This window comes from Beta vulgaris, chromosome 8 (genome assembly GCF_026745355.1).
Source record: "Beta vulgaris subsp. vulgaris cultivar EL10 chromosome 8, EL10.2, whole genome shotgun sequence".
NCBI lineage: Eukaryota > Viridiplantae > Streptophyta > Magnoliopsida > Caryophyllales > Amaranthaceae > Beta > Beta vulgaris.
In genome coordinates, this window is record NC_079209.1 from 9,741,823 (window position 1) to 9,806,675 (window position 64,853).

General features: G+C 36.4%; 3 protein-coding genes, 1 non-coding gene and 1 pseudogene across 5 annotated transcripts; 2 read left to right on the forward strand and 3 right to left on the reverse strand.

Annotated features, from left to right (window-relative positions):
- The first annotated feature begins 10,383 nt into the window (after positions 1 to 10,383).
- LOC130589825 (60S ribosomal export protein NMD3-like) lies at positions 10,384 to 15,309 on the forward strand (annotated as a pseudogene).
- A 1,200-nt stretch (positions 15,310 to 16,509) lies between these two features.
- LOC104900974 (L-ascorbate oxidase homolog) lies at positions 16,510 to 25,558 on the reverse strand. 2 transcript variants are annotated; one of them, XM_010688514.4, is made up of 8 exons: positions 25,274 to 25,558; positions 21,710 to 21,819; positions 18,986 to 19,256; positions 18,715 to 18,817; positions 18,225 to 18,570; positions 17,670 to 18,035; positions 17,157 to 17,235; positions 16,510 to 16,981 (listed from the first exon to the last, which is right to left on the reverse strand). In XM_010688514.4, exons 1-8 carry the CDS (start codon positions 25,415 to 25,417, stop codon positions 16,769 to 16,771), a joined length of 1,632 nt encoding a protein of 543 aa, XP_010686816.1. In that variant the 5' UTR covers positions 25,418 to 25,558; the 3' UTR covers positions 16,510 to 16,768. The 2 variants fall into 2 exon arrangements, with proteins under 2 accessions (XP_010686816.1, XP_010686815.1); XM_010688513.4 differs by lacking the exon at positions 25,274 to 25,558 and adding an exon at positions 21,938 to 22,202.
- Positions 25,559 to 39,709: 14,151 nt separating this feature from the next.
- TRNAF-GAA (transfer RNA phenylalanine (anticodon GAA)) lies at positions 39,710 to 39,782 on the forward strand. The gene has a single exon. It is a non-coding gene; the product is annotated as a tRNA-Phe (tRNA).
- Positions 39,783 to 43,182: 3,400 nt separating this feature from the next.
- Positions 43,183 to 49,970, reverse strand: LOC104900976 (uncharacterized). Its single transcript, XM_010688515.4, has 5 exons — positions 49,331 to 49,970; positions 45,741 to 45,953; positions 44,939 to 45,147; positions 44,742 to 44,852; positions 43,183 to 44,135 (listed from the first exon to the last, which is right to left on the reverse strand). Exons 1-5 carry the CDS (start codon positions 49,935 to 49,937, stop codon positions 43,551 to 43,553), a joined length of 1,725 nt encoding a protein of 574 aa, XP_010686817.1. The 5' UTR covers positions 49,938 to 49,970; the 3' UTR covers positions 43,183 to 43,550.
- A 6,399-nt stretch (positions 49,971 to 56,369) lies between these two features.
- LOC104900977 (glucan endo-1,3-beta-glucosidase 1) lies at positions 56,370 to 60,717 on the reverse strand. The gene is made up of 4 exons (XM_010688516.4): positions 60,092 to 60,717; positions 58,314 to 59,615; positions 56,956 to 56,983; positions 56,370 to 56,653 (listed from the first exon to the last, which is right to left on the reverse strand). The coding sequence occupies exons 1-4, from the start codon at positions 60,153 to 60,155 to the stop codon at positions 56,488 to 56,490; spliced, it is 1,560 nt and encodes a 519-aa protein (XP_010686818.1). The 5' UTR covers positions 60,156 to 60,717; the 3' UTR covers positions 56,370 to 56,487.
- Positions 60,718 to 64,853: the final 4,136 nt, after the last annotated feature.

The window sequence follows — 64,853 nt, forward strand, 5'->3', positions numbered from 1 at the left end:
GTCAATTTTCTCTCTAACTTTTCTCTAGAAACCCTAAAACAGTGTATATGATAGACTATCTCCCGTCCTTAAACAAATAAAATAGTATATATAACTTCCTAAAATAATAAAATCGACTTCACAAAACGCGTCATGGAGCAATTTAACACGTACGTGTCAATAATGACACATACGTGTTGACCTGTAACCATAAAATCTATTATACGAAAATAAGCTATTGTCTTGAAATAATCAGAGTGACACGGACGTGTCAAAAGTGACAAGGACGTGTTGTCCTGTAATCGTTAGATTCCCCAACTCGACTTCGAACAGCTATAGCATTTGATACATAGCTCCATTTGGTGCGTGTAATATATTGTTGAAAAGCTCTTCAAATCTAGTTTCCGACCCAACTATAATCACCTCGTTATCGTTTTTGTGTCAAAAGATATGGAAGAAATGGTAAAGAGGTGTTATATTTCGCACAAGTACACAAAGTCATTTGTATCTTCTTCAATTCCAATCCGTTTTGAGCACATGATATATCATTTTGAAGGTAATACAAGTGTCTTGATCATCATGTCCTTAAAAATGAGTCCAAATTACCTGAAATTAAATCAAAAACCAACTTATTAAAAGGGACCTAAATATGCATAAATGCAATCTAAATACTCTAATGCTACATGAAAATGCACCCTAATATGCAACTAAATTATGTTAGAATAGGTACTTATCAAACTCCCCCAAGCTAAATATTTGTTTGTCCTCAAACAAACCAAACTAATTCACAAGGGAAGAGTAAAATGAACTTTTGTACATGATATATATGTTCAACCATTCAATTTCCAAGACATGAAATTCGGGCATATGAAAGATATTATAATTATAAGATTAGACTAAGGTAGACCACAAATCACACCTCATATAAATTCATGTAATCGCAACTTGACTCACCATGGCAAACCACAAACCTTCCCCCAAGTTAGACTCAATTAAACTCGATAAACCTCACTTTAGTCAAGCATAATTTCCCTAATGTGTTTATAGGTTATGAAATTTCCACTCAAACATATACCAAGTCGACTCGAATGAAGTAATTTTTCTTTAAACTTTACTATCGTCTCATTCTCCACTTAAAACTGGCGAAAACATGTATATAGATCATGAGGACTTACAAAGGGTTGTAGTGTGGCTAAGATAATGAAAATATTTGGGAATGTGGTGCTAAAATCCAACTAGTGGAGGAAATAACAATTTAACATCTATGGCCATTAGATGCAAACTCCAAAAAATTTGTGCTAGAAGTTCAACAACGCATTGCCAATAAATCATCTTTATCAATTCCAACAAACATTATTTCACCTTTTATTTCAATCTTTTTTTCACTTTTTTTTTCAATTTTTCAAAATTATTCCTCACAACTTTTTCAACATTCTTTTCATTTTGCACTTTCACAATATAATTTTAAACATTTTTTTTCTTTCAACATATTTTCTTCCAATAATTACCGAAAAACCACAAACATAAGCTCAAAATATGAACTTTAATGATACTCCACTTAGCAAAGCTTTGGTAGAGAAATCATAAAAGACTAGAGGCTTGTAATGTAGGTTGATCAAGAGAATGGGATATCAAAATTTCAACATGGGTTAATTAAAAGGAATAATATATATGAAAAGAAAATGTATGAAGGCTCAAAATAACGAAAAGAACGCCTCAATCAAATCAACACATGCATATGCCACATAAGTCTGAAAGAGTGCAAAGGCAAGTTCAAGGGTCATACTTCATGAGGAATATCACACAACAAAAAGCAGAAGACTGATGTAGATGTGTCAGTCTATAAGGCTTGAAAAAAATCCTCACAAGGCTTATGCTTACCAAGTAAAATCAAGTCTTTTTTGGGGATGTCAACCAATGTTACCACAAACCATTCCAGTTGCAAAACAATTGTACAATGAAGCGGTCAATGCTGTCGAACTCAATCTTGTAAAATTTAATTCCAATATCCAAGATATTCCCAAATCTCATAAATTATCAATCTCGTGGAATAAAAAAAATATATATATTTTTTGTAATCATTAAAATGCATGAATGCAACTAATATGTTCCTAATACTAAGAAAGTGGTAAATCCTAACTCACTTTCCTAGGAATCACGATTGCACTTAGCATGTGCAACAAGCCCTTGAAACCCCTAGGCTGCTCTAGAGGACGAGTAAGGTCTCGTGAAATTTTTCAGAAGGCATACCCACAAAGCAATAATATGCAAATATGCAGAAGAAAACAAACATATTATGAACCTAAATGAAAATATGCATGTGCAAAGTCATGACTAGACCTGGCAATCGGACCAATCGGATCGGATTCGGACCGGACCAATTCAGATCGGGCCGTTTTCGGATCAAGGAACATTTGGACCGGATCGGACCGTTTCGGATTGGGTCATCGTTCGGACTATTATTTCGGGTCGGAATCGGACCAGACCAATTCATATAGGACCGTTTTCGGATCAAGTTACATTCGGACTGGATCGGATCGTTTCGGATTGGGTCATCGTTCGGACTATTATTTCAGATCGGAATCGGACTAAGGTGGAATGAATGAAATACTTATGCCAATGATATTTTTTTTATATAGAAAACGGGTAAGTTTCGGGTATTTCGGATCAAAGCCTAATCGAAACCAATAATTTCGGATTGGTTTACCTTCAGGTTGGATCAGTTTTAGATCGGGTCGGATCGGTTTCGGATCGGGTAAGATTATATCGGATCATTCGAATTTCGGATGAGTTTCGGATCATGATTATTTCGGATTGGGATTCGGACCGGATCGGGACCGTTTCGGATTCGGATCAAGGTTCGGACCGTCTCGTTCGGACCCAGGTCGGACCACGGATCGGATATTTCGAACCGGATTTTCGGATCAGGACCTACTTTGCCAGGTCTAGTCATGACCCAAAAAGTAAATCGTCCCCCAAGCTAAATAACACATTGTCCTTAATGTGACAAAGAAATATTGGGAGGAGAAGGGAATAAAGGGAAACATCTACAATCACATAATAGGATCAACTTCCTTAATCATACAATCAAGTTAAACCAAAATAAATGACAAAAAGATATATGACTCTCAAAAACTTGAATAGGGAAAAAGGAAAAGAGTATACCAAAAGTGTTGTGGGTAAAAACCCTTAATTGAACCTCCTTACAGAGCATAAGATTAAGTATCTTGAAATTAACCTCAATGAATAATAGGAACTCAATCCCTATGGATCACAATTTGCATAAATTTTATAAGTTAGTAATCAAATAATATATTTGAATTTCCTAACTCTAAAATTAAAAAAAAAAAAAAGGTTAGAAAATTTGGGTTGCCTCCCAAGGAATAGCTCATCATAGCCCTTACTAGTTTGTCAAATGCATCTCACAAAAAAGCAAATAATATACAAAAGAAAATGTAAAATAAATTAGTTCTAATTCTCTACAAGACCTGCAAAAAGGAAAATCAAAGAAAATGCTATATCCACAAGAGAAGGAAGAAAAATAAAGATTAATAGTCTTTTTACATGACCCAACAGGTTGGAAAGAAACCGAATGTACATAAATTTCATGATCATATGAGTCATTCAAAGAGGGAGAAATAAAGAATGAAGGAGGATATAATATAAGAGAAGAAGGAATGAGGTCAAGCTTTTGAGAGTAAGGAACATGAAACTCAAAAACAGTAGGTGGAACCGACGAAGACTCATGAATCACATCACTCCCATATATAGACTTCTCCAAGGATGGTTCTTCAACCAAGGTTTCTTCCTCCTTTAAAATATCCATCATATTGATCTCTCCTATACTTTAAACATCAATCCCATAACAATCATTTTCTATCCAACCCACATCATCATCATCATGAATATACAATTGGGGATGAGAATTTGAGTATAGTAATTAAATTCATATTGGGATGAGGAGATGAAATCATTCACTAAAATCACATTACAACACAAAATATCATGAGAAGTAGAGTGACTATTAGAACAATAAGGATGTGGTGTAATGTAAGTTGGGGGTGAAGGAATTACTCTAGCTGATAAAACAATCTCCCACTCATAGTATCCCTAGCCAACCACTCAATTAAATCCCGACAGTAATCAAGAGATTGGAATAGAAATCCTCCATTAGACATAGATTCTACCACCATCCTAGTTTCTTCATTATTTAACCCCTCATAAATCACTAGGCACATATCTCATAATTCAATTGCATGATTAGGACCAATAAAATCACCAAATCTATTATAGCATTTCCAAAACACTTCATTCTCATATTGAGGAAAAGAAAAAATTGCTCTAGAATTACTAGCATATACATGGGATTCACATAACATATGAGATGATTCAGGAGAACAGATGCAAAAATTGGGAGGATTTTGATATGATGCATCAAAACTGAAAATATGATAATCCCAATAATTACGACTATATTGCCTGGCAAAAGAATTATCCCCATCATGAAACTAACATAACTCCATGATACAGAAAAGTTATTCAAAAAAATATATTCGCAAAAGGGAAAAAAATATATACAATTTAGTCTCACCAACAATAAAACTAAATAGAACAAAATCGTATCCCCGACAATGGCGCCAAAATTTGATAAGCGTGTCGTGCACCTAACAAAAATGAATAACCTAACTAACCTCCTAACTATGTAGTAGGGTAAGTCAGGGTCGATCTCACAGAGAGAACGTTGTTCTATTAGCCCTTATGTAATGGTATGCTAAAGGATTTTAATATCGATGATGGTCAAATAAACTATAATAATCAATATATAAATAAAAGACTCTACGGTTAAGTATCCCCACTAGCATGAAGTAATACAAAATATTCTTACCCCAAATTAATCAATTAAATGTTCACAAGAAAAGTCCACCCTATAAAATACCATAAACATCTCCCAAGTATTTATGGCTTCCCTAATATGTACTCAAGCCTACTCCCGTGCAATCGTGCAAAATAAAGACGTTAAATGCAACATTCTGACTTCCTAACAATCCATTATACCTACTCCCATGGAGAACTTCATGTCCTTAATTGAAATACTCAAATCCGTCGAAATCCAACTCCCGTTGTGATCAAGACAATGGAATTAGAACAATACTAGTTATCCCTAATCTAGTATTCGAATATTATGCACAATCAATTAAGCAAGAATAAATAACAATTAATATGATCGATCAGAATTTAAAGAAATAATCATGAATTAAATCATAGTAGGGTTCAATTTAACCATAGATAAAAGGAACTACTCAAGCATAATTGAAATAAATAAACAAACTAGAGAACAATAGTTAAAGTTCATAAAAGAAAACAAAGAGAAAAGAAGAAGAAAACAAGTACACTTGAATAAATGGAAGAAAGGTAGAGTCATGGAGAGCAATGAAGATTTACAAGTTTCTCTCTCTAACTTCTCTCTAGAAACCCTAAAAAAGTATATACAATAGATTATCTCCCATCCTCAAACAAATAAAAAAGTATTTATAACTTTCTAAAATAATAAAATCGACTTCGCAAAACGCGTCATGGAGCACATTAACACGGACGTGTTGACCTATAACCATAAAATCTATTAAAAGAAAATAAGCTACTATTTTGAAGAAATCAAAGTGACACGGTCATGTCAAAAGTGACACGGTCGTGTTGCCTGTAATCGTGAGATTCCCCAACTCGACTTTGAAAAGCTATAGCATTTGATACATAGCTCCATTGGTGCATGTAATATATATTGTTGGAAAGCTCTTCAAATCTAGTTTCCAACCCAATTATATTCACCTCATTATCGTTTTTGTGTCAAAAGATGTGGAAGAAATGGTAAAGAGGTGTTATATTTCGCACGAGTACACAAAGTCATTTGTATCTTCTTCAATTCCAATCCGTTTTGAGCACATGATATATCATTTTGAAGGTAATACAAGTGCCTTAATCATCATGTCCTTAAAATTAGTCCAAAGTACCTAAAATTAAATTAAAATACCAAACAATCCGTGAAAGCATTGTAGTTTATTAAAAGGGACCTAAATATGCATATAAATGCAATCTAAATGCTCTAATGCTACATGAAAATGCGCCCTAATATGCAACTAAATTATGTTAGAATATGTACTTATCACATATGAAGGCCACATATTTCTGTACACCCAAGTGGACGCCATCTGGTGTAATGTGTTCTCGTCCACTCTCACAAGGATCGCCCAGACTTGGTTTAATAGTCTAAAACCGGGTATTATATCTGGCTTCTCTCAGTTTTCATCCACATTTAGTACTCACTTTATAAGCAACAGGCGCCGCGAGTGCACTATTGGAGAGTTGCTCTCTATTAAGCAAGGTGAGACAGAGAGCCTACGAGACTTCATTGGCCGTTTTAATGTCGAAGCGGTCTCTATTCCACGCCTCCAATAGGATGTGGCCATCTTGGCTCTAATGACCGGGCTGAGAGAGAAGTCCGCGTTCAAAAACTATCTGGGCCGCAAGACCTTCACGTCCCTCGGACCTGTTTTGGCGAAGGTGAATGATTTCATCTGGGTGAAGAATTTGATAAGGCCGTGAGCAGTCGGCACCGCGAGCCTGAGAAAAGGAGGGAAGAGAAGCAAAAGAAAAACAAGGGGCGCCAAAATGAACGTGTCCAGGAAGATAGAAAGCAAGAATCTAATTTGGTCAAGAAGGGGAGTGATCACGAAAGGGGTGAACGAAAAGAAAAGTTCCACGCATACACTCATATCACAACTTCCAGAGCTCAGATATACACAATGAACAAGGATAATGATAAGTGGCAACGTTCAAAGAAGATGTTTCACAAGAACCGTGACAAGAGCAAATGGTATGATTTTCATGATGATCACGGACACCTAATGGAGGATTATAGGCATTTAAAAGACAATATAGAGGATCTGATAAGAAGGGGCTACTTTACCCAATATAAAGTGCATGCTAGAGATGGGGATTAGAAAAATCCAACCAACTAGAACGTCCAGTCACGGATTGGTGAAATTCATGTCATTAGTGGCGGTCCTATTCATGGAGGCAGTTGAATGGAGCCAAGGCAAGCCAAAAAGAATTTAGACACCAAGTAAATTTCAATGAAAGTATGCAGTGGAGAAAGCCACCAGTGATGGCAGCCATATCTTTCACTTTGGAGGACGCCAAGCATGTTATCTACCCCCATGATGACCCTCTGGTGGTCACTCTGAAGGCATCAAACTGTCTGATTCATAGGATCCCTGTGGATGGAGGAAGTTCTGCGAACATAATGTAGTGGTCCACTTTCGAGAAACTGATATTGGTCGAAAATATTTGAAACCCGTCCGCTATCCGATGATAGGGTTCACGGGGGCGGTGGTGGTTCCCAAAGGTCTCATAACATTATCGGTCAAAATAGGGGAAACGAAGAAGCTAGGGATGTGATGGAAAAAATTTTGGTAGTAGATGTATCGGGAGCTTATAACGTTATAGTGGGACGCCCTTTCATCATGACGTCCAAGGAGTTGTATCTCCCTATCATCTAACAATGTTGTATGTCTCTAATCTGGGGACGACAGCAAAATTGAGAGGAAATTAGAAAATGGCCAAATCATGCTATCTTACAACTTTGAAGCAACCCGCAAGAAGAATTGTGGTAGAATATTTATATCCGCCAACACGGAAGCAGAGAAGAGCTCAGGGAAAAGCTTTAGCAAGTGAAGCAGATCCCGAGAAGGAAGAAGAAGAAATTATGGAGATACCCATGGAGGACTCGGAGTCTAGGCCTGATGATATGCCAGGACCCAAGCCTGATGGAGAAACAAAGCAGGAGAAGCTAGCTGAAGATCCGATGAGGACGGTCGCTATCGGGACTATCGCTATGGTTAGTAAGATATTTGCCCTATTTCTTGATCTATCAAGCATGGAGATGGGCAAATCTAATTGTGATTTGCGACTCCTCATGTTCATGGACATCAGAATCATCATCATTTGAGTAATCTTCATCCAAGAGCATAGGGATGCCTCTTTCTGCTAAGTGTTCTTGCCACACGAGACATGTACATTTGTACTGTATGAGTTTTTTGAAACTCAGATTCTCGTTCACTTGGACTACCTTATACTTTCTATGGAAAACGCCTAAACTGCTTTCACATATTATGGATCTATGATACTTCAATGCAAGTTCAGGAGGAAAATATTGTCTTACAATGCATTCTCCCCATGCCTTGCAAATGCTTAGGAGTTTCAATAAATCTCCTTTTTCCATTTTTTGCCATAGATTCAGCGCTATAAAGTCCCCATCACCTCCTATAATTGCAGCATTGGATCTTTGTTTATCCAACTCTCCAGGTTGGACCTTTGGGTCCCTTCCGAAGGGCTTGATGATTTTGGATTGCCATATTTTCATTTATTCTTCCTTAAACTCCTCCCAATCTTCTTGGGTAATGTCTCTATTAAATCTGTGCCTCCAACATTCTCCGGGAAAGAGTGACGAAGTAGCTATTTGTTGATTAACCATTCTCAAGAGTATTTGGATTTTTTTATGGTAGAGTAAAGATGTAGAAGTGAGAAATATCAAGGTTAAGGTAACACATTTATAATATGCTTACCATAACTATCATCCCTTTTTGTTAGGGGTTTATGAAGTGATTGATATTATCATCACGTTATTTTTATAACTGCCTTAACCACTTAGCTTCAAGTTATGGCCCTAGTAGATAGGAATGGGTTTGCCCACTAACTCTTTGATGTGTCATATGCATATTACTTCTAGAGTTTGCCATTAGTGACGTGTAGAATTGGACGGTAATTATTACTTTTGGAAGTAACTTTTTTCCATCTCATTAACACATATTAAGAGTTTTAATATCCCAAGAGACACCTTATTTAATCTTAACCGTGGAGTTTGCATTGTTTGATTTAACGGTTTATTTTTGAATAACCCATTAATTCGCACAATTTTGATTGGGAAAAATATATAAACAATGCAAACAACATATTTGATAAAAGAAATTTGGACTAAATGTTAGAAATTTTAATTTCATTAATAAAATAAAATTTACAACCTATAGTTGAAATTTTCATATTACAATAAAAATTACAACCTATTTAGAAATTTTGAATTTTAAATTCCAGGCCTAAATTAGGCCCTTGGGGAACTTGGCTTATAGGTGTCTAAATCCTCGTCAGAGGTGTCATCATCTTATCTAGCAGCAGCATCGCTAGATTCATCGCCAAGTGGGTAGAAATGGTATTCACCGCTAGATGTTTCCTCTGGGAAACGATCCTCCTGTACCCTCCTCTTATGGGCAGGGGGTTCATCTTTATCCTCGTCATTATCGATCTGGTACTCTTATGGGTTGAACTATGGAGTCCCAGTAATGCAGGACTCGACAGATGGTTGAGGGGCATCCATTTCAGGAGAAGATTGTTGTTTGAGAAGGTTTAGGAGATGAGATGTTTTTCCCCGAGGGTTTTGTTTCAAGAGATAAATAGTGTGTTCATATTATTACACTTACCCCTTTTATAAAGAGATTTACTAGTCTCCTGAAAAATGAAAAGTTACGCCCCATTTTAGATGGGCTTCTAAGTAACGCACCTCTTGAGATGGGCTTCCAATTCATGCTCCCTTTCAAATGGGCTTCTTTAATATGATGATTTTGTGACCTTATGTTTTAATTTGTTAAAACTAGATATTAACACGACCTAATAAAAGATGACCCAAAATAAAACATATCACACATTCTGCACGTGTTATCTTCTTTTATTGTTTCATTTTGATTGTCTTCTCCATTAATACCCTTTTCAAGGATTTTAGGAAAATTTAAGATCTTTCAGACCAAATTAATTCATTTTTTTACGAATTAACAACCATCACGAAACTTCAATTCACCATGTCTAATGAAAGAATTCGTCCTGAAAATGAAATTTCTGAAGCCTTGCTAGAAAAAGTGACACCATGCAATCTGATGCAGCTCGTCAACTATGCAACGCCAGAGTGAACCTTGGGACTTATAAGTCTCAAGTATTATGGTATGTGAATAAAAGCACTGACTCTAGTTTTCCTTTAGAGGACAGAATTGCCACCATTGATCCCTGTTTTCCTTTCAAGATGCAAACACCAAAGCGCCAAACAGTCTTAAAGCAACAATGCTATCCGTTCTTGGATCTTTTATTTTAGAAGATAATAAACCTAGAATGCTTCTATTAGCTTCAAATTTTGCCCACCATTTGCATTGACCTTTATCCACCAAACCTTTTAAAGGTTGGATTTTAGGAGTGGACGCAAGAGCATGCTTTATGCACGTGAAAACATTTCATGACAAATGGTCCAAGAACAAAATATTGTCCTTCATAAGATTGGCTTCTTATGAAACCATTCCCTTTGACGGAGCCATGTCCATTGCCTTATTGGCTTGTGGGGACCCTGTCATCAACTGCTTCTTGTTCCGATGGGGACCAATGACTGTAACATTTGTTGGTATTGCCTTTATTAGTGAGACTTCTCCAACAGGTAAATATGGGACTGAACTCCCTATCTTTCACCATGTTAAAGAGTATAACCAGTTGTACAATTAGTGTTTATCCACCTTTTGCCAAATTGCATGTCCTTTTGCTAGTGCTGGCAAATGCGACTTTCAGAAATTTGTTGATTTCTTCATCGGTAAGGATTCTAGTAAAGAAGAAACTTCTCAAGAAGAAGTATTATTTATCACTTTTGCAAATTAATGATGTCTAGATGTGGAGGAGCTGTAATATTATGGCTATCTCTAGCGGTTAATATCTCTTGTACTTCTACAGAAGTAGCTTTGGCTGTTGTTCTATTGGGACAGCTTTATAAATGTCTTTTTAGGAATAGAGAATCCTTCAAAGGTTTTGGAATTCATACCTCTAAGTCCCTTATGTTCTCTACTAACAAGGGATTTGGACCTTTGTGGCTTTTGATTTGCTAGGACCACATGTACTTACCTAGTCTGATGGTTCTCAATCCCTCTTATGCTTTTGAAGCACCTAAGGGTTTAGAGGAAGAAGGCCTTTCTTTTGATCCTCTTTTTTCCTCTCCAGTAGTCTTGAAGATTGTAGTTGTTTTGGTGAAGTCAGCTTCAATATTGTATCTCCAAATGAGGTTTGCCATCCAAGCTTGATCTTTTTGTACTTGTTGGTTTTAATCCAATCCTAGTATCTGGAATATTTTCCCGAGTAAGAGTGTTATTTCTGTTGAAAATGAAACTTGGCGCCTTCATACAATGCCTGCTTGGCTACAATCCCATGACATCCACTACAGTTCATTAGGGAGTGGAAACTTTAGAGTAGTGTTCATATCACTTCAGGGATATAATAGCTGTTGAACCTGAGTATTTTGGCTTTGAAGCCTATAATCCATAACTGGTCGCTAGACCATTTGGATTGGTCCAAATGTTAGTTATACCTTATTTCTTAACCCGCAACGAGTCTTGGACTTCAAGGGGTCGTTTTGAAGAATGTAGAGCCCTTCGAAGTAAAACTCTCATCCTTACTTTCATGTCCATTTCTCCTTGGAAATGGATCACTAAAGTTGTTCGAGGCTTCCATCTGTGGTGGGATCATGCATTTCCAAACGACTCAAAATTTTCTAACGCTTTGGTGAATTTTGAGAATCAACTCTTTTTAGGCTATAGTAATTTCTTTCCTCAATTATTTTGCAACTTGCAGTGGGAATGAGTATTACTAAATCTTCCTTGTGCCTTTTGTTGTCTTTTAGCTAAGGCTGGCAGGAAGAAGCTAAGAGTGCCTGATGGGATGGTGACAGACTCTAGATATGGCAAGCTCTATTGGGCCACCATAGATAAAAGGGTTCCACCTCATGCCTCTTGAGAGGATGGAGATGATGCTGCTTATGATCAAGGGGCTTCCAATGGAGATGTCCATACTATGGAGGAAATTCAGACCATGGGACCAATGTAGCAGATTGACCCTTTTAAGGGGGCTGCAAGGAAAAGAGATTACAATTATCTTTCTGCCTCCAAGGATACTCAACCGAAAGGGTTAGTGGAGCAACCCAAGCCTTTTCAGAAGGCTACCAAAAAGAGAGATCACAACTGCCTTTCTGCTTCCAAGCCTTTGAGACATTCCAATAGAAAACATCTTAAGTTAGAAGCATCTTTCGAGGTACAGCAGTACGTGATCTCCTCTGATGAGGATGATGCTAAGACCACATCTCAAATCTTTCCTAAAAGGAAACTTTCTGGAGTCAAAGCAGGTATGGATACCATCTTTTACTCTCTTTTGTAAGAAGTTTCATTCTCTGGAATACTAACCTTTTTAATCCCAGGTTCTTCTGGTTTGAAAGAGCCTAAGACCTCCAATGACCCTTCTTCTCAGAAGCCATCACCTCTTCACTCTGCTAGCCAACCTTCATTAGATATTTCTAAAGTAGTTGACCCAGGATTGAATTCAAAGGATGGTTCTATTGATGAACCCGTCATCAATCATCCCATTTTTCTTTCAAGCGATCCGGCCCCCCAGTTGGAGCCTATGGCTACCCCTCTTCGGAAGGATGTGTTCCCCCCCCCCAGTTGGAAGAGACTGAGCAACTTAATGTGGAATCCCCTGATGAAGATTTATTTCATTAGTTTAGTGAGGATCCCTTGGAGTCAAGTCCTTTAGAGGTTGGAGTTCCAAGTTCTCCTATTGCTCCAACAATTGTCATAGCAATCCCTGCTATATTACTGGGAGCGAGGTTCCAAAAGATGTTATTCCTTTGGAGATCACACCCTTGAGGAGGTATGTTGAGCTTTTGACTACTTCTGTGTTCAAAGGTTCATCATCAACTTCACAATCCTCTTTTGGGACTGGTTTGCCTTTCTTTCCTCGTAAATTCATTTTAGACTTCCTCTATATGAATCCATATTCTCATAAAACCAGACTTCACTTTCTTGCCAACTTAGTTTCTCTACTTTATGATGCAGATGGAAGCACTCAAGAAGCAAGTGTGATGAAAGAGTCAATGGATGGAAAGAGATTTTTCGAAAACGTCCATCATTATAAGGAATCAACGTGTCTCTACTAGCAGTGATCATTCCCTTAGCGATGAGTCTTCTGAGCATTTAAACTAAGAAGACTAAATATGGGACTTCTTCTTGACCCTAACAGACAACCCTTATGATCATACTTCTACACAAACACTCAAACAGATTTTGGAGTCCCTAATTTCTTAAGGCTTTGAGTATTGGATACCTTGCCTTGACTATGTCAAAGAAACCCTTCTTCTCGAGCAATGTAATGCTGAATCAAGAGTCCAATCTCTCAACTTCTCAGCTCAAAAACTTCAAGAAGAGGGAGCTTCTTTAAAAACTAATCCAAATCCTTGAAAAACTTCAATAAATAGATCCAAGATTCTTTGAGTTATTTTGATCAGGATGAAGTTTCTTTCTGAGGAAAGGCAGTCTCTACTGAATCACCAGGTTGAGATCAATAGAGAGGATATGAATTCTTCCTTGTAATTTTTTGTGTTTGAATACAAGAAACTGGAAGAGATTTTTCATATTAAAATACAATTTTGAGTCTTTGATTCTTTTCATAAAGCTATCATTCTTATCTAGAAATGAGAAATTACTTTGGCTTTGCTTCAAGGTTTATTTCACAGTATTAAATCAGTTCTTCAATCTTTAAGATGTTAAGTACACAACTAGAAACAAGTGGGCTTCTGGTTAGAGGAGAATCAGACAATTGGTCACATATTATACTGCAAATGTGGTATTGCAACCCCTCGAAATTACGCAAACATGTATCAGAAATGTCTTGAGTTTGGATCAGTCATACAACAGGCACGATCTACCAAGTCGTGTCACCATTATACATTGCCCGGATTGTGTGAGCTATTTGCAGCTGCCAACAACTTGGGTAAAAGCTAAAACTGAGTCCAAGGAGCTGTTATCATTCTGCCTTCAAAGACTAAAAAGATTTTTTGTCTGAATTTCGGTTGATAGATGCAAGATTTATGCGGCAGAAATTCTTTCAAAGAGGTTAGAGTTGCAGCTCAAAGTTCAAAGAGAAGAACTTGATCGTGTATATGCTGAGAAAGATCACGAGGTGGAATTCGTTGTGACACATCAGATAAGTCCATCTTATATGCCAGCAGACCAACGTCATTAGAAAGCTCTTGTGCAAGTGAGGGAATACGTCCCTCACATGCGCACATTCTTATACTTGGAGGCTGTTAATTTTTAGATTATATGAAAATGGGCATGGATAACCCAATAAGGAGGAGGAGAGTTTAGCCCACTTATAAGCTAGGAGGTTCCATCCTAAAACCAATTGGTGATAGGAGGAGTAACTCCTCATCTTATAAAGTGGTTTATTCTCTCCTCTTTCTCCAATGTGGGACACTCACAAGTGGACTTTCAATGGGTTTCAACAGAGACCCTAATTTTAAAGCACAAGGCAGCCAATTCTACAGTCACAGTTCAAGCAGATACACCAGGGTCTTGATTTCTTCTTTGCTAACTAGCGCGATCGATGCTGTGAAATTCCTCGACTTCATTAGTAGTGTTGTTCCAGTTAAGCCACAAGATAGCAGTTTTCACAAGCAGCTTATGTCTCAAGACATGAAGAACTAACAAGATTTCGCATTGCTGCAGCTGTCATCCCCATTTGCCACAATGACCTTATTTTTCTTCCTTCTAATCATAAGCTTTCTTCGAGATTAGGACAGTTTGTGATTTGCACAAAAGTGAGGAACACGATCACTTTGTTGAATCCTGTCACATTGAATCATTGCATTGTTGACAGAGATCAATACTGGAGAAAACCTTTGAACCTGTATTGAGTAGTAAGAAGCTAGTCAAGTATCCTGCTGGGATGTTGTTATTGTTTCATGTTCATCTTAAGTTGACAGCAGGAGATGCCCGAGATACACACTAGCTGATGTAGAAGTTTCTAGGGTGTCAGACTTTTGGAAAGAATGACATAATCAGTTGTATAAGAACGCATCTTGGTCCTTTACTGAATCCTGGTGATTATGCTCTCGGTTATGACCTATATGTAGCCAATTTCAACAACAGCGAAGCAGAAGAATGCAAAAATTTATTTGCGGATGCAGTTCTGGTAAAGAAAACAAGCTCAGAAGACGGGCTAAGGACTAGTTCCAGAGAATTGACAGTGAAAAGGACTATTGATGGAGATTATGAAAAATTTCTTAGAGATATGGAGGTGAACTTAGAGTAAAGGTTTAACATATCAATTCCAAATGAAGCGAAGCCTTCTAGCCAATTGGAAGATGTCTTCGTTGAGCTAGACTTGAGTGATACTGATATTGATGATACAGACTTTGTAATGATTTAGTTTAGAACATTAATTACTTAATAAAAGATTATGAAATTATAGTACTTCCTCCTTTTTTTTTTACATGTTACACTTTCCTTAAATTGGATGGTGCAAAATACATGTTACACGTTTTTTTCTTTTCCAAATTGGTAATTACCCTTACTTATAACAATTAACCAAAATTAAACCTATTTAATTTACCAAACTAAATTTTAACCTAAAATAACAATTAGCCACCATCCCTCTTCCACTCACCCTAGCAGTCCCACCCCCTCCCCACCCCAGCCTCGAAAACACGACCCCACCCGCCGAAAACCCCACCCACCCCTCGAAAACCCCACCCACCCCTCGAAAACCCCACCCCATCAGCCGAAAACCCAGTTGCGCGACTGCAAGGGGAGGAGAAGGGGAGGGAGGATTGCGCGTTCAGCAGGGGAAGGGGGGAGGATGTCGGTGGTCGATTTGGTGGTGTCAGTGGTCGATTTGATGGTGTCAGTGGTCCATTTGGTCTGGTGGTGGTCGCAGCGGTGGCACTCTCGTATGGCCCACTGGTGGTGGTGGCTCACTAGTGTTCCCCACTCCCTTTAATCCCACCCTTACTTTCTCTTAATCCCTCATTAAAATTTTGCCTAAATAACCGAATTTTTCAAAAAGTGTAACATGTAAAAAAAACGGAGGAAGATCATAATACTATTTCATTTTTTTGCTTTTACTATAAATTTAACGGGTCAAAACAACCAACTACAAATCCTAATAAAGTAAGACTCAAAGCAAAACTAAGTCTTAACCCCATCACAAACGTTCTTGGTATATAGAGTAGGGAGAAGAACTCATGTTGATCTCTAGCATTGGATTAAAGTCCATAAGATGTTTTCTTCCAAAATTAACTTCTTCAAGTACATAGTTAGAAGTTCAACATACACCAAACCCAGAAAATTCTCCGAATTTGGACTACATAATCCATGGAGCATTTTATCATCGCGAAAAGTAAAGAGTACTTGGGACCTATTCTCCCCAGCTTATTTTCAGTTCGATTCAATTCAGTTCAATTCAATTCAGCTTTGGACAATACTTTTACTCTCACGTATCACTATTCATTTCAGTTCAGTTCACTTCAGTTGTTTTATGCCGAAGAGAAAAGGCCCTTAGTTCCTTCATACTTTTGATATTGTGCTCGTACTTAGTTACATGAGATGACTTTTTGCAAGAACCAAGAAATGATCAATGAATGCAATTTTTATTTCCGAAGAAACAACTAGAACAATAATTCTAAAAATTACATTTCTGCAATACACTTGCTGGCCTGGGAAGTAAAGCATGAAAAAGTAGTTCCTAATTACAGAACCTAAAAACCTCACATTGCCTTGTAAAGCAATGGTTTTGTAATCTTTTTCATTAATCTCGCATCTAATGAACTACCTACGTCACCCTCTCGTGACTTTGACAAAAGAAAAGGAATGGTGGTCTAAGAATAAGCTTACATAGGGCGAGTGTGACGGCCTCTAGCCCTACCACAAAGGAGGGCGTTCTTAGGGATAGGATACTCATCTCTCCAAGAATGAGAGTTAGTGTAAACCCTCATATAGAATTGTTGTCCCAAATACTGTCTTATCCAATTTTCTGATCTTATGTTCCACATTCCTACATTGTCCAATGACATGTATACTGCTGTCCATGCCTTTGGATATACCTGCATCCATATGCAATTCGTTTGCGTAAATTATTTTATGCACCATTGTAAAGAATTTAGATTAAAGATTTATGAAGTTTAACCCCCTAAAAAGCAAATGCAACATGTAAAAATATGGGAGTAGATGTTCAAAGAATATTGAGCACAAGACTCAAGCTCAAGTCTTTGGTCATACCTGAACGGTGGAGCGAGTAACTGCATCTCTTAAGTTATAGCTGGCTCTGCTCCTAGGAGTCCATTGCCCACCATCCATTCTGCTCATCCAAAAAATGAACCAAATTATAAGCTTCTGATCCAAACACATCTTTTACCATTCTCCAGAACCACTCAAATTAGCTGAAGTAGAGTTACAAAGTACTTCCTCCATAAGACAATGTGAAAATTAATTCCGACTTAGAGAGTATACATATCAAACGAGTAAATATGTGCAAATTTCAAAACCTTGAAGAACACATTATGATTCGATTAAAATCAAGGATGCATTCACTTCACCTTAAAGAATAAGTTTTGGGGCTGATGGAGTCAAATCAGGTTCATATATACATGAGGTCAATTCGGGATTGATCAGGTCTAACAAGTTCAAACTAGAGAAGTTCTAGTGAAGAGTGCACACCCTAAGGATTGATATAATAATAGTAATAAACAAAGCAGACAGAGACTGATGATATGATAAGAGATGCGTTCTTACCCAACGACAAAGAAAGCATAACCATCAATGTGGTAAGATTGAACTGTGTCTTCCTGGTTCTGGAACACCATCTCAATGAATGTCCTGTAGTCAGTCTGAAGCACTGCGGTCTGTTGATATGCAGGGCGCCATGAAGGGGAACTAGGCATGCTATTAGAGTAGTAGACTCCGGGGATGTTGAAGTAGTCTGCCAGTTTTAAAGGAGTGTCTGCCTGAACATATGATACGCTGTTGATTGCATACCTCTGTCGTCCGTTGATGTATGCAGCAGAGTTTGCGAGCACTATGGTTCGCTGTAATTTGATCATACCGTAATGGTAGGATCCCTGTGGGTTTGGTCTAGGGCCACTTGCTGTCAAATTCATCCTAAGTAAAACATAATGCAGAAGATTAGCATTATTATCTGTCATGGAATTCATTATCTTGATTTGTTGCAGAAAATCAGAAAATGATGTAATGAAATATCACATGCAGATGAGCCATGTCCTTGGATCTTGGTTACCGAATATCAAAGGCTCGCAATGTAAGGCCTAATATTGCCGTGCAGATGTATACCTGATAGAATGGGCCTGGTTGAGAGACCAACCGATCTGCGTTGTGGGGCCACGAGGGAGAGGGCCAGAGACCTTCTTCCAAGAGTTTCTATAATGCAGAACAGCTGTGGTGGTGAGCACAGGCTTTGTGAAGCGCGAAGAGACAACAACGTAATAATCATCAGGGGGTTGATCAGCTGTCACTAGGACAGAGTAAGACTGCCCTAAGTGAATGTCAAGGGAAGTGTACGAGCTCTGCATTGTATGTGTCCCTTCAACCTCTACTAGTTTGAGTCTGTGCCCCGCGATCCTGAAGTTAATGGATGTCGAAATCCCCACGTTTGATATCCTAAACCGGTAAGTTCTCCCTGCATCCACACCATTATATTAATTGTCATGCTATTTTAATCTATCATAGTTGAAAGGATATGACAGGGTTCTACATATATATTCCATCTATCTTTCAGTTCTCTACAAGTGATGGCATATTAAATTTTAACTTAAGTAGTCACCTTGTTCAACAGTGAAAGTATAACCATTCCATCCACGACCATTGATCAGAAGACCATCAGGCATACGTATGTTGCGTCCCCTTTCTAACATATGCATCAGTTGCTGCATGCAAAATCAGCACAAGTTAGTGTACGTTGTTAAACAAGCCAAGAAGATTACATGAAAGGAAATTACTCCTATAAAATTAGTAATAAGGCCTACTTCAAACATTGAAAAGCACACACATCTTGTGTAGTCATTTCTGCTCATTTATAAAATTTTATTACTCACCCTATGGCTTTTCTTGTACCAGTCACCTGCAAGAACGGTGAAGTCTCCGGCAGGGGGAGGAAAAGGGACTGGAATACGAGGGCGGCTATAGATTCGGATGGCTCCATAACCACCAGAAGCCTTGTGAAGATTAATGGAAGGGAAGTAGAAGAAGCTTCCAATTTGATCCTTAGCTTGGAGAACATATGTATAGTTCCTTCTTGGTGGGATTGGACAGGTTGTTCCTGGCATCCCATCTTGATATGAGTTTCTTCTGTTTTGTAAACCATTCCTGCATAATTTGAGTCCAAAATTTACATTATAATGTTTATAGTACTGCATATGTTTTGCAGTTATTGCATTTAAGGTTCACAATTTTTGATGTGTATGACCAAGTTTGGAACTAGTTTGCTTCAGTACACTAAAAAGAGAACATATATTTTAGAGGTGATCATGGGCCGGGACGGGTAAAAATTCGGGCCAAAATGAACGGGTTTTTGGGACGTAATCGGGTCGGGCCAAAAAATAGACTAAAAAGTCATTTTTGGCTTGCCCAAACCCGTCCAAAGCAAAAAAAATCGGGCCGAGCCCGACCGCAGGCCAAAAAATTCTGCCCAAAATCGGGCCGGGCCAAAATGTTAAATTTTTATAAATTAGCTAGCTTTAACTTGCAAAAGGTTCTTTCAAAGAAATTCCTTTTGACCAGTTTTGAGGTTTGAAGCTCTTGTAAACCATGATGCTCTTTTAATTGCTTTCCTATGAAAATTTTAGTGTAGATAATTGTGTTTGTTTGACTTGGAAAGAGAGGAGGTTTGAGTGGACAATTGTGTTTATTCAGTATTTTATATTTCATTATCGATTTTAAGATTTTCTAAATTGTATGAAAAGAAATAGCATAATGAACTTTATAAAACTAGTCATACCTTTACAAGTTATATTAGTTTTGATAATGACAAACTAGTCATACCTTTACAAGTTATATTAGTTTTGATAATGACAATACAAATTTAAAAGTTAATATGTTTATTTTTTAAAAAAAACAAAGCATTAAAAATCACAATGATAACAAAAAAAATCCGTGATTTTAAATCACACGATATTATTATGACGGTTTTATCGAATTTTCCTTTATATTTCTATCAAAATTTGCAAGGTATGATACATCAATTGACTATTTTGAGAAAAAGCAATTCATACTTTGTTTATCCTTATACTAAAAAAAAATGATATAACTATTCAAAAAAAAAAAAAAAAAAAAAAAAAAAAAAAAAAGAATGTTATAACAATTGAACAAGAAGAAGCTTGAAGTACAACAAGGTTAAGCCCAACTTTCAAAAAGCCCACAAAAGTTTAGAAGTTGAAGTTTGTGGTAACAGCTAAAGCCCAAGTAGGTTATTGGTTGGTATGACATATTATGATGGAAAAAGTACGCTTTTTTTTCAATAATTTAGCTGAAAAAGGTTTTTTTGATTATTGCCTACTTGCCTAGACATCAGTCACGTGCGCCCATTACTCGAATCATGTGGTCTGTCTGTGCCACTCCCACTAATTTAATTGGCACTCCATGAGAGAACAGAGATCTGATTCACGGGTGTGGATCCCACATCATTAGTGTACTCTGAAGAACATACTACTAAAAAGATGGTACTTCCGTATTTGTCGTATACTCGTATATTTTGCTAATCATAAATGTATTTATACTTTTAGAATATACACATATATTAATTAAGGAATAGGAAAAAGATAAAAATGGGAGAAAAAAAAAAAGAGAACGACTCATGTGATGAGAAAAGAGACAGAGATATAATTAATATGAAACTTCTAAATAAGGGGAATAGAACGATTATATTAAAGAACAGAGGAAATAGTAAAAGATCAATAATAAATCAGAGTTCAAATCCTACGTTTATCATTACCTTAAGACAAATCTATTTATATTGCGGATATTTGTCAATGTATTAATTTTTTTGTGCCCTCGAGTATATTTAAAATATATTTATCATATGTAAAGAATCGTAAATGATAGTTATGTAGATAAAATTTAATCAAGAATTTTAGTTACCACCAATGATGATTTAAGTAGCTAACATTCACTGTCTTGACTTTAGAGTATGTAAAAATATAAAATGCTTTCTCTTAGCTAGAAATCTAATTTTGATATCAAAACTTTCAAAAAAGTTTGACTAAGTAAGATATAGAATTTTTTTTTTTTATTAGGAAAGATAATTGGTTCGAAAATCGGCTCTTACAAGGCTACTAGCCTGCAGGGCACACCAGCTCAAAGGCTGGATACAAGGTTAGTAGCCTGGGCAATGCCCTGGAATTCGGGGTGGTACTCCACTGAGCTACCATCACTCCCTCAAAAAAAGAAGCATCGTTAACGTAAAGATTTGAACCCACACCCTCAATTAAGATACACAATGATTTGTAGGGTAAAACCTTTATAAACAAGAATTTTAAGCTATTGACTACTTCAGTGCAATAGGAGTATTATGTTTTTTTATACTCCAGTAAAATGTCATACCACAGCACAATAATTATGTGATGACTGCTTGAACACGAGTTATGACCAATGACAACTCTTTGACAGATAATGCAAAACTGGCATCAACATTTAATGCTGATCTAAGTAGTAGATTTTCATGAAACATACAAGTAAATTTAGGGATGAATGAGAATAGTAGAACTAATAGTAGATAGTAATGCAGAGAACATAAAGAAGGAATAGGTGAGGCAGTTAGTTACCATGAAAGAAGGAAAGGTTCATTCAAGTAATTGTGAACACTGATAACTAAGTTGTCATTGGTTACACAGTCGATTTGTGGCCCTGGAAACTGCCCATTTATCATTATCACCTACAAAAAAAGTAACACACAAACCATAGGTTAAAAATATTACTTAGTTTCTACGTGTTACAAAATAAGATTGTATACATATGAACCTCGTTAAATCTCGAGTGTCGAACAAGCTTACATTTTGCCTTACACCCATAGGGTAAATGATGCCATAATGCACTTTGAGAGTGAAAAATCGGTATGGACTTTCACCATTTATGTGATTTACTAGAACAATAAGTAGAAGAAAGAGTGATTTTAAGGTTGATAAGCACAATATTTTGCTTCCAATAACCATTATCTATGGTATATTTCCCTAAAGAAATGGTGGAGTTGAAGTGTTAGGGGTATTTTTGAAGTGAAGATAGAAAGTGAAGAAAACAGGAGGGATTATTTATGGGTCAATCCCACTTGTTTATCACCGAAGCACCGCTCTAAGATTAATAGTCCTTCACGAGTGGGAGTTGTGTGGGTGAAAAAGGTAGTTTAGTAGTAGTTAATGAGGTTCTGTATGTACTTGTGTCTCACTCATATTAGTATTAGTATGTTCATTTCCCAATAAGTTTAACACTTATAGAAAGATAAACATTTCATAATAAACTTAAGAGTTAAGACAAAAGCTAACAACTAATCTTAGCTTTTATCTTTCTCTTGCATATCACTTAGTTGGTTAAAATCTTAGAAGGTAGTGGCTAAGACCTGAGATCGAATTATGTCTACATCATTCGTCTTTGTGGCTCTTTCTACACCCAAAAAAAAATTCACTTTTGCGTTCCATCTATCACCGTTCTTTTTTTACTTTTTGGTGTCACAAAATGTAAAGTTTGTTAAATATAGATAATGTGTTCCAAGATAATGCAGACAGAATTTTTTGTTGTCTATGAAAAACATTTATTTCTATAACACTCCCTCATTTCTCATTTGTTTGCCTCATTTGCGTTTGATTACTTCTTAATTTCTAATTGGGTGGAATGAATGAAAGACAAATACGATGGGATTAATATATATATATATATATATATATATATATATATATATATATATATAATGTAAAAGGTAAAATGGTGGTCTGTCTAGTCCTCTGTAGTGCAATTTAGTATGGGGCAACCTTTTGATATAATCCCGAAAAGGAACACTGGGCAAATAAAAAGTTATAGAGCTAATAATAAGGGAAATGACTAATGCGAAAGAGAAGGGGGTGAACATTGGATGAAGGACAGGAAAAGTCGAAAACCACCCCAAGAACAAGAAGCGATCACGGGGTGGAATAACTTTTTCACAATATTCTGCATTTGTCAATTATGAATAGTATCAGTAAAATATGATTAAATTGGCGAAAACTGGAATTAGTGATAGAGTAAAGGCAAAGATGCCAAAACTATGGGTTGTTTGGCAAATGGTTGTTTGTTGAATTTTGGTTGTTTTAGTAAGCTTGTTTGACTAGCTGGAAACGTTGGCCGTATGTTTGGCTTTTAAAGTTGGCTATTCAAGCTAATTATTTGCAAAAGTGTTTGGTAAAATTAGTTGTGGTTGTTGGTTGTTATTAGAGAGTGTGTGGCCAACAAGCCAAAAATCAATCTAAAAAGCTACTTCATGTAGCTTTTTCATTTTCGCTTAAAAGTCAGCTTTTCAGCCAGCCAAAAGTCAATAACCAAACACTTTTTTTGGTTGTTTGACGAAATCAAATAGTCAAATGTCAATGAAAAAGTCATTTACCAAACATGGTCTATACAAAGTTCTAGTACTATTTAACTCTTATAGTGCGTGCTCTTTGTCTAGAAAAATCCGAACTTATCTGAATTAAACTTATTAAACCTAATTGATCCTTATTAGAACTTAATTTTTAGTATTGTGATAAACTTCATAAAACCTGATCTAAATTTATTGGATCTAATTAAGGTGAATGAAACACACCTTAAAATTTAATTAGTAGCAATATATAGTAGGTAAAGTGATCTGTTATTGTAGACTTGTGGTGTATTTCTCATGCTTTATCATTTTACTAACATACTCCGTCGTAATAAACATAAATCTTACCTATAATATACAATATTCTTTAGATTTACACAATTAAAAGGTCTCCTATTAATCATACAACTTTCAGTGTAAAAACCCAACATACTTTTATTTAAAAATTCTTAATATTGACTTTTCTACCGTGAGGACTTTTTACATAAACACTTTGAGTAAGAAATAAGAATACAATTATGTGCATAACAGTTTAAAATTGCTATATATATATAAGCAATTTTATCTTCTTATGGACCTAATCTTGAAAATTCCGACCAACTCTAGAAAAATGAGATGTGAAGTGCATGTTATAAATAGTTTGTAAATCATACATGTACACATATAATGCTTTTAGATCTAAGGATTTAGTGCTCTTTTGGAGTCCCTACTTCCCTTGAATATCCAAGTTCAAAATTCCATATAATGCCAAATAACAACAAATTTCACTCACAAACAAACCAATAAGTGAGCTCAACTGAAAAAAGACCCTCGATAGATATCACATGTTAGAACTTGAGAGTTGAGACATCAATTAAAATTAAGCAAATTTTGATTTGTACTATTCACAGTCAATCAAACAGTCATACAGACATACAGCTAAATTATATTCATTTTTTTCTGTTTTTTCCTAGACCTACGAGCTTTTCTTTACAATAGTTGCTCTTATTAACATGTTAGTTGTCTTGTTAATTTCTTGGTACTAAAGTATGTGCTAAGAGTCTTCCAAATAAATAAAAAATGTATGTTCTAAGAGTGTCTTCAGCATGCCGATATCCACTTTAACAACAATGGCATGGATTATACAAATAATGATATGAATCGCATGTCACTTTATCATTTATTTCATGTTATTTGAATTTTTTTTTACAAAAGAAGCGGCATTTTGTAGTTGCACCCAAGAACTCGTAATGTTCTAAACTTTTAATATCTTGATCAATTCAGGATCCTCTTAACCTTTCGGATTTTAAACAAATCAACCTATTGTAGGTACAAATCTACATATTTTTTTTTTTTGAGGGGAAGTACAAATCTATATAAAACAGACATAACAAACAAATATTCAACTTCTCATTGTTAAATCCAAAACTAGAAAGTTGCATTATTAGAGATGCTACAACTACTGAACAAATTAGGAAAGAGCACTAGAGCTTTTTACTAAGATTAGATATAAATATAGCTGTTTGTTTATACATCTAATAAAACACAAACTTACTAAATCAACAGTACTACCAACATCTTTGGATCTAACTATATAGCATTACTTACTATTGTAGGACAAGTTCATGTAGTATCCTACCAACCCAAATATGAAGAGCATCATAAATATTTCATGAGAAAAGTATACAACTTTGTAACTTGTATTATATCCACATACTAATTATACCAAGTCCAATATCTATGAGAACTAAATCAAGATTAGAAATATGAATATTAGATTTCATTGTTTTAGGTTTGAATTACTTACTTGTTGTTTGATACCCAAAGGGTAAATGTAGCCATAAGTAACTTTCCAGTCGTAAAATCGATATGGGTTTTCGCCATTGATGCCATTTACAAAAAGAAGAAAAAGTACTAAGCTTGATAAGCAGAGTACTCTGTTTTCTCTCATTTCTTTACCTTTTTTGGAGTTTTCCTTCTTTATTTTTGGGGGTGTTTTTTTCCCCACTTTTAAGTGAAAGCTTTTACAATAACTTTCTCTCACTAAGATGTATAGAGAGTGACAATGTGGAAGTGGAGCAAGAAACTGTAGGAAATGGGGAGACTTATTGTGGTCGAACCCACATACTCAAAGTCTCAAATGGCCCAACTACTGACCGCATTTTTTTAATATTTTATATATATGTTTATACTACTATTATATATGTATGTAATCTAACCACCACTGGGAGAGGAATGGAGCCTAACCACCCCGAATTTGGCCTTGATCTGGATGTAGCCCGAAGTGTGAACCAGGTGCAAACACCAAAAAAAAAAATGTATGTAATATGTATACATATATATGTTTATAGTTTTTTTCAATGATAAGAAAAAACAAGGTTAGGAGACCCACGAGGGGAGCTCGAACTTTATCGTTTACAAGAATAGAAGAAAGAAGAATAGAAGACAAAGTTGAATTACTACTTTTTACTAGTGGAAAAAACCTTATATGTCACTTAGTATTAGGGTTTTTCCTTAACATGATGCGGTTTGGTGGACCGCGTCAGATTTCTTTTTAAAAAACCGCGCGCTAGTCCAATTGATGTGGCAAAATCGCTGGCCTATCTTCCTAATAAAACCTAACCCTAATACAAAATCACACCATTCCCCTCTCTCTCTCTCACCAGCCCCCATCTTCTCTCTCTCACCTCCCCGTCTTCTCTCTCCTCACCTCCCCGTCTTCCCTCCTCGTCTTCTCTCTCCTCACCTCATTACCTCACTATCTCTCCTCGCCCTTTCACCGACACACACATCACCACCACAATCACCACCAACCAACACACGACAGTCGCCTTACACCGAGGCCCTGAAGGCTACCCAGCATCTCCACCGCATGCTTATGCGGCCAATAGCAGCACTATTCGACTCAATACAGGCCCCTTGTGACCCCCACTGAGTTGGGCCATGCTTTTTCCACCATGTCTGTGCATTAACCTGATGATGGATGGTATATGGATTCTGGTGCTACTTCTCACATGACTGACAATTCAGGTATTGTCATGCCCTTATTTAATTTGAGCATTAATAACATATTTTAGTTGGTAATGAGGGTCGCATTCTAATAACGGGTTATGGTCACACTTCCTTGTCTCGCACAAACTTGCCCTTCGTGATGTCCTACTAGTACCACAAATAATTAAATACCTTATATTTGTCCGCAAATTCACATTAGATAATTTAGTGTCCATTGAATTTGATCATTTTGGTTTTTCTAAAGGATCTCAAAATGAGGAACATTCTCACAAGATGCAATAGTTCGGAAGATCTTTATCCGGTTACCACCACACCACCATCCACTTGTCTTACCACCACCCTCATGGTTCTTCCTCAAACAACCTGGCAAAACCATCTTGGTCATTGATCCTGGTGACTAATCTTTATCATACGATCTTATGACCATCTGAAGCATTATTTTTTTATCATACCATCGTATGACCATCTTCGTATTTTTGGTTGTTTATGTTTTCCCAATCTTACAACTACTTCCAAAAACAAGCTTACTCCTCGCTCCACACCATGTGTTTTTTGGGGTATCCTCGTAACTTAGGTGTCTTGATCTTGCAACACATAAAATCATTCTCTCATGTCATGTGCTCTTTGATAAATCAACTTTCCCATTTGCAAATCAACACAATCAACCATTATCGAATTATGACTTTCTTGGGTTTGATGACAATTACCCCTTGCTCACCCACGTCCTCATGCGCCAGCTCGACCCATTCCTCAGCAGCCCATCAGTTTGCCACCCTCCCCGCTATAAATACTTCGGCCCAATACTCTACCCCAGTTTGTGCCAACTCGGATTATTGTAACCCTGTATATTTTGATCAATAGATCCACTCCAGACTTACGAAGTTTTACCAAATCTAACAGAACGTTTATGCTAGGTAGTCTCCTTTATTAATGGAGTTCTTTTTGGGGTTTTCCTCAAAAAGCCAAAGTGACTTGGTGCAAAGGAGGTGATGAAAACAGTGCAATTTTTCATCAATCCATAAAAGCTAGAAGGCTGAAAAATACCATCTATGCTATAAATGATGAAATGGGAATTTGGAAGGACAGTGTGCAGGAGGTGAATGAAAGTTTTCTGAAGTATTACCAAAAGCTTCTTGGTAGTACTATGGAGGGGAGAATTCCAGTAAAGAAGGAAATCATTGAGAAGGGTCCCAAAAAAATCCAGAGCATACTGCAATACTTGAAGATAAGGTCATAAGGGAAGAGGTAAAGAAGGCTATGTTCTTAATTGAGGGTGACAAAGCACCTGGGCCTGATGGGTTTGGTGCTCATTTCTTCAAAGATGCATGGCACATTGTTGGTGATGAGGTAACAAAAGATATCCTTAATTTATTTTAATACAGGTAAACTGCTTACAGAAATAAACACTACAACATTAACTTTAATCCCTAAAGTTAACTGTCCTGGAAGTATTGTTGAGTTCAGACATGTTGCATGTTATAATGTGATTTACAAGTACATAACAAAGGTTCTTTGTAATAGATTAAAAGTGATATTACCTGATATTATAGCAAAAAATCAAGGGGCTTTTGTTCAGAACAGGTATATAATCCATAATGTAATGATATGCCAAGATCTTGTGAGGTTTTATGGGAAGAAAAGTGTTAAGCCAAGTTATCTAATCAAATTAGATATGAAAAAGGCTTATGACACTATTAAGTGGGGTTTCCTGCAAGAGATGATGTTCGAATTAGGGTTTCCTAGTAAATTCATCCAGTTAGTCATGAGTTGTGTTAGGACTCCAAGATTTTCTTTGATGATAAATGGCACTCTTCATGGACACTTTGCTTCTAATATGGGACTTAGGTAGGGTGATCCTATCTTTCCCTTGCCTTTTGTCATATGTATGGAGTATCTGTTCAGGATAATGATGAAATTGTGTGATTTTAGGGTTTTTCAGTATCACCCCAGGTGTAAAGCTCTAAAACTAACTCATTTAGCATTTGCTGATGATATTATACTCTATTGTGGAGGTGAGTTTCAGTCAATCTATATGATACTCCAGGATTTCAAGCTATTTTCTCGTTCATCAGGCCTGTGTGTGAATGAAAGAAAATCTGATTTCTACACTGCAAATGTAGAAGGGGCGGTAATTCAGAGAGTCAAGGGGGTTTCAGGATTCAATCATAGTAGCATGCCTTTCAAGTAATACCTGGGGGTTCCTATTTGTGCTAGAAGAATAGGTGTTGCCGAATGTGAAAGCCATCTTGCAAAGATGTGTGCTAGAATCAAGTTGTGGAGTAGTAGAAATATATCATATGCAGGCAGAATCTAGTTGATTAATTCTGTATTAATGACTATCCATATATACTGGGCTTAAGTATTCATGATCCCTAATATAGTTCATAAAGACATAGAGAAGGTTTGCAGGGCCTTCCTATGGTTAGGTTCCTATTTCAGTTCAACTCCAGGGAATATCAAATGGGAGTAAGTTTGCATTCCAAAGTCTGCTGGAGGTCTTAGATTCAGATGCATCAAGGAGTGGAACAAAACAGCTTTAGCAAAGTATGTGTGGGCTATAGCTACAAAGCAAGATAACTTGTGGATAAAGTGTGTGCATGCAGTGTATGTGAAACATCAGGAGTAATGGGGTTATATTCCTCCAAAGAATAGTTCATGGTATTGGAAACAGATTTGCAGTGTTAAAGATGTCATGAAAGAGCATTATTCTGAGGCTGAGATGCAAAGTATGATGTAATACAAGGTGAAAGATGTGTATAGCAAGATTGTAGGAGAAAAGCAGAAAGTTTATTGGGATAAAGTTATCTGGAACAGACTGGCAATCCCAAAACATAGAGTAATAAGCTGGCTTGCTATCCATGAGAGACTTAAGACTGCTAACAGGTTAGGCCAAATGGAAATTACTTCAGATATGCAGTGCAAATTTTGTTGTGCTTATCTTGAGAACCATCAACATCTGTTCTTTCAGTGTGTGTATGTAAGGAAGATTTTGAATTATGTGCATGATTGGCTGGGTATCAAGACTTCTCAGGTTCAGTTAGCTAGAGTGTTGATGTTCTTGAATAGAAGAAGTACAAAATCTAGATTGTAGAAGCAAGTACAGGCTGCTGTGATTACTGCTACTGTCTACTTTGTATGGTGGGCAAGGAATGAGGTAGTGTGGAATATGGTGGTGTGGAGACCTGAGAAAATTGTTAAAATGATTAGGGAATGTATAGTCATGAGAATTTCCAATATTTTACCTAGGAAGATCTCTAGTAAAGATGTTAGTTGGTGGAAAAATGTTAAGAACAAATCTGTATAGCTTATATAGATGAATAGCTCGCTAGCCTAGTTTGGAGGAGTCCAACTTAGTTGGTTTGCTCCCCTAGGCTAGTTTTTGGTTGTATTGGTGTTTTGTTTGTTAATCTAATCTTACTTAGCCAAAAAAAAAAGTATAAATTTATTTGTTGATGGAGATGTATACTATGTCTGAGCGTATTTTGTTCTCTCGTCAATAATATCAAAATTAATTTCAAATGTACAATCGATTAGTAAACCTCTTTATGTGAGATTTTTATGAAAAGTGATATGAAAGAGGATATGAAAATTTGTTAAAAATCTAATATGAAATCATTGTAATCTATTTGAGGGGAACTTTTATTTGATTCCAATTGAATTAAATTTGTTGGTTTAATGTTTGTGTTACCTAAAATAATAACGATAAACCAAAATAAAAAGTATATAATCTTATAGAGATAGAAGATGTACTAAATATATTGTTTTACTCTAGGGAATAGACGTATAATAAAAATGCTAAATTTTCGATACAGACTTTGGGCCTGTTCTCTTCGGCATAAAACAGCTGAACTGAACAGAACTGAACTTATTGGAGCTGAACTGAACTGAACTTATTGGAGCTGAACTGAATTGAACTGAACTGAACTGAACTGAATTGAATTAAATTAAATTGAATGTAATAAATATATAAATAATAATTTAAACAATAATAATATGAATATTAAATAATAATTATAATGATAAGTAATAATAATGAATAATAATAATAATAATAATAATAATAATAATAATAGTATTTTGAATATTTTTAAATGATAGTTATAAATAAATACTATTAATAATCATAAATTAATAATAATTATTATTATTTTATATTATTTGTATAAATATATTAATACTTGATGATGATATATAATAACAATAATATCTAAGAAGTAAATTAATATTACTATTTTAATAATTAGATTTAATAATATAAAAATATTTGGTAATAAATATAATGATTGGGTTGGATCGCGAAAATTACATCATAAACCGTCTTGACGCGATTTGATTGGTTTATGGGCTAAAAAAAAGTGGGTTTATTTGTGCTTTGACCTAAACCATGTTCCTCCTAATAATAATAGTAATAATAATGAGTAAAGCTATAATAAACAAAATAATATATAAAAACAACAACAATAATAATAATAATACTTAATAGTAATGATATATATTTAAATAATAATAATAATAATAATAATAATAATGATGATGATAATAATAATAATAATAATAATAATAATAATAAGAGTAATTAGTAAAATAAATTATACCAACATAATAATAATATTAATAAAATGGTTATAAAAGAATAGAGCTGAATTGAACTGACCTGAACTGAACTGATTGGAGCTGAACTGAACTAATAAGAGCTGAATTGAACTGAAAATAAGCTGGGAAAAAAGGCCCTTTGTGGGTGCTAATAGATCACTGCTCATAAACACATAAAAGAAACCATACTAGTTTATCCCTGTAAGTTTATTTGTCTTAATTTTTATTTTGATTTTTCCCATTTAAGAGAGTTTGAGTATGAGTCGTTACTTAAAATGACTAGAACGACAAGATTACTCTAACTTTCATTCTAATTAGTCCTGCTATTTTGTCTTTTGTGAATTCTACTCATTGCTCAACCTAAAATTTGAAAAGTGAATATAATTCAACTAAATAACAAAAGAAACAAAGGTAGTATTAATTACTCTTTTCGTCTTTGTTTAGTTGCTATATTTACTTTTGCACAATTGCCAAGTAAATATGTGGATTCACTGAAAAGTAGAGTAACAAAGCATAAAGCAGTTGTCTTTTTGTATGAAGACAAAAATAAAAGTATAAAGATTAATAATATGTAAAGTACCACATAATAAAAGTAAAAATATTTAACAAATATAGCAAATAAATTGTGAGAAATAAAAATGATATTTCCTCCGTCTCAAAATATAGTTCCCATTTATTTCATTTTGCGCAGTCTACAAGACGTACATTTGACCTATGATATCTTCTATTTCTTATTAGCGAAAAATATAAAAAGTTGATATTATGAATTTATACATTGAGACAAATCTAACAAGACCCCTCATGAATATTTTTGTGTATACATTAGTAAGAATATTTGATCAAAGTTTTTAAAATTTGACTTCCAAAATAGAAATAAAAACTATATTTTGAAACGGACAGTAAAATATAGCAACTAAAAAAACAAAGGGAATACACTATAACATTTAATGCTCAGTGAAGTGCTAATGTGAGTGACATAAATTGGACAATTATATGCTCTAGATTTCAAGATCTATCTTGGAATACCTTATTTCAAGGGCATCCAACACCGAAATCCCTAAATATTATTGCAAAATAAAGAAAAATAATTGAGGGAGGATATTAAGTTGACCAAAATAAAATCACCGCCAAAAACCGCAAAAACACAGACTGAGATGTCTAGCTGTAATCACGTGTTTCGACTTGGGCACACCATGTTTATTTCTTTGGAGTCGTACTATGGCATTTTGGATTAAACATTATTGATTAATCAACTTATCTCAGATCCATTGTAATTTCCTTCACCTACGTGTCTCGCTTTTTATAATTAAAATATTTGGTAGTCATCTTCTTTTTTTGTGTAACAACTAACAACTGACAAGTTATTAATCTTATAATGATCGGATCAAACCTTTGAGGTAAAGATAATTATTTAATTGTTGTTTAATTTCGAATTGGAAAGTGCAATGAAAGACAATCATAAATGTTGAACTATCGAAGTAAATGTACTTCTCATATGTATCATAATAATATATACTTGGTTTAGCATCTCTTGTATTTTTCACCTTAAAAAAACTTAATTCTAGTATGTTGATGCTTCATTGCTTAGTTTAGATTAGGCTAACTTATCTAAAATTACTCTTGTTAATCTTAGCTTAGTTTGATCATATCTAATATGTTGTATGACTATTTTTTGTCAACATTGCTGAAATTCGACAATCAACTTATTTTCATATGTTTTAATGAAATAAAGTAATTATTAAGATATCTTTCAAAGAACATTAATAAACTACACAATTGGAACTTTGCCTAAATATATAAATCGAATTTTGGTGAAAGTTTGGCTTTCTCATACCCAAAAGACATCATATCCGACTATCTATTTTCGAAATAATATTAGGGTAAAAGGAGGTAAAACCTATTCTGTAAATTATTCCGAAATCCAAGACTATTTTGTAGGAGTTCGAAAATGAATTTAACGGATGAAACCATATGTGGTATTTCTCTTGCTAAGGATGCAATATTGCCAAATCAGTATCTTGCTTCCAAGCTTGGACTTCTTAACTCCAATCATGTCTAGCTTCAAGAGGGATGTTATAACGGACGTGAGAGAGAAACAAATTATGAATGCAAAAACAATAAAAACAGACAACAGATTTACGTGGTTCACCAATTTGGCTACATCCACGGCAGAGAGAGGGAGAATATTTTATTATGTGAGAAGAACAGATTACAGAGAGAATAGAGTGTTTTTTGTAGTCAAAACCCTAAAATATAAATAGTGTATTTATATTCCCGTCAGAAAACGCGTTTCCGCCTTTACCGGGCAGCCGCCCGATCGGGTCGGGCGGTAATTCTTTCCTTCCCCAGCTTCGTTGCGCGCCCGGTCGGGCGAAGTCGCCCGAGTCGTTGTTCGGTGACTCGCCCGATCGGGCGAACCAGCCCGATGGCATTGGGCGAACTCCTTTCACTCTATTCTTCAGCGCGTTGCGGGCCGATCGGGCGGCCTCGCCCGACCCGATCGGGCGGTACCCCGAAACTCCCTTTTGACGCATTTCTTCGAACACCTTCGATGCACAATGATTCAAGGCATATTTCTACAAATCTCCACCTTGACTTGAATCCTCTCACAATAACCAGAAAAACAGATGCATTGATCACAACGCCCAGAATCTCCCAAACACCAGATTTGTCCCAAAAGACAACCAGACCAGATTAGTCCCTAAGGACCCCAGAATTGCCCAAGGAGGGCAATTAACAATCACGAACATTGAGTAAGTCCAAACAATGTTGAAACTTACTCTGCGGAACCGGCTTGGTGAACATATCAGCAGGATTATCAGCAGTTCCTACCTTTTTCACCTTAATCCTAGTCTCACTCCTTAGGAAATGGTATCTCACATCAATATGTTTAGTCCTCTCATGATGGACTTGATCCTTAGCTAAACATATTGCACTCAGACTGTCACAGTAACAGTAGCCTGATTATGATGAACCCAAGATCACTAACTAGTCCCTTTAGCCATATTCCCTCTTTAGCAGCTGCTGTCAATGCCATGTACTCTGCTTCAGTAGTAGACAAAGTAACTGTAGCCTGCAAAGTTGCCTTCCAACTAACGACAGAACCACCAAGAGTAAATACATAACCAGTCATTGACCTCCTACTGTCAACATCTCCAGCATAATCAGAATCCGAATAACCAGTGACTAAACACTGGGTATCATTCCCATAAATGAGACCAACATCAGAAGTACCTCTTAGGTACCGAAAAATCCTCTTGACTGCCTGCCAATGCTCCTTACCAGGATCACCCATGAACCTACTAACTACACTGACTGCATGTGCAAGATCCGGCCTAGTGCAAACCATAGCGTACATCAAACTCCCTACTGCACTAGCATAAGGAACCCGACTCATGTACTCCTTCTCCTCAGCAGTTTTGGGTGCAAAAGCCACAGACAAATGATTATTTGAAGCACTTGGAGTGTCTATAGGCTTTGCAGTTGTCATGCCAAACCTTGAAGAATCTTCTGAATATAACCTTTCTGTGACAAGAAAAGTTTCTTCTGACTTCTTTCCCTATAGATCTCCATCCCCAAAATCTTCTTTGCAGCACCCAAATCCTTCATCTCAAACTCAGCACTGAGAAGACCCTTAACCTCTGAATATCAGACTTAGTCTTAGCAGCTATAAGCATATCATCTACATACAGAACCAGATATATGAAAGAACCATCACCCAGCTTGTTATGGTACACACACCAATCATACTCACTTCTGTTGTAGCCCAACTCAATCATGTAGCTGTCAAACCGCTTATACCACTGCCTAGGAGACTGCTTTAGCCCATACAAAGACTTCTTCAATCTGCAAACATAGTCTTCTTTTCCCGGAACTTGGAACCCATCTGGTTGTGTCATATAAATCTCTTCTTCCAACTCCCCATGTAGGAAAGCTGTTTTCACATCTAGTTGCTCAAGTTCAAGATCCTGATGTGCAACCATTGCTAGTAGCACCCTGATGGAAGTATGTCTGACTACAGGTGAGAAAATCTCATTATAATCTACCCCTTCCCTTTGTGTGAACCCTCTTGCAACAACCCGAGCTTTATACTTAACCCCTCAGTAGGTGAAGACCCTTCTTTCTTCTTGAAGACCCATTTGCATGTCACAATCTTCCTCTCCTTAGGACGTTTGACTAACTCCCAAGTCTGATTTTTATCGAGAGACTCCATCTCATCTCCCATTGCAGCAAGCCATAAAGTAGACTCACTTCCAGAAACAGCTTCTTTGTAGGTGGATGGCTCATGATTTTCAACCTCCACCTCCTCAGCAACCTGAAGTGCATAGGCCACCATATCTTCAAAACCATACCTCTTTGGAGGCCCCACACCAACTCTTCTAGCTCTATCAAGTGCTATGCTTGGTTGATGAATTTCAGATGCTGATAGTAGATGGCTCTTCTTCATTTGATTCTTCTCCACCTTGGTGCTGTGATTCACTCTCAGCCTGAGTGACTTGCAGCTCCACCTGTTTATCAACATCTCCACTGACAGACACCACAGTAGACTTACAGAGAGTTAAGCATGGAATTTTCATCAAATATTACATTCCTACTAAGTATGACACGATTTTCAGAAGGTGACCATACTCTATAGCCCTTAACTCCACTCCCAAAACCACAAATACACCCTTCTTAGCTCTAGGTTCTAATTTTCCCTCATTTACATGATAATAGACAGTAGAACCAAAAATTCTCAACAAAGAGTAATCTGCAGGCTTACCAGACCACACCTCATAAGGTGTCTTGCAGTCAATACCTGTATGGGTCCCCGATTGATCAGATAGCAAGCTGTACTTACAGCTTCTGCCCAAAACCTCCTAGCCATCCCAGCATTTGAGAGCATGCACCTTGCTCTCTCCAGAGTGTCTGATTCATGCGTTCTGCAACTCCATTCTGTTGTGGCGTGTTTCTAACAGTATGATGGCGAGCAATCCCTTCATTTTTGCAGAACTCATCGAACTCAGACCAACAGAACTCCAGACCATTATCAGTTCGCAGCCTTTTGAACTTCCTTTCAACTTGATTTTCCACTAAAACCTTCCACTGTTTGAAATTCTTGAAGGCATCACTTTTATGCTTCATCATAATCACCCAAGTCATTCTTGAATAATCATCAATCATAGACACAAAATACCTGTGACCTCCAATAGATGCAACTCGGGAAGGTCCCCAACAATCAGAGTGAATATAATCAAGAGTACCTTTAGTTGTATGAACCGCCTTTGGAAACTTGCTGCGATGAAGCTTCCCAAACACACAGTGTTCACAAAACTCTAGGCTCTGCACCTTGTGCCCACATAGAAGATCCCTTTTTGACAGAATTTGCATCCCTCTTTCACCCATGTGCCCAAGTCTCATATGCCACAACTTGGTCAACTCCTCCTTGTGAATCTCAGATGATGCAACAGCACAGCAAACTGTCAAGTAGACCCCTGAAGAATATATAAGGTACCAACTTTAATACCTTTCAGAACCACCTTTGAACCCTTGTAGACACTCATAGCTCCACCTTCACCTTGAAAACTGAACCCTTGCTACTACTATAGAAGACTCAAAGATATCAGATTCTTTGTCATTAATGGAACATGCCTAACTTCGTTCAAGGTACAGATGTACCATCATGAGTCTCACCCTTATAGAGCCTATTCAACTACTTTGCAGGCAGCACTGTTGGCCATAGAAACATTGCCCCCATCTATCTGCTTGTAAGTTGAGAACCACTCCCTGCATGGACTGATATGATACGATGCCCCAGAATCAAGAACCCACACATCCCTACAATGTGACTGGCTATTAACTACTAGGGCCAGATCTTCCTCAGAATCACCTCCAGTTTCTGCCAAAGCAGCAGAACCTTCACTTTTATCCTGTTGTTTCTTTTTCTTAGGACATTCATTCTTCCAATGCCCTTCTCCTTACAGTAATTACAGATATCAGTAGTTTTAGGACCCTTAGAATTCGAATTTTTAAAGTTCATTTTCTTTTTACCAGATTTCTTTTGTCCCTTCCCTCCAGTAACTACTAATCCAGATGCTTGATTATCTGTACTAGACCCATAAGCCTGGTGACGGACTTCTCTAGTATGCAGAGCAGATCTTACTTCTTCTAACGACATATCTTCTTACCAACAATAAAGGAATCCAAAAATTCTCATATGACATAGGCAAAGATACCAACAATATTAAAGCAGCATCCTCATCATCTACTTTAACATCAATATTTCGCAGATCTAGTAAGATGGTATTTAATTTATCTAAGTGATCTCTTAGAGACGTACCTTCCTGCATACGCAGGCTGAACAGACGTTGCTTCAAAAGCAACTTGTTGGTTAGAGATTTCGTCATGTACAAGCTCTCTAACTGCAACCACAGACCAGCAGCAGTGTCCTGCTCCGCAACTTCAGTAATTATGTCGTCAGACAGACACAACATAATTGTTGAATGCGCTTTCTCCTCCAGAATTTCCATCTCAGCGGTAACTGAATCCGTTGCCTTCTTGGCCAACGGTGCCCACAACCCCTGTTGCTTCAGTAAAGCCCGCATCTTGATTTGCCACAGACTAAAACTATTCCTCCCAGTAAATTTATCAATTTTGACATTCATCCCAGACATCTTTCTCACACAGAACGCGTTTCCGCGTTTACCGGGCAGCCGCCCGATCGGGTCGGGCGAACCCGCCCGATCGGGCGGTAATTCTTTCCGTCCCCAGCTTCGTTGCGCGCCCGGTCGGGTGAAGTCGCCCGAGTCGTTGTTCGGTGACTCGCCCGATCGGGCGAACCAGCCCGATGGCATCGGGCGAACTCCTTTCACTCCTATTCTTCAGCGCGTTGCGGGCCCGATCGGGCGGTACCCCGAAACTCCCTTTTGACGCATTTCTTCGAACACCTTCGATGCACAATGATTCAAGGCATATTTCTACAAGGGATATGAAGTATATCAAGGATAATAAAGCTAATCTTGTTATGTTTGTTGTTGTAATAAAGTAAAAGTAGTTACCCCTTATAACAAACTTTATGTTTTAGTTCAGCCAGTATAAATAGCAGCTTGATATATGGTTATTTCCTCATTTTTTCATAATTGACTATTCACCTTCTCAATACATATTTCTTTTTATCTTTTTAGAATCTGGGCTAATCTTCTTTAATTAACAACATCATATTTGTTTAATTATTTTATAGTGGCTATCATTCCTGTAATTCTTTACAGCTCTTCCTTCTTTCCACTTAAGTCGTTCTGTAAATTGGATAACTTTTTTACTTTATCCATTATTGGGTACATAATGTTTTTTCTATCTCAACTATACTATGAACCCACATCATTACATTATTATCTCACAACCTTATTCTTTATCATGCTTTTAGAAATAATAAAAAAGAATAAAAGATTCACTTCCACAAACCCTCTCTTCCTTGCCTTTACATTGGAGTTTTTTTTTTTTTTTTTTGGAGTCTTAGAAGAATGGTCAAGAACAAACAAATTATGAATATTAATGCGAGGCTTTTTTGGGACCGTTTGAAGTGTCATATAGAATTGATGAACCACATATTTAGCCTAGAGGATGTCAAGTCACAAAAATATGTCTAACCTACAATTATAAATCTAGACTTTAATTTGACAAAAAGAAATTGTAAATGCACATAATATAAGTACATATATTTGTAACCAAGTTTGCTTGGTGGAGATGATAGGAAACTCACCTTGTGACTTTGAGGTCACGACTTCGAACCTCACTACCTACTCGTACTCAAGAGTAGGGATTCTCTTATATTCCCCTACTCTCAAGTGTTGATCTGTATAGCTGGGTTGGCTGATTTGTGATAGGTGTTGGTCCAATAGAGTCCTTCTTCTTACCAAGAGGTCCCAAGTAAGAATTCAAAAAAAAAACATCTCTATTCTATATGTCAAGAGGGGTAGGACACCAAAAATATAAAAACCCCTATTTTACCCCCCCCCCCCCCCCCCCAAAACTAATGAAGCAAATTATATCCAATAGAATAATTAACAAAAAGGAAAAAAAGGGGGGGACAAAAAAAACAAAAGAGAAACAAAGATTTTTTTATTTTTTTTTCAATCAGTAACTTCTCCACTTATCTCAAGTAACTGTCAAAACAAAAAATAACAAAAGGAAAAAGGAATATTACAACCAGTAAAAACGTATTTCTATTATATAAGGGAAGAGAATGGGGATACCAAAAATGGTAAATCTTTTTTATAGCTTTAAGTAATAAAATACAAATTCACCATCTTTTATCATTATATCATCAATTAATAAAATATTTACATCATCATTGATTTATTGGTTTTCAAAAAACAGAAAAAAAATATAATGAACTTTATGAACAATTTTTTCGTATATATTATAACGCAATTGACCTTTTGTTTGTTTTCGCACGTATCGCGTGCATATAGGACTAGTATATTTGTATTGTAGGTACAAACCTAACACTAGTTTTTGAATAATATAAGTGACAAAATATAATAACATAGTCCATAGTTTAAGTTTCATCTCAAAAACAAAATGTTTTATTCCTCTTATATGTTAAAGGGAAGTGTCTTCGTGTTATATTAATGTAAATAGGTTGCAATTCTAACATCTAGCGGGGATAGCTCAGTTGGGAGAGCGTCAGACTGAAGATCTGAAGGTCGCGTGTTCGATCCACGCTCACCGCATTTTTGCGTTTTCTTTTTCCCCTTTGACCTTCTCTTCCCCTCTTCCATCTACTTAATGGAATGTAATTTTTTCAATTGAGGAATGTCATTCTTATGGGAAGTAAATATTACAATAAAAAATATTGAAATGATAATGACTAATATATTTATTCAAGTAAAAAACTTATATGGAGCTGTCCATATTAAATTATTGTGGATTTAAACACCTAATGCTAATTCATGTGATTTATGACAAAAAAGGTCACTATATAAAAAAATAGATATAAAAGATGAGTAGATGCATATTGTGAAGTTTGACAATGTGAAAAAAATAGTTTACGATATCACAAAGTGAAAATTTCATCAGGATAAATTAATGTGAATGTAATTTTTTTTAATTGAGGAATGTCATTCTTATGGGAAGTAAATATTACAATAATTTTCCTAAAAAAAATATTGAAATGATAAGGACTAATATATTTATTCAAGTAAAAAATATATATGGAGCTGGTCCACATTAAATTAGTGTGGTTCTAAACACCTAATGCTAATTCATGTGATTTATGAAAGAAAAAAGTCACTATATAAAAAAAATAGATATAAAAGATGAGTAGAAGCATATTGTGAAGTTTGACTATGTGAAAAAAATAGTTTACGATATCACAAAGTGAAAATTTCATCAGGATAAATTAATGTGAGAATGAGTGACTATATTTTTTTTTTTTTAAAAAAAAAACAGTCACTATCGTAGATATTAACTGTATAGTACTCTCTCTATTTTTTTATCGTTCTCACTTAGAATCTAGACACTATTCATACATATAGAGAATATTCTCAAAAAAAAAATCAATTTACAAGAAAAAAAACCATGTGAGGTCTTGTTTAATTCATCTTAATTAGTACATTATTAATATTCAATCGTTATAATTTTTACTAATAGATAATGAAAGATATTTAAGTTCAAAGATATACATTGGGAGTGTGGGACATACGCACGGAAAAGTGAGAAAGATATAAAAAAAACAGAGGGAGTATAATCAAGATTTTCAAAGGTAAGTATATTGAAAAAAAATGTCACTATGTTAAATAAGTTGCTTTGATTCACAATAATTTTATTGTGCATCGGGTCCATACAAGACTAACTCTTTATCCAAATCTATTACTTGAGTTGTATCCTCTCGGAAAAAGGAAAAAAAAAAAGGTGGTTAATCAAATACTTCGTTTCATTCTACAAAAAGATGACAATCAAATACTTCGTTTCATTCTACAAAAAGATGACAATACTTCGTTTCATTCTACAAAAAGATGACAATTTTCATGTATTCTAGATTTCGGAAAAAGGAAAAAAAAAAGTGGTTAATCAAATGTGTCTAGTTTTACATCTCTTAACATTCATATTTATAACGTTTTTTCACCATATACCCCTGACAAATTTTTTTTTGCACCGTATACCCTTTCAACTTTCCAAATTCATCATATACCCCTCACATTTCGAAAAATACTTCAACCTACCCTTTTCACTAACGGTGTTAGACTTCCGTTAGTCATTATGCCCTAATTCCCCCTAACCCTAATTAATTAACCTAAACCTAAGTCAAACCTTAACCTTAACCCCATAATCTAATACCCTTACCCTTACTCTTACCCTAACCCTAACCCTAACCACCCCCCTTCCCCCACTCCTTACCCCTAGCCACTCACTTCCCCACCTCCCAGCCCCCCTCCACCGCCGCCCCCTCCCCTTCCTTGACAGTCGCGCCGGCCCCCCTCCCCTTCCCCGCCAGTTGCGCCGCCCCCTCCCCTCCCCTTCTCGCTAGTCGCATAGCCCCTCTCCACCACCCAGAATCCCCCTCCCCCGCACCGCCGCAGCCGCCTCCCCCCTCCCCCTCTCCGAAGCTCCGATCCGCAGCCTCCCATGCATCCCCGCAGCCCCTTCCCCCTCCCACGCATCTGAATTTTCGAACCCAGAAATTTCGTACCCAGAAATTTCGAACCCAGAATTTTAAAGAACTCAGATTTAAAGAACCCAGATCTGAAGAACGCAGATTTTCGTACCCATGGGGGATGCGGGATACATGGGAGGGGAAGGGGAGGGGCTGCGCAACGACGGGGGAAGGGGAGGGGGGATGCGCGACGATGGGAGAAGGAAGGGGTTGTGGGAGGGTGGAGGGGGCGGGGTTGCAAGGGAGTGGGGAGGGGATTGTCGGGGAGTGGGGTTCGGGGTGGTGGGAGGAGGACTACAGTGGTGGTGTGGTGGGGGTGGGTGGGGTGGTGGGGGTGGGAGTGGGGGATGGGGTTAGGGTTAGGGTATTAGGGATAGAGTATTAGGGTTAGGGTTAGGTTTAGGGTTAGATTTAGGTTAGTTAAGTAGGATTAGAGGGTGATTAGGGGTTAATGACTAACGGAGTTTAACACCGTTAGTCATTAAGGGTAACTGGATGTATTTTTTCAAAAGTGAGGGGTCTATGGTGAATTTCAAAAGTCGATAGGATATATGGTGCAAAAAAAAAATTTGTCAGGGGTATATGGTGAAAAAACCGTTATTTATAACTATTCAAAAATTATGAGAATCTGTAATTCTAAACATACATATTAAAACAAATTTCACATGATAATATTTACAAACTAATAGATAAGAAAATTCTAACTAGAGGAAGAAATATAACCATTTAAAACGAACAAAAAAATAAAAATAAATTATTTGATATCCTTTAACGTAAACTATGTGCATCTCATATAACTCCTCTGTTCTTTAGTTGCTACACTTATTATTTTTATCCAGTCCAATGAACTACGAGCCTTAATATCTTTAATTATGAATAATTAAAAACTATAGAATTTTGATATTTGAAAATTATATATTTAGAAAAATCTAACAAGATCACATTTGACTATATTTTTCTATATACATAATGAAAGACAAACCGAACAAGTTAAAACGTAGGAAATATTAGCTTTTTAGCTAGCTTAATCCGTCAAGTTTTGAAGGTAGTTTTTGGATATCAAAGACTTGAGATCATTTGCTATACGCTACATTCTAAAGTTCTTCATCTAAGTTAGTACCTGTATAGGTATCTAAGCCTTAATATCAAATACTATTCACTACATTCTTAAATTCCATTCTTTCTTATCCAAATATTACATCAACAAGTACTTCATATGCACCCTAAAGTACACTTCCACCGTTTTTTCTTTACTTACAAAGTTGGAGCATGGAACAAGAACTTAGGAGAAGAGAAAGATAGAAAGATTAACAAAAAAACCTAAAGTGCTAGGAGAAAGAAAAAAAAAATATATTGCCAAAAATATCAATGTTTCAAATGATGTGCAACTTCGTAAAATGAAAATGTAGCAAGTTCAAAAAATGAAGGAACTAGTAGTGGCAATACAATTAGAACTAAATAATCAACAATATTCAGTCTAAAAAAAATTCAACTTAATATTGATGGCATTTCCAACATATAATCTCTCTAAAGCTTCCATGTACAAAATCTCAAAGCTGATTTTCCGACAAAAAGGTGGCAATCCAACTATACAAAGTGAGCAGGGCTTTTTACCTATCGCAGCTGCGCAAAATAAGAGGTTTATTGACATTCTTACCCTTATAAGTGTGTACGAGGGATTTTTGAGCTAACAAGGGTAAAAATACAGTATCCCTCTTTAGCCGATAGAGAAACAGTTAGTTAAATAGCTTTGCTCATACAAAAAAACCTCCCTAGCAAAGCCAACAAAGTAGTTAAACGGGGAAAATATATCACCCTGTACAAAACTTTGGCAATATACTACTACTTAGCTACTAGTAATTGTCAGAAGCAAACCAAAGTGGTCACTAGGCAAAACTGGAAGTGTTAATTCCTGTATCTTGTTCTTCAATTTTTTCTGCTTGCTGTATGTCACACCTGGTATTGCCTCAGTTCCAATCATATCTATGCAGCTAATCTCAAAACCACTCAAACGGCAAATAAATCTATCAAGCCGTTTTTGCAATGCACGGTTTCCAGTCAACATTTTGTTTGACTTGGTATCATACGTCCATCCGACTTCAGCAGGTCTTAGCTTCTCCCAAGCATCGAACCATCCTTCACTGACTGGAAAGTTACCATCACGTTTATCATCCCAGTTCATATCACCACAAAATATGACATTCGGATACTTCTGAAGAAAGTTTATGGCCTCCTTTGCCTGGTTAACTCGTTCCTTGCTGTACATTTGATCCCATGTTGGGGGTCCCGGGGAAGGACTCTCGAGATGACTCGTGGCAATCACAAGTAAGTTGTTCGGGTTCACTTCTATTTCAGCAACACAGAGTTCTCGGCCCATCGCTGAGTAGCTGAACTCTTTACAGCTAAATGATTTTACTGGAAGCTTGGCCAACTGCAAGAAAATTCATTAAATTATAATTATTGGTTACCTCTGAATAAAGTTTATTTGTAAACAAAAGAAAGTTCATACAGCAAAGACAATGGTTCAACTTATCAAATGGGAATACGTAGAATAGGGTTTAGGAAAGAGACATAACATGTAGCAACAGATGCCCACAAAGTCAGAAACCAATTGTCACATGCATTGTATTCGATAATGAATGAGTATTGAAAGAAATAATAATATATTTGGAATAGATAGACACTAGGGCTTCGTTGTTTTCGCATAAATCCCTTAACTACACTAATCTGAACTTATTACCACGCTATTGAACTTATTTTCTTATCTGAGCTTGTTTTAGGCTTTTAGCTGTGATTTAAACTTGGGTATTTCTGATTTAGATTAACTCTTTCTAATCTGTCCTTAGTGGCCCTTGATAAAACTAAGTATATTTATTAAGCTTTATGAACGAAGATATACTACATCAAACGGAACTTTTGAAGAGAAACAAAAGAATTCTAGTGATCAATTTTGCAAGTGTAACCAGTAACCACTGTTAGATATAACCGCCGAAATGAAAAGTTGCAAGAACGGAACAGAAACAGGTCATCTACTCACCTGCATGCAATAGTACCCCCTAGAGCCTGCCTCTTCATAGGAAAGGGAGCATTTATATTTCTTCCACCACAAAGATTTTCGGAGAATGTCATAGATCATGGGAGTAACCTCCTAGAACACCAAAGAGAAACACGTTACACATGCAAGATATTAAACATATTAACAGCTTGTGATATGGAAAAGCCAGATAGAAGAACCTGAAAACAGATAACATCTGGAGAGTGTAGCTGAATCAGGTCACCAATTGCTTGCATTCTGTTATGCACTTCTATGTCTTCTCTAAACCAAACATTGTAAGAAAGGATCTTTATTACACCTGAAACTTCCTTAAGTTCAGCATTTTCAGTAGCTTCCATGGAAGCGGAATTGCCATTGGCCTTTTCTATGCCAAAGTCATCAACAGAATCTGCAACACAGATTAATAAAGCATACTCTTGTATCATTCTTATGCCACATCCAAACCACGAAAACACAGTGAGTGTACAATTGATCTGGTACTCCCCAATGAGTTAGGCTCTGGTTGGCTAGAGTGAAAATCTTTCATGAAAAAATTTAATTTTCCATGAATAGCATTTTGCAAAGAAATAAACAACCGTAAATTTGTTTCACTTAGTTGGGTTCATTTACAAGAACAGTTCAAAACAACAAAAAAATGAAGAAAGATAGGAAAGGATTGATGGGAGAAGAGGTAGAGGAAGGTAATGCAATGTATTTAGGTAAGGGATAGGGACAAAAATACTCTTGGGAGGACTATTTTCCACCCTTGAGATAATCAATATCCGCCCTTTACAAATCAAACAAAGAAATATGAGAATCACTTTCCCGGTGTATAAATTCTTAATGCAGTCGAGCAAATCAATAACTTTCGTCAAAGTAGTCATGAATTTTGCATTATTTCAGACTCTGAAGTATATTAAACTTTCAGGAACAACAAAAGAAACAAATTTTTAACAATCTAAAAGAGGGAGAATAACAAAAACCTGCAGAATCAGTACTAACCTAAAACTGAAACAGTTTTCCTGGAAGATTTAACCTCGCAAAAGCCATCTAGTTTGATGGGTTTCTCAATAAAGTCGCCCAAGTCACAGAGTTTCCTCTTTAATGTGACGCTGCCCTCGGCATTGTCAGCAATCTTTGCTGGTGCTAAACCCTTCATAACTGCAGCTGGTTCTTCTTTCTTCGCACTGAAGCAACTGACAGCAGCATCATTCTCTGCCATCCAAATCACTCAGTAATTATGTGCATTCATGGTCATTCAACCTGATTACAGAGTGAAATATCCTCCAATCTCTATTAACTTCCCACTCTAATGCATTTGCAGCACTATAATCTATATGCTAGGCATATATATCTCGTTTAGTATGGAAACTATTGATTACAAATATCAGTATTTCTACTCTACAGGGGAAATAAAGTTTTGTTGTTCAGACCCCTCCATAGATATAATTTAGTGAGTTAGATGAGCTCAGCCGTAAATTGACTGATGCGAGCAAAAAAAAAAGTAATTATCTAGTTGAGAAAGATACAAGAAGTTCCCCTTTCCACAACATGAGAAGTTTACTTGAACTTCCCGTGCTTCTTACATTCAACAAAATAGATTTCAGCAACTTCTTGGGAATTAAAACTTAGCTTCTACATTCAGTCAAACAACATGAGAATGTTATCAATGTGCAAACGAGTCCAAATATTCATCTCAATGCAGGTTAGATCTTTCTTTCATTTTCATGTGCCATTATTATTCCCCTTTTTTCGTTTTAGGGATGGAGAGAAAGAAAATAAAAGTGAAGTTCATAAAGATAAATCAATCTATGATAAGAAGACACAGACCAAACTTCTACCCAGCATATCATACATAATAGAGTAGGTTGTGCCATAGAACTCCTCAATCTTTCATGGACTTAATTGTAATCATGTTGTTAAAATTGAGCTTCTAGTTTGAATCGTGAATGACCTTTAGAATCGAATCATAGAATCGTAAGAATCTACAAGCACGTATAATCAAGATATTGCACTTCATCTTCATTGAATATGCTAAAATTATAAGTTAAAAGACTTAAAAATTGGAAAAAATAAGTGTTTGCCCAATAAATTGGCAATAATTAACAATATATATCTATTATTTTCTTAGTTAGCATGATTTAAATTTGATAGGTTTTCGCTAGTCAACAGAAATGTATAGAACCGTCTAGAATCGTGAATCGAATCGTCTACCATATTTTGAATCGTAAAATCGTTAAAATTTTAAGATTTGAATCGTAATTTTAATAACTTGGCCCTCCATCCCTCTAGAGCTTTACCCATTTGCTTTGCTCATAAGTGAAAATTCATCTATACTGACCATATCTGTTATTAGATTTATGTTAATGTGAGATTTCACACCATACCTACAGCACTTTAGTTACAGACTTGCAGCTATGACTGAGTTGACACAGCCACAAAGTTAAGACAAAAAACTACTCACAATTATAATCTTCAGGAAAATCTTTACTGAAAAGAAGGAATTCAAATTAACACCCGAAATAGACAGCTCAAATTCACCCTAGAAGCAAGATCAATATACAAGAAGTAAATAGTATGAGGTTAGAGGTACATGGGAAAACTATACTTCAACTCCAAAAACATAATAATTTATCAAGCTCACAACAAAGGAAGAAACTTTACAAAAATGTTAATTACAGACCCTTTTTGACATAAAGCAACTAACTTTACATGAACAGAATCATCAAATGACCGAACAACAATGAAGGACCTGAAATGAATCATAAACACATCTGCACATAACCAAACTTGATAACTAGATAAACTAATCAAACTGACCATAAAAATAATTTTTTTTAGTCAATAAATTAGATGGAAAATACAAAAGAAAACCTTCATTTGTTAGTGCAATCATTCATGACTTGAAGAGGGAAAAAAATGCCATACCTTTGGAGACAAAACCTAAATCAGAGCATGGGAAAAGTCTGGGAAAGGGAAAACCCACAGAAAATGATTGGCATGGGGGGTCTTGGGAAGGAAGTTATTTCCAAAACCCAAATATAAGGGATTTAGATTCCCATTCCTCCCCAAGCACCCCATACCCATTACTTCCTGTAGACTCATCTCCCTTTCCCACTACTTCTCTATAATCTTCTCTCTTTCTCTTTCTCACACATACAAGATAAAGAGATGAAGTAGAGATTTGGAAGGAGACATGGGTTTTGAGACAATCAAAGTATTGAGATTTATAGAAGAGAAGAAAGGTAAGGTTTTAATAATACCCCACAGAAACCCCGTGAGTTTTGTGTCACACACACTGCCCTTTTTTTCTTCTTTTACCTGTCATAAAAGTTTTAGGGTTCAAATTCAATGCTAACCCAGATGTCATGACCCGATTTAGTATGGATTCTCATGATCGGGGCAATCCCATGAAATTCTATATAGTTTTGTATTTAACCTATAAAGGTCATTTATTCACATTTTTTAATGAAAAAGAAGATAATGAAAGGAAGAATCGGGGATCGAGTCTTATCCTTAGGAAATTGGGTTACCTTTTATTTCTCTAAACTTCTCAAGGTTTCACTCGACAAGTTACACAACTAATTGAACACATGTGGTCCTGACTAATATGAAAATATCCAAGACAAACAAAAAAATTACTAAATTTGTTGTGTTTATGAGAATGTCTCTACTAGATTTATAAGATAAAAATTCAGCTAACTAAAATTTAGCCAAATAGCTTATACTCGATAAAAAAGAACTTTGTTTGCCTATTAAATCAAGGCAACATAAATTGAGTCATAAACAAAGTGACTATTTGGCTAAATTTTAGCTAGCTAAATTTTTTCCCTGAATCTAGTGAGTTAATTTTAATTTCACTCGTTTTTTTTAGCTAACTAGTAAAATATACTTAAATAGAGTCTTTAGTCAACAAGGTTTATTTAATTTAGCGACTATCATAAACAATGCAAGTCAAGTGTTGCTTCAAATCAAATAAGATTATCATATCATTTATCATCCCAACCAATTATAAAATGATATGTAAAATAATATTTTTCACTAACCTCTTTATCTATGAAGGTTAAGCTCCTGTTGAAATAATATTAGTTCAACATATTCTTAGCATATCATTTTATAATTAATTGGGACCATGAAAAATGTGACCATCCTGCCTAATAGCTTTGTTGATGTCAGAAAACCTCTAGTCCTCTATCAACAACCATCTTTCATACAAAACAATAGTACAACATACACATAAATGCACAACATTTTATACCTCACGTTGAAATAAAATACTCCGTAACTAATTACTAGCAATATTTTACTTCTCACAAATAATAGCAGATGTTTAATTCCGTAGGGAGGGAGTACATTGTTTAAATTTATATACCCAACTACTATAATTTATGAAAATTCCTCATATTATTGGTCTTTTTTCACTCTTTTCATCTAATGACAGCATTAAACAATGAACATCCTACATAAAACAATATAATATCAAAAGCAATAGAAAAATGATATCTTTCCCATCAATTGAACTTCAGGAAAGATAAAAACAGAAAGTTAAAAACAAATAAACAAAAATAAGAACATGAAACATTCATACTGACCAGAAACTAGGTCTTGAAGTTTGCGCTTATTAGAAGCAGAACTCCAAAGCCCACCCAATTTAACACTATGATCAACAATTTGATGAGTACCCAATTGAGTTTGAACCTTATTATTCAAACCAAAATCATCAATTTCTTGAACTTTACCCGAATTACAGCGGCGCAAGGGGTAGAAGATGGAACCCACAGAAGAAGATCCGTCAAAATCATCATTTGGGTCATTAGAATCCAAGTCTTGGATGTAGGAGAGAGAAGCGCGAGTGTCGCAAACTTCGCAATTCGAGCGACTATAAGAATTGAGAAAGGTGCAGGCTTTGCAAGACCATTTTGAGGGTGAGGAAGAAGAAGATGAAGGAAGAATTGAAGAAGATGAGGAGAGAGAAAATGGGGTTTGACAGATTTGGCAGGTTGATTTTTGGGTAGGTGGGTTGAGGAAAGTGCATTTGGAGCAAGCCCACGAAGAGGAAGAAGAAGACATGGTTGTTGAAGAAGAGAGAAATTGGAATTTGAGATGGTGAAGGGTTTTGTTAGGGTTTTTGATGGGGTGAAGTTGAAGAAGATGGAGGGAAGAAGAAAGTTTGGTTTGAAAGGGTGAGAATGAGATCATTTGAATTTTGAAATGGAAGTGATTGGAATTCTCAATTTATTGAAATCCTCCCTTTTCATTGTATAATCTCATTTTTATGGTTATGGTCATGGATTAAATTGTAGTAGAAAATAACTACCCCATAATCCATAGTTAAGAAAAAGTATGTTATGTTAACTTTATTTTTAATCCTTAGAAAAAAGTATAGATGAGATCTAATAAACTCTAGCGAGTAAATTAAGGTTTCGCATACTTCAAATAAGTTTTACTATAATGACAATAAGTTAATTATAAGATTAGATAGGTAAATATAAGGAATTTTTTCCTAGAATAATGCAAAAGTGGGTTTTAATTCAAGAAATGTACCAAAAAAAAAAATCATGCGTACCGTCCACGTAGGACGGCACGCGAGAAATTTTTTTTTTTGTTTGTTTTTGTCCACGTAAACCGCTACTCACGGTAGCGGTTTATACACATTAACCGCTATCTCAAGTAGCGTTTTGTATATATAAACCGCTACTCAGGGTAGCGGTTTACCTGGACAAAATGTTGCAAGCACATATCAAACTCTAGAGTTGGGGATTTCAATAAACCGCTACTTGGAGTAGCGGTTTTCATTAATGAATCGCTACTTGAAGTAGCGGTTTATATCACTCAACGCCAAGGTTTTACTTAAGTAGAAAAAAAAAATTCAGTAAACCGCTACTTCAAGTAGTGGTTTTAGAAGTAGCGGTTTTACTTAAGTAGAAAAAAAAATGCTCGCATGCCGTCCTACGTGGAAGGTACGCAGGGATTTTTTTTTTTTGGGGCACATTTCTGGAATTAAAACCCACTTTTACATTATTCAAGGAAAAAATTCTAAATATAAGTTCAAATTACTAGATAAGCAAAAATAAGTTAAAAAAATGACTAAAAATTGATGCATCTCTTGTGTCGGACGTGGGATTTTGCATATGGGTTGCTAAATGCCGCCCTATTTTTTCCTACTAACGCCTTGTATTTCACTTTCCCCTTCATTCCCTCAGTCATGCCCTTTCCATCCCCTCTGCATTCCTCCTCACCTCTTTCATTCCCTCTCATCTTTCACTCTCCCTCATCCCTTCCAATTCCTCAATTGAAGGACTACAAGATTTAAAAATTTTCCGACAAGTTCACTTTCCAACGACTTTAAATTTTTTTTTACCATCTCGTAATATTACTAAGGAAATGCTAATGTAATTAAAAAAAATCGAATACAACTGGCAGAATATCTTAAACATGACGCTTAGAAAAACTTAGCATTGATACATGGGGTTTAGTGTAATCATTTTTTGTTTCAGTCGCTATTTTGGCCGATTTTACCAGAAATTGAGTTGAAAATGCCGAAAAAGTGCCTAGGCGCCTAAAATAGGCGCCAAACCACAGGAACAGGCGCCTAAAATAGGCGCTCGAACCTGTGGTCAGTCGCCTAAAATAGGCACCTGACCTATGGTAAGGCACCTAAAATAAGCGTCTGTTCCTGTGGTTGGGCGCCTATTTTAGGCGCATGTACCTTAGGTTGGGAGCCTATTTTAGGCGCCTTGCCACTTTTTTGGCATTTTTAATTTTCAACATTTTAAAATTTCGGAAAAGTTGCACGTATTGTAAACGGAAAGGTTGTCGGAGAAGTTGCCGAAGGAGTGGTGGTGTGATGATGTCATACAACCTGATCTTTCAATATGTGATTAGACTCGAAAAGTGGTCGGAAAAATTGCCGGAAAAGTGGTCGGAAAAGTCCTTGGATGATGAGTTGGTGTGAGGAAATAGGAGAGAGAAAGAGAGTGAGGATGTATGAGAGTGGGAGGGAGAAAGAGAGTGAGGAAAACGGTTCAATCTCCAAACAAATAAAACATATAAACTAATAAGAGTAGATTAAATAATTCATGGACAGTTGCTAAATTATATATAATATTTCAATACAATATTTTTCTTAAATTTGTTTAAAAAGTAACTAATATGACAACTTTTTGGGTCAGGGTCGGGTTGTGGTTATCATTTTTGGGCTTTAAAATGGGTTGGGAGGAGAGAGAAAGCTTCCATGTTCACCAATGGAGGATGATGGGTGGAGAGAGAGCGGAAAACCTAACGGCGTTAGATTTCCATCCATAGTAAGGGTATCTTGAGCACAAACACAAACCTCAGGGGTATCGGAGGAATTCTCCAAATATGGGGGGTAATTTGGGAATAACGCCAAACCTCAGGAGTACTTGAGAAAATTTCCCTTATTTTAAGCACATTTAAGTCCAGTTATCAAGTTTATTGTTTAATTTTTTTAAGGACGACTTAAACTTGATCTGAACTTTCTTATCATAAATGCTTTGACTGCTAATAAAGGAGTTCAAGTGAGCTATGGATCTATAAGCAATTAAGCATGCCATTGTCACGTAATAAACGGTGCCTGCTAGTGTCACACTCAACATAAGAAAAGTAGGATGTTGGGGGAAAAAAAGGAAAAATTGATTTAATCAGTCCCAACTTTGAGCGTTCTGACAAAAACGGTCCCAAATTTCGTTTTTTATTGTTCAGTCCCAACTTTTGGGGATACTTTACACGCACGGACCTAGTAGGTTACCAACCTGCTAATGCAGGTAAATACTAGTCACGTGCCTGCACGTGACTTTCTTTTAGTTAACAAAACCAGGAATTCTTTTTTCTATCTTCTTCCTCCTATTTCTTCCCTCATTCCTTCACTGCTCCCTCATCCTCCTCTCCCCTGCCACCCAACCCCCTCCCCTTCCACCCCATTACCCACATACCCTAACTATCACCACTCCCCACCACCCTCTCCCCGTTCCCCGAAACCCCTCGCCTTTTTCCTTTTTAATCCCCAAACTATCAACTCTCGAAGCCCCACTACCTCCAAGAAAGCAAAAGGGGAGTAACAAAACAGAAAAACAACAGCAAAAATGCCCCCACTAGGAGCTCCGCCGACTTTACCAACCGTACTGCCATCTCCATGTTTAGCTCTCTTCTTCTCAAAACCCAAACACACTCAATTTCCTTCCTCTTTTAATTCTCTCTCCTCTCTCTTTCTCCACACCTTCACGCCTTTATTCATCCATCACATTCTCTCTCAAAAACCTCCAATCTCTCTCCTCCCCTACTTTCTGCACTGTCTTAAAACCTCTAATTTCTTTGATGTCTAAAACTACCCAAAAAATCAGAAGCAACCAAAAAATTACCAAAGTAATTGAACCTGAGAACTTAGTCCAGATGAATGGAAACAAGTTGTGGAAGAAATCAATTTGACTAAGAAATATAGGCATAAAATTGCGCAAGAATTAGAATTTGGGTCGAGATTAAGAAGAAGAATATGGCTACAAATATTAATTTGGAGGAATACTTGAAGGTGAGAAATGACAAGTTTTTGCAATTGAAACCCCATATTCTTGATAACCCACCTACGTTTTCTTCCAAAAATGGCAGAAATGGTGATGATGGTGAAGTTAAGAGTAGGAGAGAGAATGTGAATTCTGGTGAAAGTTTGAGGGTAGAGCCCGAAAATTCTAGATGGGCTGTTTATGGTGGTGGATTGGATGATATAACAGAGTTCTTCAACGAAAATTATCAGCCCATTGTTCTTGTTCTTTTTTTCTTTGTTTTCTCTTTCTCTCTCTTTCTATTTTGCTGGGTTTGTGTGATGTGAATCAAAAAAATGGGATGGCAGGAGGAGGGGTGGCAGCCTAGCAGGGGAGAGGGAGGGGACAGTAGTTGCAGAAGAGGGAGGAGGGAGGTGAGAGATAAAGAAAGAGTAGTTAAGTGTAAAAATTCGAAAAGAAAAAGGAAAAGGAGGGGGTTAATTTTTTTAACAGGCTTAGCAGGTATCCTATGAACCTGGACCACGTGTGTAAAGTATCCCCAAAAGTTGGGACTGAACAATAAAAAACGAAAGTTGGGACTGTTTTTGTCAGGACGCCCAAAGTTGGGACCGGTTAAATCATTTTTTCCCAAAAAAAATGCTTTGATTGTTGATGAATGAGTTTAAGGAGCTCTCTTGGATGGTATGTCCAAATGAAGGGGAGGTCCTACTCCTACTTATAGGTATAGCCGGTAAAATTGACCCGTATCCGTTGACTCGATCTGAAACCCGATTTTCACCTGAAACTAACGACCCGAAACCCGAAATAACCCGACCCGAATAAAAATAGACCCGAACCCGAATCTACCCAAACCCGAATCTACCCGACCCGAAAATGACCTGATAATGATGAGCACAACCCGAACCCGACCCGAAAAGTTGTCATATTATTTACTTTTTAAACAAATTTAAGGAAAATATTGTATTGAAATATTATATATAATTTAGCCACTGTCCATGAATTATTTAATCTACTCTCATTAGTTTTATATGTGTTTTATTTATTTGGGAGATTGAAAACCCGATCTAACCCGACCCGATATGACCCGAAATCTCATGGACCCGATATTAACTAGTACTCGAACAAACCCGGCCCGTCCTGAACAAAAAGTTGACCCGATTATAACCCGACCCGTTTTAACCCGACCCGTTTGACCCGTTTGCCACCTCTACTTATAGGCCTCTATGGTGCTTAAGCTTATACGCTCTAAAATCTAGAGTATTCTATACAAATGTTGATACTAGGGGTGATAATGAGCCTGACAAGCTCGCGAGCAGCTCGGGCTCGGCTCGGTCAAAGCTCGGCTCGAGCTCGGGCTCGGCTCGAGACTTAAACGAGCCGAGCCGAGCTAGGCAAAGCTCGGCTCGTAAAGCTCGTGAGCAGCTCGTTTATTATTTTATATTAAAAAAAATATTTATATTAAAAAAATATTTTATATTAAAAAAATTTAATACTAATTTATATTTTAATTTAGATTACAAATTATATATTTTAATTTGTGATCCAACTTCACCTCTACTCCACTAGGCACTAAAGTCCCACATTGGTTAAAAAAACAAGGATCAACCTTATTTTCTTTATAAATAGCTAATATTCCTTACTTCAACTTAAAGTTTAATTTTGTATCTCCTTGGTTGGAAAACAAAAACTATACTTTATTTTCTTCATAGAGGGAATGAAGTGTAATTTTAAATAGTTGATTATTTAATACTTAAAATATTTGTTAATTTTTTCTTTAGTAAAACATGGAGTCCCACATTGAAATTTTAACAATGCTAGGAGGGATTCCAAGTTATAAAAGCATGTAAACAAAACAAGGGTATAATGAGTTTTTTTCTTAACAAAACATGGAGTCCCACATTGAAATTTTAGCAATGCTAAGAGGGATTCCAAGTTATATAAGCATATGTAGAATGAGTTTGTTTATCTTAAACAAAATAAAGTTCCACATTGAAATGGGGATAGTGAGTTTGTTTTTTTCTTTAACAAACCATGAAGTCACACATTGAAATCTTAGCAATGCTAAGAGGGAAATCAAGTTATAAAAGCATATGATGGGTGAGTGAACAAGCTCACCTACTTCGAGCCAAGCCGAGCTCATTAGTCGAGCCTAAACGAGCTCGTGAGCCGAGCCTAAGCGAGCTCGCGAGCCGAGCCTAAGCGAGCTCGCGAGCCGAGCCTAAACGAGCTCGCGAGCCGAGCCTAAACGAGCTCGCGAGTCGAGCTCGAGCCCCAAATTTCCATCATGAGCCGAGCTCGAGCTCGACTCTCCCAAGCTCGGCGAGCTCACGAGCCGAGCCGAGCCTGGGAAATTTTAAACGAGCTCGAGCCGAGCCCAGTGCTATTCGGGCTCGGCGAGCTCGATAAGCACCCCTAGTTGATACAACTTCAAGTCTCATAACAATTGAAGCTCATTTGGTCCTTGAGATGCCCCCTTATTACGTTATTGCACAAGTATTTCATTGAATTTTATGGCTTCTCATAAACAATCCTCCTTTTAGGAGAGTGCTTTCTAGGCAGCACATGGGCACCCATTTCGGCCATATGGCAACCAGGACGCCCCATTGCCCGACTACGTGTATAGGGACTTAGAGATGGTTCATGTCTTCATGATAATTATGCCTCTTACCACTTCTCTAGTTGAAATTAGGAATTAAAGTTGGCTTAAGTGAAGTTTTTCGATCTGTTTAAAGTTTAATTTCTACTCTAAACATTTGCTTGGAATTTAGGAGGGAGAGGGAGTGTATGACTTATAATGAGCCTCTTGGTAGAGACCCTATTGCTAGGACATCCCAAAGAATTTTTCTTAACTATTTTTTATATATAGATAAAAAAAATCCTCTAGCCAAAGTCATGGTGGCATACTAGAGGGGCTAGCCCTTGCAGCTGCACAAGTAATAGAACATAGAAGGCATACTTTTGTATTCAGATTGTAAAGTGCTTTAAAGATCGTTAGGCTGTTAGCTCTATTTCGCACATTATAAGGACTTAACAGGCGAAATAGAAATATGAAAATGGCGCAAAAGCTAGTGACATTCCTTGACGTTTAACTTCTACTTATTACTTTGACAGGGTCTTGAAAAACTCCTTACTAATTCAACACCATATAATGAAGAAAAAAGTTACAGCCAAATGTTACACTTGCCCAAAAAATTACCTTCTATCTTATGTACCTCAAGATCCTCAGCTACTTGCTAAAAAATTACTAGATTGGAAAAGTAATGCAGAAACACAAGAGTACACAAAGAAATCACACTACTATTCGCTAAACTCATTAGATTGCTTCCATAGCTCGAGAATGCTCCGCTGGTAAGTTGAGTTGAATTAACCACCTCGCTTGTCTTGGTTCTTTCCTTCTTACTGCACATTTTAAGAAATAGATAACAGTTGTTAAACAAATACTCTACATCAACTACGAAAAATTTATAATCACATAAGGATCTTTTTTTTGAAAAAAAAACTGTTTTAGAAAAAAATTAGATATATTTAGAGCAGAATCATTTTCCGGGGTTGAGCCACCATGTCCTGCCTATATGGCAATATCGATATGAACCGGGATCAGGCAGTGTCGGTGTAGCTGAAGTGCTCAACATATACAGTAAATTTTTGGACAAACAGCAATAGGAGTAAGAGTGAGAGGTAAGACAGAAATATTGACGGACCTTCCGGGAAATATGCAGCTACCATTACCTACAAAAAAAGCCACATGAATATGAAAACTTTGTAAGGGCCATACTCCAAAATAATGAACTAAATGCATTGGCGTTGCTGTTCTGCAGCAGCAAAGATGCCAACATATAATAAAACATATGAAGTCATTCCAACAGAGCAAAAGGCCAAAGTATTTTTGTATGATGCACTGCATAAAAGATGTGGTCGGGCAGATAGTTGGGCTCCATATGTCAAGCAGTATCTTCTTATAAAGCATTAGCAAATAATATGTTCTTTAGATTTCCAGATTATGAAAAGGTGTCACCTTTAATCTTTTACTACTCTGAAATGGACCTCATTACTGGGAAAACAGCTAACTATAAATTATGTATTATGGTGTTTCTTCCACCTTTTAGGCTAAAAAACTGGACACTCTTTTCCAAAATTACTCTCATCAACAACATTGAAGCTTGGGTCTAATAGAAATTCTCGAGGTTCATGTACGCAATCTTACCCCCAACAAGATCAAGCTGTAGGACTGTCTCACAATAATCTAAGCAAATATTCCTAAATAAAATTAAACTATATAAATAAACATATAAAAGTACCCTGATATCACAATGAGTGATTGTTTGAGACCGTCTGATATAAGAATTTGTCCCGCATAATAGATCGGAAACATCAAACGGGTCTTTTGGCAATTTACTATTTCTTGTATGAGTTATGACGGGAAGGCGGGACCAAACATTATTCCTTGTCTTAAGTAGTGTTATTAGGCACTCTTCCCAATTGATGCTATTGAGACAACATTTCTCATTTTCTGCAACAATGCATTGATGCAGCTTCTCCTACAGTACGAGTGAGCAGTAAAAAATGCTTTCATTTTTTTACTACAGTATAGGCAGGCATGATTCATGCTTTAAAATTTTGCATTATCTTTAGACTTTACACCTAAACATTCGTGTGCAAAGTGGTTTACAGACATTGTAAAAGCATATTCTTTTTCTAATCTGCAAAGAAGATGCTCATTAGAATTAAGCATTCAGCGAAGGTCAGAAGCTTGTGCCTTCAAATTCTTTTACCAAGATTTATGCATTTTTCGCTTTATTGCGTTCACTTAACTTTACACTTAATATTTCCCTGCCTTTCCTACAGAGAAGAGTGAACTAACAGCAAACCAAATTCCAATCCCTCCCCATAGTCCTTTTGGACATGAGACAAGTAAAAAAATCGATATTCACAATGCAAAAACACGTAAAAAAAGCAGCAAAAATCAAGATTAAAGCCTAAAAAAGGAATAATTTAGAATTTATAATTTTGAACATAAGACGACGGAAATCAGTATGACAAATTTGGTGGAAAAACTTACTAGGATCAGAGGTAGTGATCATGGCAACACCTTTGAAATCACAGGATCCGGAAGCCCTTCCCTCCATCTGGTAATAGCTATCAAATGCATAAGAAGCATGATTATGGACATTGTTTGGCTGATAACAAGATTCTCCAGGCTGAATTTCGCTACAGTTAGCCCTTCCCGGACCACAAGCCCAATCCAACGCAGTCTGCAGAGTCTTCGTGTCCACCCCATCCATAGCAATGCAATAAGTTCGGTTTGTTGTATCATTAGCCAAAAAGGTGCCACTTCCCGAAACATGTAACAAATAAACCGGAGTAGTATTCCCATGAAACAACCCCCAATTGGCCTCTGAGATCGGGGGTGACCTTAAATCCTCATTGAACAACTCGTATATATACGCACTAGATGTCATCTCGGGGTGAAATGGGGAGCCACTCTTGTCGAAAACATGTTTAATGAGGTTCGAATTGTATGTATCAGCATTATCCACGGTAGCATACGGCTCTTTGGAATCCCCTTTAGAAGGCCAACCCGTCTCACTCACAAGCACTACAACATCGGTGGTATTGAGGTTTTTCATAGAGAAATAAGCTGAATCGATCATTGCATCATACACATTGGTGTAATGAAGCAAAGTGTTAGGGTCAACCATTTCCTTGGAAGGTGTCAAGGGCTTAAATAAAGAGTTATCCAATGGTACAACACCCTTATTCTCCATAAAAACATAGTAAGGATACAAGTTCATCATCAAAGGAGATTGAGTCCTAGACAAAAACTTAACAATTGGCAACAAATATTGAGTCATTGAGGTGTTGAAAAAAGCCTGAGAAGGTGGGAAAGGATCCAAAATAAGTGAAGCTGAATGTGGGGTTGAAACTTTTATTTGAGTATGAAGATTTGAAGCCACAAGTGCACTGTGAAGTGATTCAAGAGCAGGCAAAAGCAAAGGGGCAGTTGAAGGCATTGTGGTTAAGACTTCATCACCCACAGCAATGGCAATGATGGTGGTTTCCGGGAAGAAAGCGACAACATTCCGGTCCACCCAAGCGGCCGCGGTGGCATTGGAGGATCCAATTGCAATAAGCTGGTTATTTGGTACCCCAATTATGACCCGGATCTTTGTATGGGCAAGGGCTTTCAGCAAATCAGGGTCAGCATCATAGAGTCTCACATGGTTAATCTTTTGTACTTGAAGAAATGAGACCAAATCTGAGGGAGATAAAATGTTTGATATATCTGTTCCAATGTTCACTCCAACATAGGGTTCATCTGGTCCTTTATTTGCCTTAATTTCTCCTATTATTTTCCCTTGAGCTGAAATTTACACAAAGCAATATGACTGTTAAGAGTACAAATTCCACACTGGGTTTCACTCAATTTGATAAACTAGCACATAAGGTTGTGTTGATTTAAGCTAAATGTACAAAAATTACAAACAGGATTGCTCTGTAAGACAGCATATAAATTGAAAAAAATGGCTCAAAATTCAAAATTTTCATCTTCAAATTGTGTTAATTACACAAATTCGAAAATGGGTGCATCTTAGAATGAATCACTTAAACTAAAAATCACAAAATTTCATTCAAGTTCATAGAAATTGAAGTGGTAAAGAAATTAAAAACTTCACCTCTAAATATATGACAATTATACGAAAATGGGTATTATATATATTACCAAAATAAACTCTTGAAAAACTCTAAAAGCTCAGATTTTTGCACAATTAGCTGAAAAGGGTTTGCTAAAATCAGTGAAAAATGAAGTGGGCAAGATTCAAAATGTCTGATAATTACCTGGAAATGGTGAGAATAAGAAGAGAGAGAGGATAAATGAAAGAATGAGGCTAAAAACAGCCATTAGCAAAAGCTTGAGCTTTACTACAGCATCATCCTCTGTCTCAGTCTTCAACTACAGAAGCGTGCGTATAATTTGGTTTTCTCTCTCATCTTTGTTTGGCTTTCCTCTCATTGCTTCTTTTTCTCTTGCTACTTTTGGGCAAGTAGTGAAGCTACAAGACATTTGATTGACAGGGATATCTGATAAAATTTCAGAAATGGTAATAAGTTAGTTTATGAAATTATGATGATATTAAAAAAATGTGGGATTATTGGTAATTTTTATTGGCAATTATGTCAGATTTCTTGCTGATTTTAGTATTTTGGAGTTTTTGAAGCTGGGTTTTTTGAATCAAAGAAAACAGCAGTACTGTATAAGTACTAGATTGCTTAATTTCTCTAATGATTTGGTAATTTGGGTTTGGTAAGCTGACCACAGAATAGAAGTTATTTCGCTTTCTAAGTTTCCATCATGGTTGGTGAGAAAGCTAAGTAGAATAGTATCTCTTCCTGATAAATAGGTCCAAATGTGAAGATTGGCAATTGAAAATTGAGCACTTCTTTGCCATTTGGAAAACTATGTTCCCAAGTTCCATGCATGTGTTAGCCCTTGGGGTGATAGTAATTAATTGAATTCTGGTGAACTTGAACTTTAATTGAACATATTTGAGTGAATTTTTGCTATGTTTTGTTTTCTTTTGATAGATTAGTGGGTTCCTTCATCTCATACTCCCTCCGTCTCAAAAAATAGTTCCCATTTTCATTTTGAGTGTCCCAAAATATAGTTCTCATTTCCATATTTAGTTCCATATTTTTCCATAATTTGTCTAGAAAAACCGTGTCCCATCATTTATTTACTTCTTGAATTTTGTTTTTTCCTTTGTTTATTCAACCAAAATGTTACCATCAATGCTCTTCCACCAATTATTCTCCATTCTCTATCCTAAAATCATCTTTTCCCATACAAAATTTATTTAAATAAATAAAAAAATCTTTACTACCCCTCTTAGATTCTACTTGCATAAATTACCGTGAAAAAAAGAGAAATGGGAACTATATTTTGGGACGGATGGAGTAATAGTTTATTCATGAATTATGATAAAATAAAATATCGAGGGAGAATAATTTTGGGATTTAAGTTGGTGCTGACGTGTTCTATTATCGATTTTTATTTAAATAAAAATGTTGGTATGATGGGAGATAGTTGGGTACTTACACTCATAAAATATTCAAGCCTAATATCAGGTAGTGAGTGGTTATGAGAGCTTAAAAGTTAGTGAGATTTTGTCATTTGAGAGAAATTGGATTATGGATATTGTCAATATCTTAGTTCCTCAGGGTATAGGACATCATTAATGTTTTTCTTCCAAATTCTATTCACAAATATAAGCTAGTTTGGGGCCTTAATCCTGATGGTATTTATTCAGTCAAATCAGGTGCCAAGCTAATTCAAGGGTATGGTATTAAACTTGTTGCAAGGTGAATTTTCTTTTGATTTGGGACCTTCCTATTCAGCCGAAGATCAAATTTTTCTTTTGAAAAATTTGTTTAGACGGTCTCTCGACTAAGTCTACATTGGAAAAGAGTCATATATTTCTTCCGCATGAATGTTCTTTTTGCAATTGCTATTCAGAGGATGCTTCTCATCTTCTATTTCATTGTCCTTTCCCGAAAGATGCGGCTTTTGGCTTGGGGCAGGATTCTGATTGGCCTGAAATTCCCCAGGTTGATGCTAACCAATCTACTTGTGACCTTGTCTCTTCTCTCCGTTTGAATTTTAATGAGGATAGTCTGTAAGTTGGCTTTTACTTGGTGATTTGTTTGGTTTTCTCGTAATAGAGTGTGTTTTGATCAAGAAAGAGTTTCCTCATTTAGGACGATTTCTCTTATTAGGGATTTAGTTTAAAATTGGAATCATGCGCAAGGCGATGAAGTGTTGGTTAAGGGCGTGGCTATGTCTCAAAGTAGAGTTGCTTGTGATCCGAAGGGTAAGGTAGTTAATGAGGTGTGGTGGTATGTTCCTCCTTTGGATTATGTTAAGCTAAATTTGGATGGGTCTAAGTTGAGCTTGATACTTCATTTGGTTTTGTTATCCGTGATCATTGGGGGGAGGTTCTCATGATGGGTGCAAAAGCTTTGGCTCCTAATGTTTCTATTTTGGCTGCAGAAGCTTGGGGTATGCGAGATGGCGTAAGTGCAGCTATGGCCTTAGGAATGAATAATATTATTATCGAGGGGGATAATCCGGTTGTGATTAACTTTCTTAGAAAGTGTTGGAAAGTCCCCTGGGAGATTAATAATTTTATCCGTGATGCAAGTGGATCTTGCTTTTTTTCCCGATGTTTCTTTCAACTACTGGTTTAGGAGGCTAACCGAGCAACATACTTCTTGGCGCATAAAGGTCATTCATGCCCGACGCTTCACCGTTGGTTCGAGTTGGATGATCCTATGTTCCTCTCTATCATCTGTAAGGATGTGTTAGGTTGGTTCTATTTAAGAAATAATTAACCTATTATTTCTTTCCTTATCAAAAAATAAATAGAATATTCGGGCCTTTTGAAACCATGTTAAATTTGTCAAATTAACATTTCAATGGGTATGGGCTGCACCCGTTAATGGACGAGAGTTTGGATAACTCACAAGCCGGTTCCATCCTGAAACCAATTGGTGGGCTTTGTCTGTTCAACTCATTTTCAGTCCTTTCAAAAAAATAAGTTAACATAAGTTAAGGTAAGTTCAAATAAGGTCTGATAAGGATTAATAAGATCTAATAAATTTAGATAAGTTCAGTTAAGCAAAAATAAGGTTTGACACACTCACAAAATAAGGTCTACACAAACTTTTGTATAAGGCAGGCCACACCTTGAACAAATGGTGTGGCCAGCTAATAAAAGGCCCAAGTTAGGCTTTATAATAAAGCCCGCGTCCCCTAAAAAAAGCCCAAGCATAAAATTCGTTTTCGGAGGGGTTACTTTTCGTAACAAGAGTTACTTCTGAATCCGTTTTCAGAGGGGTTACTTTTCATAACAGGGGTTACTTTTGTTGAATCTATGTTTTTTTCTTCTAATTTTTAGGTGTTACTTTTAGTGAAACTAAGGGTTACTTTTTCGAATGTTAAACGATTACTAACTGAAACCGGGATTACTTTTTGTAATGATAAGGTGTTACTTTTACGGAAAGTATGGGTTAACATTTGTAATTATGAGGGGTTACTTTTACTGAAATTAGGGGTTACTTTTTAATTATAAGGGATTACTTTTGTAATTATAAAGGGTTACTTTTACTGAAACTAGGGGTTACTTCTTACGCCATAATAGAGGTGATCATTTTGGCCCGGCCCGTTTTTGGGCCGGGTTTTGGGCAGAATTTTTCGGCCCGCGGGCCGGGCCGGCCCGGTCGTTTTTTTTTTTTGGGCGGGCTTTGGGCAAGCTAAAAACGACTTTTTAGTCTATTTTTTGGCCCGGCCCGTTTTGGCCCGCAAAAGCCCGGCCCGAAATAGCGGGCTTTGGACACAAAAATTCGGCCCGAATTTAGGCCCGGCCCGGCCAATGGGCAAATTTTTTTGGCCTCGGCCCGGCCCGGTCCATGATCACCTCTACGCCATAACCACCACCTTCATTATCCTCCTTTTCTCTCTCCTCAACTCCACCGTCGATTCTATCTCCATTGTTATTACCGCCATTGTTATTACTTGAAGAAAGCTAAAGAGAAGTAGAAGTTCATCATGAGAGAGAAATTAAACCTGAAAATCGGAGATTAGGGTTTCTGATTTGAGAAGAGAGAGAAATTAGATTTTTCTGCATACGAAAATAGGATTTGGGGCGGGAGGAGAGAGAAATTAGAAATCAGATTGTTCTTTGGTGGATAGGGCCTTAACTAACCACTCCTCCACCTCCTCGATAATTTTTTCCCCATTGTTTTTAGCTTGTTTGACTTTGATTTCGACAATAGTTATCACACTTGATAATTTCTCAAGTTCCTTCTTCAGATCTTTCTTTACAGTTTGGTAATCAGTTATGAGGTTTATTCGATGTTTGATTGGGACCACAAAACACCCTGCGACATTGGTGATCATGATAGAATTGGGTGGGGAAGGAGGAAGAGCTACAGTAATGTGGTCGCACGGTTTGGGTTTCGTGTAGCGTGTTGCACAAAAAACGCACTATAAGGTCTAATATATTCAGATAAATTCGGATAAAACAAAAATAAGTTGAAAAAAAAGAGGTCATAATAGGAGGAATAAATCCCCAAGCTTATAATCATCTCCCCAGGTTCAAGCTAGGGCCGATCTTCTAAGTTGCTTGGATGGCACGGGCCCTCCAAAAAAAGTGCACGTCTATTGTATCATATTGTGAAATGCCCTAGTGAAAAAAAAATCCTCTTTTTGTTAAACCTGTCTAAATTTTCTCTTTATTATTTATAATATACCTATCTATTATATTGTCCAACTCTAGGTTTTCAATTAGTGCACTTTTCTTTTATTCTAGAAAAAATAAAAAAAATAATTTAAATATAATTTTTATATACTTATTCCTTTCTAATTACTTGAAACATATTGACTTTCATGTCTCCTAATATACAATTTTAACCATTAAAATCTCCTATTATCTATAAGTAACAATTATTAAAATTTGATATTTTACAAGTATACATTAAGACGAATCAAACAACATGTCACTAGATGGCTAAAGAAGTAGTAGTATATACTAAGTTTTGATAG

What these genes read in the sequence shown, in the direction of transcription:
- LOC104900974 (XM_010688513.4), bottom strand. Translation starts at nt 22,096, where the DNA reads ATGGTTATTGGAAGCAAAATATTGTGCTTATCAACCTTAAAATCACTC. An exon ending in CTATGGGTGTAAGGCAAAAT is followed by an intron (nt 21,820 to 21,937) that starts GTAAGCTTGTTC and finishes CTTTTTTTGTAG; the next exon opens with GTGATAATGATAAATGGGCA. An exon ending in GGTACAAGAAAAGCCATAGG is followed by an intron (nt 18,818 to 18,985) that starts GTGAGTAATAAA and finishes TTTTGCATGCAG; the next exon opens with CAACTGATGCATATGTTAGA.
- LOC104900977 (XM_010688516.4), bottom strand. Translation starts at nt 60,155, where the DNA reads ATGGCTGTTTTTAGCCTCATTCTTTCATTTATCCTCTCTCTCTTCTTA. An exon ending in CTTATTCTCACCATTTCCAG is followed by an intron (nt 59,616 to 60,091) that starts GTAATTATCAGA and finishes TGTAAATTTCAG; the next exon opens with CTCAAGGGAAAATAATAGGA. An exon ending in AGCTGCATATTTCCCGGAAG is followed by an intron (nt 56,654 to 56,955) that starts GTCCGTCAATAT and finishes TAAAATGTGCAG; the next exon opens with TAAGAAGGAAAGAACCAAGA.
- LOC104900976 (XM_010688515.4), bottom strand. Translation starts at nt 49,937, where the DNA reads ATGATCTCATTCTCACCCTTTCAAACCAAACTTTCTTCTTCCCTCCAT. An exon ending in ACTTCAAGACCTAGTTTCTG is followed by an intron (nt 45,954 to 49,330) that starts GTCAGTATGAAT and finishes TTTGGATGGCAG; the next exon opens with AGAATGATGCTGCTGTCAGT. An exon ending in CAGATGTTATCTGTTTTCAG is followed by an intron (nt 44,853 to 44,938) that starts GTTCTTCTATCT and finishes TTGGTGTTCTAG; the next exon opens with GAGGTTACTCCCATGATCTA.